The sequence below is a fragment of the Neltuma alba genome, unplaced genomic scaffold (genome assembly GCF_004799145.2).
Source record: "Neltuma alba isolate B1F8T4 unplaced genomic scaffold, ASM479914v2 tig00002893_pilon, whole genome shotgun sequence".
NCBI lineage: Eukaryota > Viridiplantae > Streptophyta > Magnoliopsida > Fabales > Fabaceae > Neltuma > Neltuma alba.
In genome coordinates this window covers 1-70,491 of record NW_021633062.1, presented here as the reverse complement: position 1 = coordinate 70,491, position 70,491 = coordinate 1, and the positions used below count along the sequence as shown (strand labels likewise).

Genomic DNA, 70,491 nt, shown 5'->3' with positions numbered 1-70,491 from the left:
CTAAGAGACTAAAATTTATGGTATGAAATTTAAGAAACTAAAACCAAAATAAAAATAAATTTAAGCGATTAAAAATTATGTTAACCCTTTTTTTAATCCTCAAACTTTCAATAATTTTAATTAATTTTAAAAAATTAATAATCTTTTGGTTCTTCAATTATTGATTCCCTTATAATCCAATCCATTGATTATGACTACAGACACCGCCGATCAATGGGATGCGTCTATTTATCTACTCTTCTGTTCTTATTTATAAGGCATTTCCAATATGTTTCACATAAATAAAAAAAATCTTAAATTTTATTAACTCTCATTTAAAATTTAATAACTTTCCAACTTTATTCCTATTTAATATACATTATACCTTATGTAAACAAAGTTAACATAATAATAAATAAGAAGTAAAATTGTACATTCATACAAAAAATTTCTTTCAATACTCTATAAATAGGACCCAAAAAAGTCTTCTCTTTCTGTCCTTTAAATAGGACCAGAGGAGTATTTCTTAACTCAAAAAGGAGCATGTTTGAAAAAGTATAACCCAATCGTTTATCTTTTTATCTGTTATATTATTATCCTCGTCATTTACAACTATTTTCTTAGTCATCTTACATGCCACAAATTGCTTCGAACTTAGAGCATGGAAGGAACGGAGGTGGGGTCAGAAGAGGTGCAAGGAGGAGTTCAAATTAGGAGATGCAAACAAATTACTTGCGACCATTTCTTTTGTTTTGAATATATTCGTGGCTGGCTCAACCTCTATGGAAACAATACTTGTCCTATTTGTGGTTTTCGAATTAAAATCAGATGAAAAATTATGAAGAATTGATAAAAATAAATGACTATAGAGACTTAATTAAAAATCATATGACACTACAAGAATTTGATAGAAGAACAATGAAAATTTGATTAAACAGAGATTAAACTCTAATAAAATTTGATTCGAAGATTGAAATGTGCAGTAGAAAGAAAGTAAATGGAAAGAAGCCAAGACCGAAATGATGCACGTGTCCTGAGCAAACAAGATGGCGCAAACTGCAAAGTGTAATTGATACACGAGAGGAAAAGGAAGTTCTAATTTGACAATCCATTTGGGTCGTTTTAACAGAGGTCTCATTACCGGTATTTAATATAAAACATATATAACTAATTTGAAATAAAGAGATTAAAAAAAATCAGTGAAGTTAATTATTTAAAACAAATGTGTATTAACTTTTTTAAACTATTCTTTTTAATAATATATATTAGAACTAGTCTTGGTGTGAGTCTTTTACGGCTTTTTTATCTAGATATGACAAACAATAAAAAAAATTTACTCAGATTAGAGCTGGTAATGCGGCTGGCAGTGTGGATACGGGCCAGCCCGTAGCAGTATGGGCCGAAAGCGGTATGGGCTGAAGTAGCTGGCCTGGGCCTGCCTAAATTTTTTTTAAAAAAATTAATATTATTTGTATAGATTGAGTGTAGTTCGTAATGTTGAAATTGGACTTAGAGTTTTAACCTTGAGTAGTAGGTTATAATAAAATAATGTGAGAATTAATTTATAATTTGAGAAGATATTTTAAAAAAACCAACACATATTTTTTCTAAATAATTAATTTGACTATTTTTCTTATCCAAATTAATTAAGTAGATCTTTTATGTGTGTATTATATATGCAATTACATGAATGAGGAGATGTAAACGTGAAATTTGAGGGCCAAAATCCTCCAATTATGTTGTATAATATATTCGGAATTGTATAAAAATAAAATTAAAAAAAGAAAAAGAAAAGCAGGCTAGTCCGCGACGGAGTGGATTGAAAACAGTGCGGGCTGGAGTAGCCCGCATCTTGGTAGGTTGGCATTTTGCCAACTTAAGTCCGTCATTTTTGGCGGGCTGGGTCCTTGTATTACTAGTTCTAACTCAGATGCTATAAGATCAAAAATATTTGCTCAGATACTACACTTGAAATCGATCAGACGATGAACGGGTTTAAATTTGTACAAAAATCGTTCAGGCCAAGAACGAGTTCAGTGGGATCCACATCACAAAATAATGAAAGTTGTTCTTGGTATGAACAACTTCAGTGGGACTCACGTCACAGAATGAAAGTTGTTCTTGGTCTAAACAACCTTAGTGAGACCTACTATACACATTTGTCTTACACTCCATGTGAGTTTCATGTGTTTTCAGCTTTTTTATTTTTGACCAGACTATACTTCTGTCTTTTCCAGCCACACGCAAAGTGTTCCTTCCTTCCACAAATATTCCCATCAATATAGAGTAGTCATTCATTGTCTCTCACGCGTGAGTACTTTGTTTTGGCATGTGAGTGTATAGTATGAATTTTGTTTATATAAGGCATTCGGTATTCCCACTAATCAAAAGCCTTCTCCTCACTTCTCAGATTCTTCTTTCTCTATATATAAGGCATTTGCATGAAGTAGGTGAATACGTTTTATCTCAACTTCAATTCTTCGTATAATTCAATTCTTCTTTCTCTATATATGAGGCATTCATGTGAAGAATTGAATACGTTTTATCTACAGCTCCTTCAATTCTTCTTTCTCCTTCCACACTTTCGCATGAAGTTGGTGGTGTGTGCAGCTTTGTAAATATTGTATATGTTTTATCTCAACTTGAAATTTAATTTTTTTTCTGACTAAGGTACATTCTCTTAATTGATTTTTTTTTAAAAATTTTGATATGTATTTTGCTAAATGATGGATAAGAATTTTATATTTAGTCATTTTTACATGTTGAGTTTGTTTTAACTAAAAAATGTAGACATATAAGTAATTGTCATATAAAATAAATTGCAGTTTACTTTTTTATAATCTGATTAAATATATATCTTTTTTTTAGTAGATAATGTTTGAGTAAATATGTAGTCAGTTTAAATATGTATTTAGTTAGATAATATTTGGTTGTGAGCATGGTAATCAAATTTCTCCTATGCCAATCAGTACGTCATGAAAAATACTTGAATATTTAAATAAAAATTGATGGAATAATATTCCCAACTCATAAAATTTTAATATACAACGATAAAATTATTTTTGTTAAAATTACGAAAAATATTTATATAAAAAATTGAAATATTTATATCAAAGCATGCCTAGAAGACAGTTAAATTATTTAACTATAAAAACCTTTAAAATATTGAAAATCCAAATCAATGGTCTAAATTATAATTTTTATTAAATTTATAATTATTTTATTATTTGATTATGCATAGTGACTTAATGTATGAATTTCATAAATTCGAGTTTACATACCTGTCACGAGTTTACTTAAACTCGTGAATTTGACAACCTTAGTTGTGAGCTTAGTCTGGTCTTGTATCTAACCAATGAAAACTAGCACCAAATGGTGCCAAAATTTTCCTGATAAAAAGAGTATTGATGGTGGGGTTAATAATAATGAAAGAAAGGAGTTTTTTTTTTAATTTTTTGGAAAAATTAGAGAGGAGGACCTAGAGAAAGCAATATTTATTAAAGATGATCTTAAAAATTATAATTATTTAGGCAGACCAAATAATAAAATATAAATTTAAAAAAATCACTCATCAGTAATAGTTAATTGTTTTGCCATATTAAGTAATTACAATTTTTAAATAACTAGTGTGAAATAGTTATTAACATTTATTTTGAGTCACTTAAAAGAATCACTCAATAGTAATAGCTAATTGTTTTGTCATATTAAGTAATTATAATTTTTAAATAACTTGTGTGAAATAGTTATTAACATTTATTGAAGAAGCTGCAGATAAAACGTATTCAATTCTTCACGTGAATGCCTTATATATAGAGAAAGAAGAATTGAATTATACGAAGAATTGAAGTTGAGATAAAACGTATTTACCTACTTCATGCGAATGCCTTATATATAGAGAAAGAAGAATATGAGAAGTGAGGAGAAGGCTTTTGATGAATGGGAATGCCAAATGCTTTATATAAACAGAATTCATACTATACACTCACATGCCAAAACAAAGTACTCACGCGTGAGAGACAATGAATGACTACTCTATATTGATGGGAATATTTGGGGAAGGAAGGAGCACTTTGCGTGTGGCTAGAAAAGGCAGAAGTATAGTCTGGTCAAAAATAAAAAAGCTGAAAACTCATGGAACACACATGAAATGTAAGACAAATGTGTATAGTGGGTTCCACAGAAGTTGTTCAGACCAAGAACAATTTTCATTATTTTGTGATGTGGAACCCACTTAACTCGTTCTTAGCCTGAACGATTTCTGTACAAATTTAAACTCGTTCATTTTCTGAACAATTTCAGGTGTAGTATTTGAGTAAATATTTTTAATCTTATAGCATCTGAGTAAATTTTTTTATTGTTTGTCATATCTGGATAAAAAAGCCGCCTTTTACAATCAATAAGGGCATTTTGGGAAAAAAAAAGTTTAGGAGATAAAATGAATTAAGTTCTTATATTAAAGATCAAATTGAACAATCAATTAACTCTTATATTAAAAATTAGAAGTGATATTATATAATGTTGTGTTAATTTTTTTTTTTATAAATTGAAAGGGTTAAGATGTAAATTTATCTTGAAAGTTTACATTCATGAGCATTAGGCACTCAAAAGTTTTTTTGGTTATAAATTTACTCCAAAAGTTTAAAATTGCAGTAATATCGCCATTATTATTAAAAAAACTAACATTAACTATTATAATAGTGATGTTGACAGTTAACATTTTTAACAATAGAAAGTAAAATTGCTACGATTTTAAATTTTAGTGTAAATTCGTATCCAAAAAAGCCTTCTAAGATACTAGTGCTTTTGAATAAAATTTTTGGAACAAATTTATATATTAATCCTAAATTAATATCTAGTGTGTTTTGTCGCTTTGTGTATGCTTACTTTATGTACTATTTTTTTTTCCAATTACTATCTACTTGGCTTTATTATAAGAAAAACAGAGAAAAGCGTTCATCCTCAATTGTTGAACTTAACCGGCATATCCAGCCAAGAAAAAGAATGGCATGTCCCATTGTGTCCCAAAAATTATCAAAGCATATACCCCTCCTAAACCTTCCCTCACTGAATTTCTTTTTGGGGCCAAACTTCTCTCAATGAGAGATGAGTTATATCCTTATAAATAAAAATATAGATTATTCTAATTTTTAATATATATTTATAATAACAATAATAATCTTATGAGGGAGGGTAATTTCTATTTTTCTTTGTATTGATTTCAGATAATAATTGAAATACATTATTTTTTCCTCCTCAAAAAACATGCATTTTTGTTCTAAAGAAGACATTAGGAACTGATACCCAAAAAGAGTTCGTAAATATGAAATCTATGCACATATTTTTCTTTTTATTGAAGCAAAAAATGAGTCATTAAAATCAATTTTTCTAGACAAAGAATCAACTAAAAAGTAATGTGATAATATGACATAGCTAATTGAACCTATAATTGACCTCCTCAAATTTTCGTTGAAAAAAATTATAATTTTTTATCATCAATATTACAAAAAACACTATCTATTTCTCAAGGTCAAAGTAGAAGTAACAGTATTTTTCTATTTTTATAAATAGCTATCATTGTAACAAAATAGGACTTTCTAAATTTGGAATCTTTTATTCATCTCCGTTCCTCTTTTCAAAGAACTAATTTGGTGGGAGCTTCATGCTATAAATTCTTTCTATTCATTTACTTTCAGAACCTTGATCACCCATTTTGCTACACTCGCTTTCTTCCTACTGAGAACGGTTGAATCTAACCGCTCAAATTTACTGCAATCGTTTCTCTCCTTTATTGTTTTTTCTTTCCTCTGATCACCGTCCCCGGCGGCGAGCTCGCTGGTTGCCGAGATTACGCCGATGTTGGATTCATTATTGCTATTCTTTTCTCTTGAGGTTGGTATTTTGTTGATTCGCTATCATTGCTCTTTTATGGTTGAATTCTTGAAGGAAATTGGGATGGAAATGTGATGAATTATAATCAGTTATATGCTTTTTTTGTTCTTTCTCTGGTGTAAGCATTATCTGAGTGGCTTATATTATAATTTCAACAACCGCTACGCTCTTCTGTTGTTGCAACAACGAAAATGGGCTATGGGAGGTTTTCTCATTGGGGCAGAAGGCTATGAGAAGCTGAACGCGACAAAATGAAATGATTTTAATCCGTGTATCACAATCTTTTCGCTTCATTCAATGAGTATTTTGAAGTTAGTCTTCGCTTTTATCTCAATTCGTATGAAAAATTAGGATAGAAATTTTCCAATTTCCTGTTCCATTCCACTTTGGTGATCGCTAGTGTTAGTTAATCTTTTTTTTTATTATTTTTTTTAAGATTCAAAATCGTAGACTCGAATTTAAGGTCTCTCCTGTTCTGAATTGAGATGCATAGTACGAATATGTTTTGTGCTAGCTAGGTCAATCATTAATTAACATCGTTATTGTTAGTTCACTGTTTTTTCAGATTAAGGACTGAAACCCGGATGCTTCGGAAGTCCTTCGGTGATTCTATTACCTTTCCAGACATCACAAAATAAAATAGAAACTACCATAATTGTTCACAGTGGTGAATCGTTTTAAGGTTTTCTTATTTAAATCTTTGTAGCTGTTTCATTTCTTTCTTGTTTTTTTTTTTTAAAAAAAGCTCTTATCGGATAATGATCGATCTCTCTTTCCCTTTCGCATGCCCTTCCTCTCATATGCCGCATATCTCTCTACTATATCCATGTCAGCATTTGACGCTATTTGTGTTTATAACAAAAATTGAGAGGAGGGACAACTATTGCACCGTGCTGCAAGAGTTAGTAGATGTCACCTGGCATTTCTTGGATATAATTGTTTGTGTTGAAGGATTATATTATTTCTCTTTTCTTATGGTTCATATTTATCCCTCCTGTGCAGGCCTGATAGTCTTGAATACAAGGAACAAGACAGCTCAGTAATTCCTTGCTTTTGCTTGGAGTTTGGGAGTCTTTCATAATGGCTTCGACTGAGAATCCTGTAAAGGACAATACTGATCATCCTGTAGAAGACAAAGCAGATCATCCGATGGAGGGCAAAGCAGATCATCCCATGGAGGGCAAAGCAGATCATCCCATGGAAGGCAAAGCAGATCATAACGTCAAAGACAAAGTGGACCATCCCGTGGTGGACAAAGCAGATCATCCTGTAGTGAGCAAAGCAGATCATTCTGTGGAGGAAAAATCAGATCATCTTGTAAAGGACAAAGAAGATCATTCTGTTGTGGAAAAAGCGGATCATCCCGCAAACAACAAAGCAGTTGATCTTCCCGAAGAAGTAAAGGCTCTTCTAAAATCATTAGCTAGTGAGTGGGATGATATACAAGATGTAGATGCATTGCAGGTGATCCCTCTCAAGGGGGCGATGACAAATAAGGTCTTCCAAATAAAATGGCCAACAAAGACTGGGCAACCGTCACGAAAAGTTATTGTTAGAATTTATGGTGAGGGTGTGGAAAATTTCTTTGATAGGGACGATGAGATACGGGCATTTGAATTCCTGTCTAAGAATGAGCAGGGTCCTAGACTCCTGGGCCGGTTTTCTAATGGTCGCATTGAAGAGTTCATCAAAGCACGGGTAATCTGATCTGAACTTATTTTTACTTATCTTAATACTAATGCCACTCAAACTATCTTGGAGTAATTTGGTAAACAGTAGAATGAGTGAAATATATAATTTGTGCTGGTATATAACTTCTTGACAACTTGATTCAAGAAGTTCTGGTACTATGTTAAGGATAACCTTAACCTAAAAGCTTAATTTTCAAAGTGACATTATTTATGTAGATAGAGGAAGGACTCTTTCACAGTTAATGATATGTAATATTTAGCACTATCCGATTTTAAACCTGATATGCTTGTATACACTCTTCCTTGAATGAGACTGATCTGTTTTAACTCCTATGTAAATTCCCCAGACTTTATCAGCATCTGACCTGCGTGATCCATCTATCTCTGCTCTTATAGCAGCCAAAATGAAGGAGTTTCATGATCTTGATATATCTGGTCCAAAGAAAATCATCCTATGGGATAAAATACGGTATGTGCTTTCTGCTCACCCATCCCATCCTCACTGCTTAAAAATTTCAGAGATAAGAATTTTTTTTTTTTTTGGGGTCATAGATAAGAACCCTGTTGCGTTTGTCACTAGATAAGGTTTGTTGCTTCTTCCAGATTTTAAGTTTGGTCGTTTCTGAAACAATTTTATCTCAATGCTTCAGAAAATGGATTAGCGTAGCCAAGGGTTTATCTTCCCCTGAAGAAGTTGAAGCCTTTTATCTGGACACAATTGACAAGGAAGTTGATATTTTGGAAAAGGAACTCTCATGTGATCAGCAACGCATAGGGTTTTGCCACAATGATTTGCAGTATGGTAACATAATGCTTAATGAAGAGAGCAATACCGTGACCCTAATTGTGAGTCTTTCTTTTTGCTAGTTTGTGGAAGTAAGGTTTTGTTTCTTCTTTTCCCGTTTGATTGGAGGGCTTGCTTTGAAGAAAAGGCTAGTTCTGCTTTAGTCATAGACTTGCCGTACATGGATTTTGCCATTTGTTACCGCAACTTTCACTGCATTATTGAAAATCCTGTGGACATTTTTCCACTTGAATACTGTACAAAACAAATATGGGAAAAATTATCCTCATACATATTATAATCAGGTAAACATGCTCGTAGTGGTTTTACTTAAATGGGATTGAATATAAATGGAGACCAGCTCCTCCTCTTCCCCTCAAAAAGGATTAAGCATTTAACATTGTGAAAAGAAAAAGAGAAGAAACCTACCTTGAATGGTGGCAGCCTGTTATTCCAAATCTGGATACAGAACTTGTCTTGATTTTATGGCTTGAAGAACTTGGTTGCCGAGAGCCTTTCCAGCACTTTAAGGTCAAATTATCATAATAAATGAATATTTTGATTGATGATCTAATTTTTAACTGTAGATATGAGATTTTGAAAATGACGTATGGTCTTAGACTTATGATTTTAATTCTAACCTTTTGTAACAGGATTATGAATATTCAGGTTATAATCCTGTAGCATATGACATCGCAAACCACTTCTGCGAGATGGCAGCTGATTATCATACAGAAACACCTCACGTTCTTGACTTCAGTAAATGTCCTGGTATGATGCTCCTCTAATTTCTTTTCATTCATCGTTCTTTATCATGTGGTTGTTTCTCACTTTCTCTTGACAGATTTGGAGGAGCGTAAAAGATTTGTGCGAACGTATTTAAGCACTTCAGGTATTGCACAGTTTTGTCTTTATTTCAACACAAACTTTATCTTATGGTGTAAATTTATTTATTTATCTTTTTTTATTTAATACAATTAAACACACCTGTACATACAAATTTGTCAATGCCAAGTTTAAACTTGAGACCTCATCCAACCATGTGATGGGTGGTGTTATCATTGGGACAACTAGCTGTTGGCTATGGTGTAAATTTATTAAAGAGGAGATATTGTTTTCTTGTCTAAATAATATAATTGATTATTTAGTTCATAATTTGAACAGTTTTTTGTGTTTATTTTAAAAACAATACAAAATAATATTTGCCTATTTTTCATCATTCATCATGTATATGACTGTGCTTCTCCTCAAATACTGGGTTTATGATGTTCCATCCTGAAATTTTTGGAGTCAAATGCAGGCCAGGAGCCTAGTGACAGTGAAGTAGAGCAGTTGCTTCAAGAAGCTGAGAAGTATACACTTGCAAATCATCTATTCTGGGGCCTGTGGGGAGTAATTTCGGTACTTTCACTATTCTCTCTTTAGCATTAGTGATGAGAGATTCCTTAGTCAGACTTTTTACCAGAGAAGGGAAAACAAGCCAAAAATAAATAATAATTAGACACATTATTCTTCTACCCATTTTTGAGAGGCTGATTCTGCACCTACCTTAGAATTTAAATAATCTATCTTTGAGAGGCTGGGTCTGCATCTACCTTAGAATTTAATTATGTATTTCCCCGTAATCATCAAAATATCAATGTAGAAACAATTTGAAATCTTTTAACTTTTCAAGTTTCTACCAGTTCTCCTTTTTCACTGAAAGTCTATACTGTGTGTCTCAGACCCTATATGGACTTACTGGAGCATAGTAATCTAAATCTGTGGTTTTTTCTTCCCTGAATTGTCCAGGCACATGTAAACAAAATTGACTTCGACTACATGGAGTATGCAAAGCAGAGAATTAAAGAGTACTGGGCAAGGAAACCTTATCTTTTGTGCTCTGCTGGACCTTCCCTTGAAACTATTACTCCTGAAGGTAATAAAACTTAATTGGATGTGAGTGAATGGCCTTGAGCTGCTACATTGTGAATAGGTTCCCAGTGACATAAACAGACAAGAACTTTTGATGCAGTGTTGTATGATTTTAAAAGTTATTATTATGATTAGGTTTCAAGTCTTAACATGAAATTATGTTTTTCTAGAAGTATTTTTATGTGTATATAGCCCAATATTTATGCCTGAATGTGACATTATGCTGCTCATTTCCATCCTAAATTTAGGGACAAGATGACTAATTTATAGATATTAAAAAATTAGTTAAATTAATTATTATAATATATGTGTATTGGTTTCATTAAAATACTCTGTGATTATTTGCAAAGAAAACTATTATTTATTATAATTAATAAAAACCATTTTTAGCATTTGCAATCAATATAGGATTGTTTGAAATAAAAAATTATACATTTGTTAGACAGGATTATGATAGGACTAAAATAAACCCTTCAATTAACTCCTACGTTTATAACCGAAGGGAGTATTTGTTAGCTGTTAATGATGAAGAGATAGAAATTATATGTGGAATTCAGCTTCTTAAGAGTTTACTTTTAAATCGGTTCGAAGGATTTGGAGCATAAATTCTCTATCACAATCGCAATTAATATGTAATATCGTGCAAAGTCTAAAATATAAATATAGAATTATATTGTGAACAGTTGCAATGTTCGTTTCTTTAGTATCTCATGCATCATAACTCTTCTTTTATTTTACTCATCCGGTCCTTAATATAGGACCCAATTCTTGAGTTGGTTTGGTCCTAAATATAAGATCCATTTATCATATTTATCAATTTTCTCTAAATTAACCCTATAGATACTCCCTCAACCATAATCAAATATAAGATGGAGATGAGGTATTAAAAAAGATGATTATGATGTTTTAGAAAAAATGTGTCACTTTTCTTATAATTAACTAACTTACCTAACTTCCTTAATCTAATCAAATTAGTTAAATGGGTCCTATATTAAGGACCGGAGGAGTATTTTATTTTGGTTATTTTATTTTATTTTATTTTGGTCCTGTTCGAGGTATTAGTTATTTGTTGCATTTTCAAACAATAATTTCTAAATGTTTGCCCAGAAAAAAAAATCCTTGTTATTCTAAAGAATCGATCATACATCTTTTTGGCATCAATTACAAACGGGCAAAAAATTTATGATTTTCAAGCACTGGCATCGAATTATTAACCAACTTTTTTGAATATATATTTTTTTAAAAATACTCTTCTTAAAATTTATCCTCATTAACAAGAGAATTCATTTCATGGTAAAAAAAAAAAGAGCTAAACTCATGCTTACACACACACACACACAAAATATTTGTGACATTGAAATATTTCGATGAAAAAGGTGGAGGATAATTTGCATTTGGCAATAAGATATTAATACTTTGACTTGGTATTTTATGAGCAGTATAACTGATTTTTTTTTATTTTCCTACTTAATATACGAGAGTTATATTATTTTTGTTTACGTGGCGATTTTGCTTCCTGCAGGTATTGCAGCTTCTGAATCCTCAAACGGTAATATCACCGTTTTTTTCTTAAAATAAAAAATGCTGCATGATATTATTACCACTACTAATAGGTAATCTGATGATTACATATATAAATATATATATATATATATATATATTTATTTATTTTCATTTTTTTTGGGCAGAAAATCAAAGTCAAGATCAAGCTTCTTCGTCCAACAGAGGAAACTCCAATAAGACACCTTTCTTCAAGAAGTTGAAGAAAGTATTTGGCATGAGCGTTTTCAGGACCAAAAGTGAGAACAAAAATTAGAACAAGACTCTGCTGTGGCCCATTTATTATTCTCATCCTAAATATAAGATCTAGTTTATAGTATAATTTACACTATAAACTAATTTTTATATTTAGAACCAGAGATAATATTATTTTACTTTGACCGGGGCAGCAGATTGATCATTCAATTTATTACTTTTTTTTTATAAAGAGAAAAAGTATATCACTTTTTTTTTTCAAACATGTAATTGATGAACATTATTTTAAATAATTAATTTTTTTGATCATGTTGTGTATAATCCTCTTAACTTTGAACCATGTACAGATAATTTCGATCACTTTTAAATCTTTATAATGAACCCCCTAAATTTTTATGGTTATACAAAGAACTTCATACGACTAATTTAATTTTATGTATTACTCATCCGCAAAAAGATTAAAGTTTAGTGGGATAATCTACATTTTAATTGAAGTTTAAAGAGTTATATGCACATATAAATAAAATTTGAAGGGATGCATAATTGATAGTTAGGATTTACTTGCATAGATTTGAAAGTTCGTGGAGATTTATTATTTTTTTTTTAAAAATTAAAGGATTATTTTTGTATAATTCCATGTTTAAGAGGGTTTTGCATAATTTAACCAAATTTTTTTAAAATATATAGTACATTAGTTTTTTAAAATATAATTCATCGTTGCTTGTCGAGGTTGAGGGTTGTGGATGTAATTAAATGACAAGATTGAATATTTTTTAACGTTTCATAGAATACCAGATGAGTTCTCACGGCTTTCTGTACATTTTTAAAAAACTAATGTAGTATTTAAGCAAAGTTTAAAATTAAACTAATATCTAAATAATTTAATATTTAACATACTTTTTATCTATTAAAAACCGTATAAAATTTTAACAAAATTCTCTAATTTAGTTAAACAAAAATTGAGTATATTATATAAAGTTAGAATCGTACAATATTCAATTTTATTGATTGATGTGTTAAAATTAGATCGTTCATTAAATTAAACTGAAACCTAAATAATTTTATTTTTGAAATAAGTACATATCATATAAAATAAAAGTATATATTTTCCAGAAAAAAATTATACTATATAAAATTAAAATACTATTATAAATAATTATAATATTTATTAATTATTGATCTTTGTGATAAACTTTGATTATTTATTACTTTCTACAAAATGAATATATTAATGTCATGCAAAAATGGAATGCACCCAACAATAAAAAGAAGCTTACGATTCTTAATGTAAAAGGTAGTAGACTAATTTGACTATATTAAAAAAATTTATTAAGCTAGTTATTTATAATAAATATGTATTATTTTCTTTAAAATATTCTTACTAATCATATATATTAGCTAAAACTACTATAGAATAGAATTTTTAATATGTGTAACTTACAATAGCTACTCAAGAAAAGATAGATAAATGTGAAAGATATAATAAATTAAGATTTTATATTTAAAACTAAATTAAATATCACACTAACTGTTATAATAAGCAGGATACATAGCAAAAAAGCAGAAAAAAGAGAATGAGAGATGATCTTTCGCGGAGGACGTATCGTTACTTAGAAAAGCACTTTTTAAAAGTATTTCTGTACAAATCAAGATAAATTTTTTTTACATACTGTCACGGACTTGGTCGTAATTCCAACGAACCGTGCGCCCTAGCAAACTCCTTGCTTTAAGTTGCTAGTCAGCCTACTCACGAAGGAACAGGAGACTCAAAGAAAGAACTTTGTATTAATCTCTTAAAGTACTTACAACACTCTCACTTTCTTGAGTAAGCTGACTAGCAACTTAAAGCAAGGAGTTTGCTAGGCTGCACGGTTCGTTGGAATTACGACCAAGTCCGTGACAGTTGGTATCAGAGCATGTGAGCCCAGAAAGGCCCCTTGAGCTTCTGCCGTGAGAGTCAGAGAGAGAGACAGCGAGGAGAGAGAGAGAGAGTAGGGCGTCCTCAAAACTGGAACCAAAAGTGGTCTGTGAACGACACCACCCCTCCAGTCTTCACCGGCGTCCCCTGATCGGCGCGTCCCCAGAAGACGACGGCCAACGGAGCTGCGCGTGAAAAAAAAAAAAAAAAACCCTTGCATCGGGTGTTTAGGGTTCACTGGTTCAGATCGCCCTAGAACTTAGAGGCGATTTTTCTCAATATCCCTCAGTGTCCTAATCTTATCCGTTCAGATGATCCCAGCGCTCACAAAAAGCACGTCATTTAGCATTTAAAATCACATCTCTATAATCTTAGCCGTCCATTTAATTCCTAACATGGTTCGGTTCCCTTTGATGCCACTCGACGCCGGAGGCAGAGTGCTCATCGTCTTCCACCGTTGGTTCCCGCAGAACACTGTCGTCCCGCTCCGTCTTGGACATTATCAAGAATTATGTAAGTTGGTCAGTCTTGGACGCCGTTTCATGAGATCTATTCCTGATTTTATTATCTTATCTCCGTTGGACACTGTTACTTGCGTTTCTGTTCCCATGGCTTTGAATTAGGTACCAAGCAAGAAATTTTCACTCTAGTTTTTCTCTCGCCTTTCCGTTTCTGGACGCCGTTGGACGCTGCATTCATTTGATTGTTTCATTGAGCTTATTTACATGGTTTTAGAAAGACAGAGAATGGCTATAATTTATTTTTGAAGACCATGGATTGGAAGCATTGCAAAATGAGAGAAAATTTGATAAATGTAAAAGTCTTTTGTTAGTTATCAAAACAAAATGTATCATGAATCCATGAAATGAACTTACTGCATTTTAATTTCTTGCATTTTGAAATCCCAATGAAAAAGTCTGAAGGGCGTTATGCGAGTAGAGACTGATTCGCTTTTCTTTTCTTTCACAGATTCTTATATTGTTCTCACTAAATATAGGAGACTCTTCTCCTCATATTCTCCAATTGCCGAGGAAGGCTCCTCTTTTTCCCTTCTACTCTTAACATCAGGAGCAAGGATATATCATGATAGAGCAAGATAGCCCTCCAACTGCTCAAGATTCATTCAATGCTGCTGAAAGCCCATCTTCTTCACATTTTGAGTTTCTTTCAGTCTTTGTTTAAAAGTTGAGTTTGTAAGTAGATATTGCAAGCAACCTTCTCTCTTGAGTAAATTTCTAGCTGTTTGGGGTTGCATTAGGATGTTAAGAGTAAAACTTTAATGGCATCGCTGCTGTAGATGGTTTACTGGCTTCATGGTTACGAGTTGTAAAAACTTCATTGCCTTCTTCATTAAACTTTGTCATTTTATCAAAAAATCAGCAGATAATGTACCCTTTTGATTTTGATAAAAGCCTTGTACGGGGAATATCGGACTCTATTGCTCCCTATTGTTACTTATCGCAAGCAATCCTTTAATTCATCTTTTTCCCTGAGAAAATCAAAGGATGACGATGGAAGGGGCTGGGAGAAATGAGAACAATGGGACTCAGTATTGTCTCTTAGAATCTTTCTGGCTAAGTTCAGCCAAGGTTGACATGTTTAAGGCTTTCAGAATGTGTTTTAAATATGCTAGAAATAGATGGCTATGATTTACATTAAATAAACGGTTCAGGTATTATACAATAGCATGATTACATGGTAGACTATGAGCCATTCGATCATCCAGACGGACAAGATTAGGGACACTGAGGGACGCTCAGAAAAGGCACTTTTAGGAGGATCTGCTCTGCTGCTGAGTTCGTAGTTTTTTAGGTTCCATCGCCATTTTTGCACTCTCCTTTTAGTATTTAACTGTTGCTTTAGACTGTTGTATCGAGCTTGCATTGAAATTTTGAAATTTTAAGCTTCCAAAGTTTACCTTCTCCACATGTGAACCATACTGAGGTCAACCAACAATTTGTTAAATTATAGGAGTCTCTTTCTATAATTTCTTATTCTTACCCTTGCATTTTCATTGTTCTACAGGGTTCTGGACCCATTGAATGGAGCTTACCCTTTTGGGATAAAGTGGTGCAGTCTCTGAAATCATGCTTTGTAGACCAAAGCTTCTGAAATGTAGCGTACTACAGAGTCTAAACTTTTTTAGAGTCAATTCTTCTCTTTTGATTGATATGGGTACGTTTCCCTTTCCATAAGTTAATCATATAGCCAAGCAGCTGAACATTACTTGTGCGCTGAAACTTTGGATGTTGGATCAATGTTTCTAACTCTGATTATGGCATGGTTATGTTTGTTTTTATAATAAGAATAAACTTAGCCATTGACTGATTTATTCATAAGATACTTTCAATTTTGAATGACGGAAGAATTCTTCAAGTGGTAGTTTTTTGTGTATATAAGAAAATCGGTATTCATTGTATCAGGTAAACCTCTTGATAGAATACAAGAAGGCGCCTATTCGGTGATGCCAGTTGCTGATGATAACATGGATAAGGAATTTGGGAAATTTACATTGGCGAATGACCTGGCCAATCTTGTTGAGGAATCTTCTAAAGTTGCTGAGAAAAAAACAAAGAGTCGAATGGAGCTCAAGAGATTGCTTGAATACCGCATAAAAAAGAGAGTGAAGGAGCAATATGTGAATGGGAAATTTCAGGACTTAATGGAAAAAGTGATTTCCAATCCGGAAACTCTTCAGGATGCTTACAATTGCCTTAGGCTTAACTCTAATGTTGATGTGGATTTGAACTATGACAGCAGTTTCAATACCTTGGCAGAAGGGCTATGCGATGGGGGTTTTGATGTCACTGCCAATACCTTCACTATTTCAACTAGAGGTGCGAACAAAGAAGTTCTCGTCCTCCCCAATTTAAAGTTGAAGGTTCTTCAAGAAGCTATGAGGATTACCTTGGAAGTTGTTTACAGGCCACACTTTTCCAAAATTTCACATGGATGTCGAAGTGGCAGAGGACACTCCACGGCTTTAAAGTACATCTGCAAAGGGATCTCAAATCCTGACTGGTGGTTCACATTGCAAGTAACCAAAAAGTTAGATGCTGCTGTCTTAACTAAGCTCATCTCAGAAATGGAGGACAAGATAGCAGACCCGAAATTATATGCTATGATTTGGAGCATGTTTGATGCCCAGGTACTAAATTTTGAGTTTGGAGGTTTCCCAAAGGGCCATGGTCTTCCACAAGAAGGGGTTTTATCCTCTATTCTAATGAATATATATTTTGACCTCTTTGATCGGGAATTTTACAGGTTGTCAATGAAATATGAAGCTATTAGTGGTGGAAGTTGTGATGATCAAGATAAATCATGGTCCAAATTGCGCAGTTGGTTCAGGAGACAGTTGAAAGGCCACGATCCTAAGTACGTAGTTGAAGGGAATCCTGATCTCAAAGTATACTCCTGCCGTGTTATGGATGAGATACTTTTTTCAGTTTCTGGTTCTAGAGAATCTGCTATTAATTTGAAGACTGAGATCCAAAGTTATTTAAAGGACTCTTTGTTTTTGGACGTGGATGATCAAACAGATATACTACCTTGTGATGGACCTGATACTATTCGCTTCCTGGGAATTTCACTTAGAAGAAATGTTAGAGAGAGTCCTGCAGTTAAAGCTGTTCACAAGTTAAAGAAAAAAGTAGAGTTATTTGCTTTACAAAGGGAAGAGGCCTGGACTTATGGGACCACTAGAATTGGGAAGAAATGGCTGGGTCATGGTTTAAAGAAGGTTAAGGAATCAGAAATCAAACATCTTGCTAATAATAGCTCTTTGCTAAACAGTATTTCCTGCTTCCGCAAGTCTGGAATGGAAACTGACCACTGGTATAAACATTTAATGAAAATATGGATGGAAGCTGTTCAAGCTAAAAATGCTGCAAGTGAAGAAATCATCCTATCTAAGTGTGTTGCAGAACCATCTTTACCTCAAGAGCTTAAAGATTCCTACTATGAATTTCTAAAACAGGTGGATAAGTATGTATCCTCTGAGACAGCTTCTACAATTCAGCTTTTGTCAAATTATGACATCTCAAGACAACATGAAATTAAAAAAACTGAGATTATTGCTCCTATATGTGCTATTAAAAAACGTCTTCAGAGATATGGATTGGTCACGTCAAGTGGATGTCCTCGCCCTGCCACTTTACTTATCTTGCAAGATACTGCTGAAATTATTGACTGGTTTTCAGGGATTGTTCGCCGCTGGCTAAGATGGTATCAAATTTGTGTCAACTTTAATGAGGTAAAGCTCCTGATTTTTGATGTGGTTAGGAAATCATGTATCCGTACTTTAGCGGCAAAGTATCGGATACATGAAACTGAGATAGAGAAGCGGTTTGACCAGGAACTCAGCAAGCTTCCATTAATTGAGGAGATAGAGAATGAGATGACAAATGAAGCTTTGGATGTTGGAGTTTTTGATAATGATGAGTCATTAATGTATGGAATTTCCTACAGTGGTGTGTGTTTGTTGTCTCTGGCAAGATTAGTGACACAGTCAAGACCTTGTAATTGTTTTGTTATTGGGTGCTCCTCTGCAGCACCAAGTGTCTATAATCTTCATGTTATGGAAAGGCAGAAGTTTCCAAGCTGGAAGACCGGGTTTTCAACTTGCATCCATCCAAGCCTAAGTAAACGACGAATTGGGTTGTGTAAGCAACATCTGCGAGATTTGTACCTTGGCCGCATATCTCTTCAGTCCATTGATTTTGGTTCATGGAAATAAGCGCTATCTATTATAGGAGACTCCTTATAAAGTTTTTTTGGATTTTGGTGATATATTGCTTTAGTTTGTTGAATATAAAGGTTCTCCTGCAAATGAGGTGCAACATGTACATCCCAACTTACTAGCATAATTTTGTGAATATTTTGAGCAAATATATTTTGTATTATTCTGATACAAGTTGATAGTATGTACAGGGATATACAAGGCTGATAAGCATCTATCCTAGAAAAGAAATCAACCGGTAATAAAGAGAAATAAAAGCCAAGATTTGACTAAGATACAACGGTAAATAATTAAATAATAAAGAATCAAATAATATCCCTTTAAATCCCAAGTTTTGCGGTATCCCCATACTCCCCCTTGAGTTGGATTATGGATGTCAATTATATCTAGCTCATGCATAAATTCTTCAAATAGTTCTTCATGTAGGCCCTTTTAACATTCTGATTGCATGAGGACACGTGTGTCAATTTTACTAGTCCCCCATCAATTTTCTCTCTAATAAAGTGTTTGTCAACTTCAACATGCTTAGTTCTATCATGTTGAATAGGATTGTGAAAGAGGTTGATGGCTGCCATACTGTTAGTATAAAGATTTATTAGCAGGTCCATTTCAATGTCTAATTCCTCTAAGACTCGCCTAACCTAGATTAGTTCACATATGCCTTGAGCAACGGCTCTATATTTTGACTCAACACTATTTCTCGAAATCACATTTTGTTTTTTGCTTCTCTAAGTAACTAGATTTCCCCATACGTATGTGCAGTAGCCTGTTGTGGATGTTCTGTCTCCATGATCAGCTGCATAATCTTTATCTGTGAAGATTTCTATGCTTGTTTTCTCAGATCTTCTGTATAGAATGCCCTTTCCAAGTATACCTTTTAGGTATCTCAAGATTTTATACACCACCTTGACGTGCTTTTCTTTAGGAGCTTAGGAGTGTTGATTGGCTACACTCCTGGTAAATGCAATATCTGGTCTAGTATGGGAAAGGTAAATTTGTTTCCCCACTAGTCTTTGATACTTGCTCTTATCAATATTGTTACCTTCATTTTCCTCTTTTTCTTCTTAGCTTTCCTCTTCATCTTCTTCCTTTTTGTCATTCTTCTTCTTCTTCTTCTCTCGGTTAGTTGTTACTTCAATTGGTGTGGAGCTAGGCTTGCAACCCATCATTCCTGTCTCCCTAAGAAGATCAAGTAAATATTTTCTTTGGGAGATGTAGATTCCCTTCTTAAATCGAGTCACCTCCATTCCAAGAAAATACTTCATTTCTCCTAAATCTTTTACTTGGAATTCTTTTGCCATTGCTACTTTTGTCTTATCTATCTCTTTATAATCATCTCCTATAAGGACTATATCATCTAATAGACGCTTAGGATGGTTTTCTTAGTTCCATGGTGTTTGAAGAATGTGTGATCATGTTGCCCCTGAGTATAGCCTTCGGTCTTGAGAACCTATGTAAATCGTTCAAACCATGCACGGGGTGATTGCTTCAACTCGTATAATCTGTACTGTAAACCTGAGAGAAGCCTTTTGCCACGAGTCTTGCTTTATACTTGTGTATTGTTCTATCATCTTTGTACTTTACTGCAAATACTCATTTACACCCTACTACCCTTTTTCCTTGCGAGAGAGCTACTTCTTCCCAGGTGGCATTCCTTTTTAGTGTATCAATTTCCTCCATTACTGCTTTTTTCTAGCTTGGGGATTTGAGAGCTTCTTCAATATTTGTTGGGATCTTTATGTTGTCCAAGTTGCTAGTAAAGGCCAAGAACCGAGGAGAAAGAGCTTTGTAGGATTTATGTTTCTCAATGGGATGTCGAGTACAGCTTCACGGTTTCTTCCTTTGTGCTATAGGGATATCCAAATCAGATTCCATGCTTCTTGTAAGATCTATGGTGTCATTTGGTACGTAGCATTAAAAATGAAGGATTGAGATTGTGATTGCAATTGAAAAAATCATTAAAATAATATTTAGCATGAGTAATTGTTTATTATATGGGATTAGGCAAACCCATAAAGATGAGATTGGGGAATACCATTTCTCTCTATGGTATTCTCCAATCCCACATACATGGGTTTGTCTAATTCTATATAACAACCAATCTCTTATATTAAACATTCTTTTAATAAATTTTCTCAATTGCAATCTCAATCCTAATATCTCATTTTCAATGCTTCCTACCAAACACAACCAATATTTCTTGCTTGTTCATCAACACTAATAGCATTAGATTTATCAGTTTTAGGAACTATCATCTGTTCAGGTGCATGGGGTGCATCAGGAATTACTGTCTTGTCTGTACTTTTATTTCTTCTCTTGTACATCCCGTCAAAGTTCTTTTGTTTTTGTTTTTGTTTTTTTTTTCTCCCCCTCATTGGGATTCACCTTTGTTTTAAGAGTAATGGGAGGTTCATACTCCACGTAAGGATAGGTTTCAAATGTATTTTTAAAAGCCTTCAATTCCTCCCAACTCTCCCCCTGAATTGAAGACTACAAGTAAAAAAGTTCAGACTCATTGAAGGTGACATCACAGCTAAAGTATAGTTTTCTTGTAAGAGGGTTATAGCATTTATACCTTTTGTGTGAAGACAAATGCTCGAGAAAAATTGCAAAACTGCTCGAGGATCAAGTTTACCTTACTGATGGAGGTGAAAAAAAAACAGAGCACCCAAACACTTTAAGGAGAAGATTATTTTCAAGATAAGGGACATAATGCGTTTTCTGGAGGACCTCAAAAGGAGTTTGGAAGGAGAGAACTTTACTGGGCTTTCTATTAATGAGGAATGTCATAGTAAGGATGGCATCACTCAGTAAAATTTGGGGACATTATGAGTAAAGAGAACAGCATGATGACTTCTCGAATATGATGATTCTTGCGTTCGGCAATTCCCTTTTTTTGGCGCTGTGAGGACATGAGCTTTTATGAATAATGCCATTGGTTTGAAAGAATTGAGCAAAGTAGTGAATGATATATTTTGTACCATTTTCTGTACGAAAGATCTTAATAGAGGTATTAAACTGATTTTTAATCATGCGATAAAAATTTACAAAAACACAGTAAACTTCAGTTTTTTCTTAGTAAATAAGTTTAGCAAAGTCGAGTGGTGATCATCAACAAAGGTCACAAACTATTTGTGGTGAGTACACTCTGTAAGGCAACTAGACCCCTATAAATCACTGTGAATTATAGTAAAAAGTGAGGAGGGTTGATAAATAGTTTAGGAAAAAGTAACACAATGATGTTTGATAAGTTCAAAAATTTCACAACATAGTTCAGAGATATTTTTGTTAAGAAAACTAGAAGGAAACATATTAATGAGATATGAAAAACTAGTTGACAAGTCCTGGAATAAACAATGAGTGTCTTAGAAATCAGCGTGACATTGTTTATCCTTTAGTAATTTAGTGCACAGAAATCAAATTACATTTTAATTTGAGAACATGTAAAACAGTGTGAAGGACAAGGTGTTTAGATACATGAATACCCCAGTGCCAGTAACACTGGATAAAGATGCATCAGCAATTTTGACTACCATCACAAGGCGCGTAAGAAATAAATAGATCATGATTAACGATCATATGATCGGAAGCACCAAAATCAATTATTCAACATTTACCAATGCACGAGCTTTGAATTGCATTCAAAGCGTGCAAAGATTTACCTTGGTGTACTACACTAGCAGTTGGTTGTGAGCGTGATGATTGTCCAGAGGTTTGTAAAATACTAAGCATTTATATTATTTTTGAGAGTTGATCATTTGTTGGGGAAGTAGTAGGTTTTGCTTCACTCCTTTCTATACCAATAGCATACCCACACCCTCCGCCCTTCATTGGTTTCCAATCAGCAGGTTTGCCGTGCATATCCCAACATGTATCTTTGGTATGCCCCGTCTTCTTACAATGCTCACAGATAGGCTTGAGTTTCTAGTTCTCACTCTCAGTGTTGCGGGCAATCAAAGCAGAGGATTCGAGAGTATTGGTTGCAGCTCCAGAAGGTGACATCATGATTTGCCGACGGAAATCTTCTCTCCGCACCGGCAAAAGCCTCACGAACAGAGGGCAAGGGAACTCCCCTCGATAAATGATCCCTGCATCAATTTCAGAGTCAACACTGGCAAGAAACTCAAAGAGTCGTTCCTTTTCCCCCTTCTTTTCGTACAGGGCAGCATCTTCGGCGTATTGCCATGTGTCATCGTTATGGAGATCAGGTTCCTGCCACAAAGCGATCATTATTAGATAGTAATCACTCAAGGTTCCAGTACCTTGCTTTAGTTACCAAAGTTTGGTTTTGAGTTCAAAGACTTGGGAGACCATCCGATTAAGCCTCCCTCACTGCTTCCCATATTTCATGTGCTGTCAGCAGAAACATGAAGCTCCGCTTGATGGACGGAATCATGGTGTTGATCAACCAGGAGGAGACCATGAAATTTTTGGTCTTACAGAGAAGCAAAGCTTGGGAGTTGGAAGACAGGGGACAACGAGCATCGCCGGTGAGGTAAATCAATTTGCCACAACCTTCAACAGAAAGTCATACAGATTGGGCCTACTCTTGATAGTTGTCTTCGGTGAGTCTCTCTAGGACGATCAAAACAGAGCTCCCTTCCATGCGAGATGTCGGACGGGATAGAAGGGATCCATGGGCTCCAAAGTCGACTTGCTCGACTCAATTTTGTGAAGAGATAGCGACATGGTAATCGTACAAAACTACTTGATGATAAATACCCACAGACGCTCAGATACCATGTGAGTATTTTGAGCAAAATATATTTTGTATTATTCTGATACAAGTCGAGAGTATGTACAGGGATATATAATGCTGATAAGCATCTATCCTAGGAAAGAAATCAACCAGTAATAAAGAGGAATAAAAGCCAAGAGTTGACTAAGGTACAATGATAAAGAATTAAATAATAAAGAATCAAATAATATTCCTTTAAATCCCAAGCTTTTCGGTATTCCCACAATTTTGTTTGATATCCAAAGGTGATTCTCAACCCTTTACTCATGACAATTTTTACTTTCATTGATCTCGTTCTAATAGTTATTTAAAGATTATATAAGGCTAGTTATTACCTTATATACATCATCCATTACAGAACCTAATTTCAAATTCTGCTGATTATATAAGCTATGTGATGTTAACTGATTGAGATCACATACTGTTCAAGAGCTGCATGTTAAAAAAGCATATAGAAATTTCTACATGGTCCAAGTTTCTTAAAATCAAATCAAAAATTTCAGAGATCTCTATCTAGCAGCTTTTCTTAAGTTGCTTTTGTATAGTTTCAAGCCATGCGAAGCATAAAAAACATTACTGCCTGCTGGAGCATACTCGGCTTCATATCTCTACATTTGAATAGCAACTGATATTGTAGTAATTCCTATTTCCCACTAACTCAGCAAAGTGCAAGGAGAGGATGAATTATGCTCTATATTTGAGAGGCTTGGGTTTTGTTTCTCTCTCAGCTTGATTGTTGGCAGACCTTCTAGCATTCACCACTTTTTCGACCATCTTACTTCCCCTTAGATGAGTTCTGCTTTCTCCACTGCCTGATACTGATCTTTCCTTGTGGTTTCTCCACTCTTTCTGGATTCCATCTGATTGCTTCTTACCATGGGACACACTACGGGATGGTGAACGTGATTGTCTACTTGCTCTAGGAGTGGTATCATGGTTCTGAAACCCAACTGTAGCAAATGTTGGGTTACTGATTCTTCCTCGAGTAGCAGATGTTGACCGATGATCTGTCCGTAGATTTGGTGGTGCCTTGTCTGGGAATTCTTTTGTAATATGAGCTGCAACACTTGACCTCACGAAAGGTGAAATACCCCTACTTTTGACCATCCTTTTTGGGTCGTTCACTTCTTGGCTCTTTTTAAGGTTCAAAGCTATGGTATAAGCATTGCTACCTTGCTTCTGGTTGGTCGTTTTAACATTGGAAGCCGTAATAGCCATGTGGAGTTTACTATTACTGTTGTTTTTGGTAGAGAGAATGCTTGATTCTTGCTCATCTGTGTTGTTCTTGACAATGCTAGGTCTCTGTCTACTATGACTGGGGGTTGTTGATCTCGTGGAAAGTTTTGGTTTTGACGAGTTCATATGATTTGCTCTACCTTCACTTGTTTCTGGCTTTGAGGCCTCCAAATCACTCCCTGCAAACTGAATTTTAGACATGAACTTGATTAATATGACAACCATTTATGGGGAAAACCATTATTGAGGAACCTATGGTTTCCTTCAATTTTTAATTAGGCACCTGAGTTTTCTCTTCATATTAAATCATTTAATTTTAATTTTAATTTGTTAGCACAATTAGTTCTTGTACATGGTCTAACAATGCTAATAGAGTAAAACTGAAAGATTTAATAAGAAGAAAAAGATATAGATACTCAATCTATATATCATAATAAATCAAAATCCATGGCAAGCTGAGCCATTTACAAATCCTGAACGGCTCTGCTCTATTTTTACTGTTCTATGAACAGTAATGGCTCTATGAACAGTGGCAGCTCGTATGTGGCTTTGTTTCTCTCTTTTTTTTTAGCGGGAAGTCATCAGTTTTAAATTTTGAAATTCCTTTTTCATCATCCCTTCTCTCTGTATCTGTCTTTCTTCTTTTTTAAGTTTGGTTTTCTTCTCATATGCTCCTCTCTGCTTCCAACACTTTTTCTGTCACTCTTCATCTCCCTCTGCCTCATTGCGCTCGTCGTTGCCATAGGAAACCTCATCAATCTAACTTAGACGAAGGAAACAGAGTACTCTAATATTCTTTGTATAAGTACCCAGCTTGGAAATGAGGCGATTGACATGGCTTATTACCAAAAGGTTTGTATCTGATAACTCCCTTCTTCTGGTTTTTTTCCCCTCAGTTTTCGTTTTGATTTATTTTCCAGGCACATTCTCCCTTCTCCTTTGTTTCTATCACTCTCATCTATAAATTTTAATTTCTTCTATTCTTAACGCTCTAGATTTTTGTTGAAATCAACAACGGGGATGGGCAACAAGGAGCATGAACACAAGCAGGTGAAGGGGATTTAGAGGGAGAAATCTAGGTGCTGGAATCCAAAATCGAGGTAGTGGTAATAAACTTTCAGTCCAAAATACATAGCTGAGTGTTGAATTGGAGATGGAAGGTTTGCAGCCACAGGTATGCGGATCTCTAAGGCGGGGTAAGATATGCTAATCTTATATATTTAAAGCATTTGTTGCATCACAGACAATCTGCACACAAATTTGTTTTTTCTTCGCAATTGGAATTTATAGATTGCCACAATTTATGGGTTTTTCATTTTACAGTTTCATGTCCATTTTCATTGTTTATATGGCTCTCTAAACACAAGCCAATCAAGTATGGTGGTTCAGAGTTTTAAAAATGAATTTATGTTAACGGAGTCATGTCTTTCTCCTTTTAAAAATGGCAAAATCCATATTTTATCTGATTACGCATTATGGTTGTTCATTATCTTATTTGTATATTTGTTTGTTTACTTTTTAGTTATTTAAGTGAGTCACAGCTTGAGATTGCTGTGAAAAGCATACCTTTATCCAGAATGCATGCAGCACCTAATTTATCCATTCCGAAGTTACAAAATAATTGTAATATGTGCTTGATTTATGTGGCTTTTTTTTTGTAACGTTTTATTTTATAATTATTTCTGGGAAACTGATTGATACATTAAATCATCAGTTCCTTGAGTGATGGTGCTGTTTCTTTTATTGTTGCTATTCTATGCTTTGCAATTATGTTACAGACTTTAATGAATTATCCATTTAATTGTCATATATGCAGTTACTGGTGTTTGTTGTTTTTGTCCCTGTTATTGCTGCTGTGCTACGTTTTTTTTAATATGGCTTGGTTTTTGTAATTTATTTATGCTATGGATAGGTTTTAGGATGAAGGATAATAATAAAAGGGAAAAGAGTAATCTTGCATGTATGGTCACGTGTTCCAAGACTTCTTTCCCGAGAAGATCTGTTAATAGATATATGCCACCCTATTGTGTGGTGATAACAAAGCGGGGTGTTGGTCATTACCCTTGGTGCGATTGAAGATCTGATAGTATTCAATGATGTCAAAAGTTGGATTATGGGTCCGATATTTTTAATCAATGTTCTCTTTGAAATGCAGCATCAAGCAGACATGTGAATTAAATTCTCCCAATGTTTGCTCTTTGCATTTAAATTTATGAAATATAAGTCTATGAATTTGTTTGCTAATAAATTATAGCATTTTGAAATAGGTGGAGTAGTTGTCGTATAAGAATTATGCATATCATAAAGGCGTGGTAGTCCTCAGTTTATGGGAAGTTCATGCACGTGGAGGATGCAGGAATTTGTTTGGAGTTGAATTTGGAATTTTTATTATTATTTAGCCTAATTTAACCATTGTAGTGGATTTTTTTTCCTTCTAAAATCTACCCAATAAATAATGGGTAAATTCATTATATGTTAAATTCATGTATTTTTTGTTTAATGATTATTTTATGTAGAAGTTGATCCAGTACGAAAGAAATGGTCATCTATATTTTTGTGGTAAGTCTATTGGTTTTCTTATTTATATGACATATAATTCTGTTATTGTTCAGATCCTTATTTTATAGACTTACACCTTAAGAAAGTTGGTTGAAGGTTCTTGAAAGAGAATCAACTTTGGGAACACAAGTTATGATATTTTCAAAGGTAGAAAATCGGTATGGACTTATCTTGTAGTATTTGCTTGGTCGTGAAAATCTTCTGGGATGTGTTGCAGGTCAAGGTGTATGGTTTGTAACTTTTTGTGGTAGCTCTTTTAGGTTTCTTATTAAAATGTCTTACAATACTAATGTTGTCCATATCCTTATTTTATGGGCTTACTTATTTAGTAAATGGATTGGCTGAAATTTCCTGGAAAAACATCCCTAATTAATTTTGGTGGTGAATGGGTTTGACAGGATGTTTGGCTGACTTGTGCTCCTTTTTTTTTTTTTTGGTGAACGACTTGTGCTCCTTTTTGCCACGAACAATGTATGCTTTAATTCGTAGGGTTTGATGCTGTACAAGAGGAGGTCTTATTAATCTTCATAGCAAAGGAAAGAGGACGAAAAAGAACAATGAAGATATGAGAATGAAAGAGATTATGTGGTAATAAACTAAAGAAAAATGGTGATTGACTTGAGGAAAGAATGGGAGAAGAATAATACCTGACTAGTGTGGAGACAATAGTAGAAAAGAGTGAATAGGAAAAAGAAGGTTTTATAGGAGAGCGCTTAGGGTTTGTTTATAAGAATATAATAATTTTTTTACTCTAAATAATATAATAGTAACAGTAAATATGTTTTTTTTTAATGACTAATGATCACAGTGAGCAACTTGCGTCAAAGTTTGTTGAAGGTGGTGTGTACCAAATTTTTGCTTTTAATGTTCATGTTGGTGGTCTTGGTCTGCATGACAGATATATGTTTCATTGCTTCAACTGAGGTTGTGAAGAGAATAGATGAGTTTCCCTGTTATTCATTTAACTTGAAAAATGTTTTTGAAATTTATGGTGGAATATTTGAAGAATTTTTTTTTGAATGACAAGATTTTGTCACGATTTTTAATTTGTGAATGGTTGAAGCCTTGAAGGTGAATCTGATTTCTAAAAAAGTTTTGGGTGATGCAGATATTTATGGACTTTTGAAACATTGGAGTTTTGTTAGTCCTACAAAGCTTATTGGAATATATAGGAAGGAATTGGAGGTTCGCGTCAAAAGGATGGTATTGTGGTTTTGATCTTGTAAGCTTAATGTGTTATCCCATTTTAATTTACATACTGATGCTTTCATCTTTTTGAGGTGATGGAAATTAAATTTTGTCAGTCAACCAAAGGAGTTGAGTATTAAGCTTTATGATGAGTATGCTGCCGTTACTCTTGCCAAGATAAAAGCTAGGGGGTGAGAGCTGGGGATTTTCTAATTACACAATATGCTGTTGGCATGGTTTATAAGAATCATGATATGACAATTTTCCCTTCATTTGTTAAATAAGTCACAAGTTCATGTTTGTAATTTCTATTAATAGCAAGATTCAATATTTATTGGATGGAGCGAGATATTTTATCATACTTATAGTTGTTATATGCAACTGGATCTGTGCTTAGCTCATTTTGGGGTGCCACAAGGGTGTTATTTGATGATGATCTTAAGTTGCTGCTGTACTTGCGCACCACGACTATTGCCGCATGTATGTACCTCCATAATATTTTTCTTATTTTGCTTTTCTGTGGCATTTGGATCCCTCTCTATTCAAATCATTGAGTAATGTTCTGCAAAGTTCATGGCAATGTAACTAGCGGCATATGTTTTAAAAGAGTTGCTCTAATCTCATTTTGATATGATGTCTCCACATTGAGTGATGTTTAATAGACGATAGTAGTCATTGATTGACATTCTTGTGGCCCGTGCATTGCACGGGGGATTTTGCTAGTTAAAATTAAAAGAAAATAGGTACCTTAAGAATGGTTTTCCCATCATTAATGGAATGCAAGAGGAGTATTGTTTAGTTGACACATATTCTTTTTAATAATTCTATCTAGTAATTAAAACAATTAAATAGGCATACTAGAAAATAGATTCTCAGATGTCAAAACCTGTTACAAACTGTTTATGAACAAGCCATTTTAAGCTTAGGCTACAAGGAAAACTTTGGCATATGTTGCCTTTATGCATGTGATTAAAAGGGATAATTCTATATATCGAGTGTTTGAGCTATTTCACCATTACTTGCACTTTTAAGATTATAACTTTGATTATTTACTTATTAAAATGAAAAATCTCGAAACACATAAAATATTAACATGTTCAGCCTCTAGGGAGGTAGAGCTCTCTATAGCATTACTCGTGAAATCAAAGAACATCTGCGCAAGAAAAAAAATATAGAGCACGTATTGTAGAGTCTAAAAGACAATCTCTTTAGAAGTTCTAAGGTAGAACAGGTCTTTCCTTTTTTATGCTCTAATCATGAAATCCAAAGCTAATAATCAAATTCCTCTATTTTGCTCAAATGTTACTCGTTTGATGATGGGTAGCAAAGAAGTTATGAATTTTTATGAAGGGTGGAAAATTCTGAACTCTTGTTCTTTCTATGTATGCATTAAGTTTCATGACTTAGACAAAAGGCTGAGAGATATGAAGAAAGAGATAAATGACATACCCTTGAAAGAGGCTGTATGATTGGTAACTCCTTTTGAACAAGTTGAGGATCAGTAGGAGCACCTGTTTCCATTTCTAGAGACGGAAATAGAGGAGTTGCCGGTGGTGTTTTTAACCTAGTGTTTCACATGTTAATGGTGAAATTATTTTCCTTGATTTTAAAATAAAAATAATGCTTACAAACAGAATGAAGTCAAATTCACACTAAAGTACTGCGAAATTCTAAAGTAGATCAATTTTATTTATGGTAGGTAAATTAAGTCAATGATGACTACACATTTATGAGCACTTTTCTGTCATAACACACTGTACAAGTAAAACTAGCATTCTTACTTGGATTTGGAGGAAATTGCAGTATATGCAGATAAAAATATTCAGTTCTTGAGAAAATGTCAATGGATTTGTAATGTCAGAATCAAGATTAACTAGAATAGAAATAAAGCAAAGGGTTTAATTCTTTCTTCTAAGAGGTATCTATGTAAGTTATTGATTCCCAGCATATGGTAGAAGGATTTGATTTTTATAGGGCATACAATAAATTACCAACATATGATCACTATCCATGAAAATGTTTACTGATATATCTCCTTGGAAATCTCTCCTAGTATCATTCATTTGTCAAATACAAGTCGAAAAGACACCATGATTTCCTCGTGCAGACATCTAAATATGCCTACATACATACATATATTATATACACACGGAAACAATGAGACATTACACTTACCAATCATAATCATTTTTGTGGTTTTCTGTGAGAAACTCATAACTGGATTCCTTCTTCCCTGAAGGAATTCTGTAAAGCGAATACTTTCCTGCAAAATATTTCCTTGTTTTATTTCCTGAATATCAAACACTACAATTCAAGCATATATTGAAGGTGGGAAGTAAAGAATGGATCAGTGCAGCCAAAAAGATTTTCTTCAAGAGACAGTCAACCTACCCCTCTATAATCATGAACAATACCATTTTCTCACTCTCAAAACCTATATACTTTCATCCTCTCTCATATGCTTTTTGACTGGATTGTTGCGGAGGCCTATACTTGTCTTAAAATATCACTCAAATATCTTCAAGCGCTTCTCAACCTATCTCTCCATAATTACAGTCTCACATTATTTGATCGGTCGACATTCTCTTACTCTGAAAATCTCTGTGCTTTCTACTTTCTCATAAGCTTATTGACTTGATCGGGTGTCAATCAATGTTCCCCGGAATCATAAAGGGTATCAGTGGTGAAGAAGAAGCAAGAAAAGAAACTTTAGTTGCTTTTACCTTTTGAGTCACATTCATAGTCGTCTGAGGAAACAGGACGAAGGAGGCTTGAGTTTCGCTCATTCTCACGCTTCTGCTTCTGCAAATCTTTGAAAAGGATGAGATCGTCGTCCTTCTCCATCCTCCTGTGAAACGGCATCATCTTAGCCATTCTCAATGATTCCTTCTTCCTCCTCCTATGTTGTAGTTCTTTAGATATATAAATAGGGGAATCCATTGATGGGGGTCAAAGGGAAGTTAGAACAAGTGCCATTTGGAGCTTATGAGGCCGGCTACTTCTTCCTGGTTTTGTTTTTCTTGTAATATTTATTACCAATGGCTGATGTTGAGAAGGTTGTCAAGCTTGCTAGTTTAAACAAACTCGTGATAATGATGTAAATTCGAATTGTAAACTCGAATCGTAAATTTGTAAGAGTTTACTTTTATTAATAAACTGATATTAAAAGTAAATAATTAATATATAAAAAAAAGAGAACAATTTCATTTAAATATATTTTAAATTTAAATAATTGAAATTATATCTATCTGTGTTCATAATTTATCATATTCAACAAAGAAATTTCTATAAAAATCATATATAAATTCAATAAACATAATCAAATTCAAAAATTTAGTACGAGTTTAAGAGCGAGTTGATATAATTTTGTAAGCTAAAAACATAAAAACGGTGAACTCGATAAATGAACTCGTAAGTTTAACTGAGTTTACAGTTATGACGAGTTTAAAAACAAGTCGACACGATTTTGTTAGCTGAAAACATAAAAACGTTAAACTCGAAGAGTCAACTTGTGAGTTTGACAATAGTGGATGTTGACAGGGGTTCAGGCTTATGTCTATTATATTACCAGTGAATCATATGATAATGATTATATACGTGGACGCGCACACGCACTTGCCAGATAAGTACTTATCTTTGATGCGTTAATGGTGGCGGGAATGCGTAGTATGTGCAATACTCTATAATTCATTGTACCATAAATTTTAAAACTTTAGGATCCAAGTTTAGGAGATATACATATGTGATTGTGCATGTATTCAACAAATCTTTATTCTAGGACACTTCAAATGAAAAAGATTATATAATAGCGATTGATAAACAAATGTTACATCTCCTTAAGCTGGTCAGCGGTCAGTGTGAAGAATGCCCCTTGAGATTCTCACAAGACTCAAGAGCAGCAGTCTCACTACATTAATTATTCTGTTAACATATTTTTCAGGGGATAATTAATCTTTTGGTCCCTATAGTTTTATTTTTTTGTAACTCAATTTTTATATTTTGACTAAGTACAATTCAGTTTTTGTAGTTTTGACTCAATTATAAATCAGTTTTTAAAATTTAACTCGCTGCAACTTTCGATACTTGTGACAATTATATAATTTAGCCCTCGTTTTGTTAGATATATAATTTTATTTTTCTAAAACATAATAACTAAATTATAAAATGGATAAAACTAGGGGGACTGAGTTACAATGAGTCAGATTTCATAATTGAGTTATAACTGAGTCAAAACTATAAGAACTACTACTCCGTCCCTTATTATAAGATCTTTTTAACTAAATTGTGCGGTTTAAAAAATAGTTAAAAATAGTTAAAAGCAATTAATATGTAGTAAATGCAGTTTTTTTTCCAAATATACTCCTATATATAAATGGATAAATATGATAAAGTAATAGTGAGATAAATAAAAAAAGAGAATATATTAAATACATTAAATTAGGGATAAAATAGGTAATACTGCATTAAATGCTCAAACAAATTCAAAGAGGATTTCATAAAAAGGGATAAACTCATTTAAAAAATTAAATTTTATAATAAGGGACGGAGGGAGTAAGTTGCATTGAGTTGCAGTATAAGGATTGAGTTTCAAATGAGTTAAAACTATAGGGATCAAAAGATTAATTATTTAAGAAAATAAGTTGTAATTTATATATATTATTTTTAAGTAATTTTAATCAACTTAATGTAGATTCCTTTGGTCCAATTTATGAAGTATTTTTAGCATGTTTTGTACAGACTAAAAAAAATTTTAAATTGCATTAACTCGTCATTAAGATATAATAATTTTTCAATTTTATCCTATTTAATATATATACATCTTTAAAAAAATAATATTTACAGTATAATAAATAAAAAGCAAAATAGTAAATTTATGTTAAAACTTTAACAAAGTGACTTATAAATAGAATTAAGAAAAATCTTTTTTTTTATTTTATAAATAGAATTAGAGGAGTAGAGGGAGTAATAATTAAGAGGTTTGGAAGTTGGGACTCTAAAATTTACCATGCTAGGTAGCGGGTTGCGCACAAAATATTACTACTAAAAACAATGCTGAAGTTAACATGTTACTTGAAAGTTGAAACTTCCAATTTTTTTATTTTTTTATTTTTTTGGCCTGAAAATTTCCAATTTTTTATTAATAAAAAGCCTACTGCTTGACAATCACATATTAATAATAAACGGGATAGAGATTAAAAAAAAAACAAAAAACAAAAAACGGATAAGATGGGAAAAAATACCGAGAAATAGACAAAATGGTGACAATAAACCAGTGCAGGCCTCGGGGGAAAAAAAATTATAACATTTAAAAAAATTTCAGTAGATAGCACGTTCGGTTTTGGCGCGTCTTCACCCAAAGGGTGGCTCCATTTCGCGCCAAATTTTTCTTCGCAGAGCTGCTTCTTCCTCTGGCTCTCTTCCATGGCGTTGAGCTCTCCCCTCACTGCCGCCTCTCAGATGGCCAGCTTACGGCTTCGTCCTCCCCAGTTCTCCGAGGTTAGAACACTTGTGATGCTTTATTCATTCATGTTTTTCGATCATCTGTCTTGCGCTGATTTAAAATCAATAGACAGCTGATTTTTCTTTCCCTCTTTCATTTTTCGTGCGAAGTGTGACCATGAATTGCCGTATAACTGCCGTCTTGTTCCTTGCTCTTTACATGTGATGAATTGTTGTTGATCTCCGATATTCTCGATCCTTGGGATTCGAACCTTAATTCCATTTGGAAGCACATTTCTTGTTCGAGCTCCAAAGCCGGAATCCTAAATTGATACCACGATAAAGAATCTTTAGTCTTTTAAATACCAAACTTCTGCCAAAGATTTGTTTTCCGGGAAAAAATGCGTTCATATGTGGTATACGGTATTTAAATGTTGAAGATTTTAATTTTTTGAGATCCATGAGTAACATAAAAAACAACAATACAAGTATATTTCCTTTTTATCACCAATTTACTTCTTTGCTTATGATTTTGAGAGACAGTCAAATATATCAAAATGTTACTTCTTTTCAATGTACCCATACTGGCTCCTTTTCACTTACAATTTCGTTGCTATAATGGTCAATTTGAAGGCTACTTAGCGCATGCGTATGTTACAGGATGTAGCTTGGGTTCCTGCTTGGTTTCAGAATCTTAGAGCAGATGGATCTTGTGAATATGTAAAGGAGTCCCAAATTCATTCCAATGAAAAAGTGAAGGTTGAAATTTTATTTTCCCGTTTTCGCTCCCTCTTTAATTTTTGTTTTTTAATTTTTTGGTGGATTTAAATGTAAGCTTTACCCTGGTTTCATAACTTGTTTCCACACAAGTAATCATTATTTTACTTTAACGTTTGTTGCTTCCAATAGTGTTAGTAGCTTTTACTTGAACAAATGAATTCAAATCTCCTTAATTTAACATTGTATCACATTTATCTTGATATGGAAAAATTTGGGATCATTTAGGTTTTGGCAAATAGATTTCTATCAGCATTTCCATGGCATTGGAATAACCCCAAATAAATGCAAAAATCAAAGTTTTTAAACTTTTAGGTACACTTACAAATTTACCTGTGAATATATGTACGCTCTAAACTCTAAGGGTCTAAAATGTAACCCTAAAGCTCAAGAAGAATTGTGTCTTTAATTTAGTTTATGCTGAGATTACTTGTGCTGATTAGCCTGGGTGTCTTTTTTGTCTGAAAATTATCTAGGATCTGCCAATTTCTCAAGAAAATTTTGGTGAGGGTAAAGACATCAATGCACTATCAAGGGAAGAAGGTGGGTACAAGAGCTGTCATTTGTTCTTATCCGGAGAAGATAATTCTCCCGCTAGTCCTGCTTCATCTCCAGGAAATGTAAGTTTTAGTTCTCTTGTTCTTTTATTTTATTCTTTTCTTGGGCACATGCGGTTAAACTACTGATCTTGTGTTGGTGCATTCTTCTGACATTTTTGTCCGTGTATAATCCTCTGATGTCAATACAAACGGGAGTTATCTTATTTATTTCTGTTTTAGTGAAGAATGTTTAAATAAAGGAATTTATCAAATAATTTACTTTCTGTTTATCTTCCTTAAACATTTTTTAACTGATAATAACCCTTCTTTTATTGTTTATTCAGAAGAGTCACCTCATTTTAATTGTATATGAATTATTAACTGATATAATAATAGATATCTGTACATGCATTTGCTACTTGCCTCAATTTGCTGGAAATATCTAAGACTTTACTGTTGGAAGAAAGAAATTACGGGGCTTCTAAACGCAGTCTTTGTAATGTGTCTGATATTCATATTACGATGGAATCTAACGGCACCTACCTTAGGAAGATTATCCTCTTCTTTTAAATCCATTTATCATCTCCCAGCAGATGCTTCTGTGCTCAGTGACCTAAACAAACTTAGTTGGAAAAATTTAAGCTTATGAAAGGAGTTAAAAAGGTCATATTTCCAGTAATTGGAAAATTGATCGTACTGTTATATGTTAAAGTCAAAATTCAACACTAAGGTTTGTTTGATCTGTAAATATTTTGCAGGAACAAGTATTACACTTTAGCCTGCGCCTTTCAGATGTCGATTCACTGTTTTCTCCAACCCAGGGTTTGAGTGCATCAAATAATTTAGCTGCATCAAGTAAAGTTCTGTCAGTGCAACCAGTTAAAAATGCTGTTGATTTTGGACAGAATCTGCATTCCATGATGGATGACCGTGCCTCTGAACAGAATGTTTTTCCTAGTTCCATTCCTGAAACAGTGAAAGTGGATGGTCCAAAATGTCCTGATAACGTTGATTCCGTTAGAAAACAGAAAGAAAAATCCAATGTCACGAGCTTTAAAAATGCTGACATCAGTAATGCAGTTGAACTTTCTATTGCAGCGTCTGAGGCGTTGGTCATACATGAATTAGTAAAGATGAAACCAGTTTCAGAAACATGTCCTGCTGAAGCTGTACTTGAAGTAGCCCTCCGTGTGAAGCAGGCTAGGCTTGAGGATTTGGAAGATGGCTTCGTTTCATCAAACGAGGAATCTGATTGGAGTGATTCTCTTTCTGATTTGAATGATGTTAATATGGAAGATGCTTATGAAGATGTGGGGTTATCTTCTGGCATCTTCCCTGAGGAACATCAGAGTTCAGCAACGTCTCAAGTGAAAGACATCTCTGATGCTGAAAAATATCATGGATGTGTTTATAAAATTAGAGAGCATATATCTCAGTTTGTTAATTTCGATGATAATTTAGCAAAGAAATCATTAGAAGTCGATGCAGAGATTGATATGCAGCCAAAAGATGACCCACCTGTACAGTCTCTATGTTGTGAGAGGGATAAGCATTCTGATAACCCTGGTTTGGGTCATATTTATCATCAATTCTTACAGCATACTTCCAGTGTTTCTGCCCTAAACCAGGTAATTATGCATCTTAGTCTTTGCCTTTCTGGGCCATCATTCACTGAAAAAAAAATCAGATGTTTATTCTTTGAAAGTTCATCGTTATTACATGCCTTGTTTATCCATTGCATTGTACCAGTGACAAGTGAATTTGAAAAAAAAAAAAAAAAAACTAAATGTTAACATGGTAACAAATACAGACTTGTTCTTTCCCACTTGTAGTGGGTATCATCTCTCTGTTTCGCTTAGTAGTATGCACAGAATTATGCCACTAGTTTAGGGTCAACTTTTTTATCGTCTTTAATGTAAATAACTACTGGCCTGATTCTCACTATTCAGGCAGTTGGTCCAGCTGATTCAGCTTCAAACAGACTCCAAAACAATGTCAACTCTTCACTGGTTGGAAATACCAGTAAGTTTTAAGTATTTTTTGACATTATCCTTTGATTTTGCTGTCTCTAGAATTTATGATCATATATTTTCTGTTGTGAAATTTTTCAGAAAACGGGATTTTGGCAAGTTACTTGATTCCAGACAGGTTTAAAAGCCGCTGGTTAGGTGGTTGGACAAGTGAGGTATGTGTTTCTTCTGTTTCATTGATTGTTCCCTTCTATGAGTCTCACCAATTTGGTCTTTTATCATATGAATCCTGTTGAAACAATCCTGGAGAGTTTCGACTTACACCATTGATTCCTCCCCAAGCCTTCTTCCTTCTGAGTGAAAAATAAGTTCTAAAATTTCATATTCCCTTTTGGAATTTATAGTTTTTCCACTATTAATAGCTCGTGCAATGGTGCAATGAAAGCTAACTATTTTAGTGAACGTAAGGTTTTGGCGTGCCACTGTGGCAGATCAATGTTGGATATGTTGACTAAACCAAAAATTCATGTAGCTAAAAGGGAAACAAATTTCCGATGGAAGCATTGATTTGTTATAGTGTGTATTTTATTGTTGATATGAAGGGTCTGAATTTTAGGGAAAAATGGTAACTTCTAGGACTTTGTTCTACGAGGAACTCGCTACTGACTATTTTGGAGAACTATTCCAAGAAAATACTTTTTTTTTTTTGTCTTATAGTGTGTCATAAATCATTATTCACCATCAAATTGCAAGGATGCCAGGCTGTTTAGGATTTCAAGGGATACCAACTTGCCTATTCCGTTGGTCTGAATGCCTGAGTCCTTATTTTGACTATTTCCTAATCAGATGCTCTAGCCTCATGGAAATGCTAGGTTTTCATGTTCATCCCATTCTATGTCTTGCAGGAGGTTAAATTGTAATAATGATGGGTGGCAATTTGTATCATCATTTTCTTTCATTTATTAACAGTCTGCTCAATTGGTTGTTTTTAACTTGATGTACACTATCACTGTACTTTATACTGAAATATATGCTTTTAGACTATGGGTTAGTTCTTCAATATTTTAAAATTTCTAATGTGTCTCTAGCACATGCATATGCTAATATGGATTTAGCATCTTGATACTGTTATTATTCTTGATGGCTTTTGTTTTGTCTTTCACCTACTTGGAAGGAATTGGATTCATCCCCATGCAACCAGAAAAATGCAGAACGTAATTCTAAGTTTTTCATCAGAGAGACAAGCTTTCTTTCAGAATCTGCTGGTGATGTTCCGGATGAGAATTCTTGTGTGCAAAAACATGACTTTAAGCGTGGAATTGGTTCTCAGTCAAGCATACCTTATGAAACCTTACACAAAGCTGATGAGGGCATATTGCATTCTCAAAATGTGGCCCAATGCTCTAATCTGTCACTGGATGACCCTCTTTGTTCAGTTGTTCCATGTAGCATTCCTTCAGAACTGATCACTTCCAAACCTCAGAGTCAGGATATTGATAATGATGTAAATGTCCCCGCCATTCCTGAACTTGAAGTTGACAATTTTCAGAGGATCTCAGATCATAATGTGGCATCAGAAAATAGAGATGACCAAATAATGTCTCCACCAGACGGAGAAGATATTCCAGCCACTATCAGAAACATGATTCAACAAACGCCTCAGATGTTGACTAGTGTTGCTCAAACTTGTCGGAAACAGTTGAGGCCTCTTAAGACTTATAGCATGATTATCCCTAACCAATCTCTTTTCCGAAAATGCAACCAGGCACTACTTCCAACTAATCAGAGGAATGGTATTGCTGCCCTCTCAGATAAAAGGAGTTCGAAGGGTCTCTTGGCATCCAATTTCCCAGACGGAAGCAAAACGATGCAAAATCATGATATCTTTGATAATCACAAGTCAAATACAGAAATGAGATATGGGAAGAGAATCGATGATTTAAAAGAAGCAGATAAGAGTGGCATTCCAGCGGAATCATCTGAAGAGAGGGCAACAACTCCAATTCTAAATGATAGGATAGAACAACCCTTGCTGGGTCCAGAGATTGTTGGGAATGATATCGATGTGGAGAAACATAGAAACAAGCACGTACCTCCGAAATCTTTCGTTCAGCATCAACAGAACAACATTAACAAGTTACAAGCTGACTGTAATGAATTTCATGATGGACATGTCGGAGTTAAAAAGCAAGTACGTTTTTCAGGGGAAGAGGAGCGGCTTCATCTGAAAAGGACTCTCTCGAAGTTTGAATCTTCGTATAATAAAAGTAAACTCTGTTTTGTATTGACTGTGTGACTTATCTTTGTGTTCTACAAAATGGGTGTATGAGATTACTTGATTTTGCGCTCCAATAATGTAGGTTCGTCTGTCAGAGCAAAAAGAAGAAAAGCTTTCAAGTCATTGACAAATTTTGTGCCTCATGTGAAACATTCTCTAACAAATTATTGCAGAAAGGTAAGGACGAAATATATATTTCTAGGCACAGAATTCCTTCTCACTGGATTATCTAGCCAGAAGGAAAGAGACATGGAAGCACTTATAAGAAATTCTGGTGGGGTTGTTCTTTCTGACATTCCCTCTCCTCCAATTTCGAGGAGAAAGAGAAGTTCTACATCCTCTCGCCAACAACTTCCTGTTATGCTTTGCATGAGAAAGGTTTGTTTTCAATCATCAATTAATGTTTTGTCTATCTTCGTTAATATTTTAATAGCTCCACAATTATCAAAGATTATTCCCAAATTCTCCTGTAGGTCCTGTAGGACTAGACGTAATTTGGTGTCTTGTTCTGAAATTTCAGAGAATTTCCAACAAAATGTAGAATCGTCTGCTGTCCATAGTAAAAAGTCTTTCCTTGACATCCTGTGTTTACAACAGCTTTATGTCTGAGCTCCCATGTTATGTCGTTTTATTGTAGTTTTTAGTTGTGATCTTGTAATGTCGTTTTGATACTTTTTTTTTTGGGGGCTCTTTTGATCTTGTAATGTTTTCAGCTTTCCCTTGCATCACACCCAATGAAACAGGCATGAAATCATAGATATGGACAAGAAGAAAACTATTTTAAGAGGACCTAAGAAGCAATAGTAAAGAGTTATAATTATTGCTTTTTCGCCTCCTCTACTATATAATGTTGTCCCTTTTACTTGTCTCAGCTACAAACTGCCAAATTCTTGTATGGATGTGCCGTTGGAGCCTTAATACTTAAAGTTGATTGGCTAACTGATTGTATTGCTGCTGGAACTATTGTAGAGCCTAAGAAGTAAGTTATGTTTTCCCCTAGTTCTGCTTCTGAAATCTGCGAACTATTGTCTGTTTTTCCCACTTTCGTGTTTTTTTTTTTTGGGGGCTAGTGTTGGGGGATATTGATTACTAAACCTCATTGTAAATCTATATTCATTGTTAGCCTTGACGGCTTAGATTCTGATTTTTGTGACTTCAATATTCCTAATACCGGAAGATTCTCACATTTGTAAATCTTGATGGAACTGAAATAGAATTTGAAGAATGGCAGTCCTTTCCATCCATTATCAAGTTTGGCATTTCTTCCCAATTTAAGATGTGAGGCAAGCTTTCAATGTAGGAATAATATAAATTTGTCCTGAAGTGACAGAAATAATGTAACTCCCATAAGAATTTTAAATTTTCCATGGACAACAGAGGATTCACAGACCCAACTGCAGCTCCTGGTGGACAACAAAACTCCAACACCACCTTATTGTATAGAATGTGATTGATATTTTCTGATTTTTAGGGTTAAAACTCCCAGAATGAAATTGTGGTTTAAATGGATTAACAGTTCTTTCATGCAACATGTGCTGAGTTATCTTTTCCTTTTCGGTGGATTTTTCCCCAATGCTTGACAAGTCGACAAAATTCTCCCAGTCAGCGTACACATTTGATCTGAATCTCCTATCTTAATGATCACATCCAGTTAATTGCTTTTAATTTACCTGCGTTAGGTACATGATTCTTCCTAACCGGAATGACATGAAGTTGACCATAACAAGAAGGCTAGTTCGTCATAATAACCTAAAGCCGATTTTTGAGGGAGTAGGGTTCATGCTACATGGCAAGCATAATTTCTGCACCAAATTGACGAGTATTATCAAGGTAATGGTCTCTCTTTTTTTTTCCTTTTCAATCCATGGCCTTAGAGTTGGAGAGCTGAATAACTTGACGGCATCGCTATTTTTGCCTTGGCAGTCTTTTCCTTCTCTTTTTTTTTGTGTGTGTTGAACTCAACTATATGCTCTTTGATTGTTTTTTTTAGTAATCTTGTTATTTTACTATTCCTTTTCTAAAATATGTGTCATGTCCAGCGCCTCCGCATGGAGAAGGGATTCTAGCTAAATCCAATATGAAACCATAAAATCAAATTTCGGTTTCTTTCTGCTATCATTCCACCTGGTGTAGGGCGCTTAATGATAACTGATGTCCGATTGATGCCTCTGAAATCATAATAAATTCCTTGAATTACTCTAGTTGCTGAGACACACAGTTATTGCTTTACCAATAGCATCATGTCCGTCTTCTGCCTGGCTAGTTTTATAACTTGCGACTACGAGTTATCCTCACACCACTATATTTTGTTGCATGTTAAGATGCCACCATGGCCATCTTCTAGTTAGCTAGCTATACAAAAATGTCCATCCTTTACTTTCTTGCATATTAATTAATGCCTTCTCTTTTTTCTTTTAAAAAAAAAAAAGTAAAGAATTCTTTTGCTGCCCAGCATGGAGGCGGACAGGTATTCAAAACCCTTCAGTGGTTAGTTAGGAGCATTGATGAAGGAAGGATTTCTGCGGGAGCTATTATTGCCGAAGATAAACCTTCTATATCTCGTCACTTGAAATCATGTGCCTTGGAGAAGGGGATTCCTATTGTGGTAAGAAATTAAGAATGTAATTTAGTTTTTATGCTCTCTTCAATACTGACTCGGAATTATATGGTTTTCAGTACCCGACTGGAGTGATGTTGTGTGAGAGATTAGAGGAGAAAGTGATCACTCTTGTATCATAAATAAATGGTCAAGAATAATGAAAAATTGTCACCACTTTGTAATGAACGTCTTTAACTTCCCCATTAGTGGCCTTTGCATTAATGTTGACCATGGATTTTTGATCTTATGGTGATTAACTGTTTATTTCTTCCATTCACCTTTTACAAAGACCACTCCTCTCACCTTGACCCGCACCTAACGAGCACTCATTGGAGGATCTTCTTTGGAATTCTAATTTGGAAACTTTGGGATAATAGGAATAGGACCATTTTTTGTAATGAACCTTCAACCCCTGATTCTATTATTTACTCATCTCAAAGCTTAACCCAGTACGTCATTAAGGCAGAAGAGCAACTTAATCCTATCAACCCTACTGCCTAGTTGACCTTGTCTTTTGTAAATATTTGCTTATTAATACATTTTCCCCTTTACTCAAAAAAAAAAAAAAAAAAAGACCACTCCTCTCACTTGGTCTCTATATACAAATGGATAGATCAATTGACACTCGCAAAAAATTGAACATTTTTATACTTCTCACTATTTTATCGTTGGTGATAATTTTCATTGTTCCTGTAATTGAATTAGATTTGATCTAGCATGCTAAGTTTTTTTTATTGAAAAAATGAATCACTATAAGTAATCAAATAATTGGTAGTATCCAGCCAAAAAGAAAAAGCTGATAGTTAAAAGAAGTTCATGATCCATTATTTTTCTGTTATCAGTACCAATATGATATATATGTAGATTTTTGCAAACAAGGGCTTAGTCACAAGACTCACGACATTTAATCTTAGCGGGGATTTAGTGAAAACTCATCCTCTACAGATTTGTTGTTGCTTCAGTGTCAAGTGATTCCTCCCCTTCTACCCATCCCCCTCTCTCTATGCATGTGAAAAGGACTCTCGAAGTTTGGATACTTGTATACTTGTATGCATACATGCATGTGAGCCTAACTTGATTTCCTTTGCAGCCTTTAAGTTGGATCATTAAGAGCTTATATTCTGGGGAGCTACTTCCTTTCACAGAAGAAAATCGTCCATCTCTATTTCCAATAACTAATGTCCTAGAAGTTCCAGATTCTGTGGACATGAGTGAAGAAATATAATATTGTTTCTGCAGCAGCAATTTACTAGGTAGCATTTTTTACCTAATGATGACTATGTTAAACCATGGTTTGGTCCATACAAACTTTACATTTTACTATATGCTTTCCTGTTTTTTTTGTTTTTTTGTTTTTAATTGTGACAGGATCGTCAGATATGAAATTAGTGGTGATTGTTGAGTACACTTCAAAGTGGTTGCTTTAGTTGACATATCCATCAGCAGGTGTTACATCCAAGTGGAAAGGGCCATAGCCCTTAAGCACCCAACTCGGCTCAAATCTGAATTAGCTGGAATCCAATGTGGTTCCAAATACCAAATGCTGTCACCCGGAAGAGGGAAAGAGAAGGTGCATCCAAGGAGGACCTCATCCTTTACAAGTCACACTGAAGCCTTATCCTTTCTCTTCACATTTTTATCCATATCAGTGGTATTTACCCTGTGTTGTTCTTTTCAAGGGTCCAACACTAATCTATGGAAGGGATCTGCTTCAAGTTCTTAAACTTCTAAAGGATTTGCTCTCCCTTTCCTGAAAGCTCTGGATTCACAAGCTAAAAGAGTTCTGATCTATTAATTCTGAGCAACAAGCAACCCTGGCAATTTCATCAATCCGAACCAACTGGGTATAAGTCCAAAAACTTCCTGCATCGAAATATGGAATTGGACCTACATAGTAATCTTTAACAATTCCATCTACCCCTTTAATTGGCTCAAAGTACTTTTGGTGGCAATGTAGCCGTCCAACTACCTTATCACGTTGATTTGATGACTATAAGCTTCTTAATATCATTCTTGCAGTAAAAACTTGGAGAGTCAATGGATAGCACAGATTCAGGCCCAAAAAAAAAGGAAAATGGATAGCACAGATGGATTCTCAGTCCAGTGATGGGTTGATCCTACTATTTTGGCCTTCTCATCAGCCTTTTTCTATGGTTAGTGAAGAGAATTAGAGAAACGGTATTGATTTTTTTTTTTTCCAGCTTGAGTTTTATTTCTTTGAGGAGCATCATGAATTAAAAATATTATATGGCATCAAATCAACATGTGCAGATATCTTTCAACTTGTTCAAGAAGAGCTGAGGTCCTGAGGATCATATCATATTACATTAGAAAGAGGTGCTTCTTATTCAATGTTCATTATTGTCGTAGCTATTTTATTTTGATAACTTTTTCATAAGTCATTATAATGTTGATGACAGTTGTGAAGAAGAAAGATTCATAGGATATTGGAAGTCTGATGATAATGGATAATTTTATTTTAAGAAAAGGAAAATGAATATAGACCGACAGACACGCACACACATAATGCGCTTGAAAAGAAAAAGGTATTTGTCGGCCACCAAATCATGTATTCATGGAATCCATCATTTCAAGCATCCAATGCATTAAAATATGATGCCCATTTTGCAAATATTTTTCATGTCAAACGTGATAGATAATCTATCACCTGGATGAATAAAAGATATGGCACGCATTCTTTTTTGATATGATTTATCTAAACTTCTTTATTGATATGTTGGATGTAAAGTTGGCATAAAAATGGAAAGAATCCACTAACTAATTTAGAAGGTTGTCGAGTCACGCAACCAAAATTTGGCAGAATCTAATAGGCTGTGTCTGGTTTACTATTTAAAGCCCAATAATTTGTTGGGAAAAATGACACAACGGGGCCAAATAAAATGACTCTTCGTTCAGTGCTCCCACATTTTGAAATATCAATATTACATTTTATGAAAAATTTTCAATAACAAATTAGTATCAATTTTTTGCATGTTACTCAATTGTTATTTATTATTAGTAAACACTAACAAATATGAAATAATTCCTCCGAAAGTTGTTCATAAATCTCAAGTAAGAAATTTCTAATTTTGCTTATGAAATACAATTTTGCATATGAAATTTCTGACTATTCTTATAAGATTTTCAACATGTAAGTGAGTAGGGAAATCTTGGCCATTTTTTTTTTTGGGGGGGGGTGGGAAGGGACTGAAGTCCTGAGTTGATATTTTCAAAAAGAATTTTAGAGCACGAAATTGCAATTATTCGTCTTATTTATTGGCCAGAAAGTGTGATTTTCCCTGTTGTTATCCAAATCTGTCTATTTAAGGCTTGTTTTAAATGGTAGTGTGAACATTTGAAAATAACTTGTTAGTCATAATTTACCAAATACGATATAAACATGTTATAAGTGTTTTTTCTTTTTTGATTCACGTGTAAAGGGACTTAAAATAAACATATCCAAAAGAGCCTCTAATATATGGAGCCATCTATTCAACCAATGGGAGAGTGAAGAACGTTGACCGAAAACGAACATTGTGAGAAGCGTGGCTCTCCGTATTAACTATCAGCTGTCAATGAATCCAACCGCCCTGAATGACCACTCTGTCTCCTGATTCAAATATGACGTATCCAGCTAATTTTGCAATGTGAAATTCATACACAATTTACAAGCGAGTTAAATTAATTTTTTATATTTTAAAGTAATTTAAATAACTTCTTTAATCTTTTTAAATCAGTTAATTAAATCTTATATTAAAGACTGAAGGTAGTATTTTTTTTTAAAAGAATGTTGGAGCATGAAATTGCAATTCTTTTGGTGTAAATTCAGAGTCTCTCCAAGTTCAAACCAAAAAGATTAAAATTAAAGCCATCCCAACATGTAGACTTCCTGATATTTTGATATTTTGAGGAATTAGATTCCCTCCACTACCCTTCTTATCCTCTTTCCCTCCACTACCCTTCTTTTCTCTTTATAATCATTGGATCAAAACTCTAATAGTCCAGATTTAATATTTTATAACATTTTATAAAAATAAATATTATGATAAAAAATAGATAAATAAATTTAAACTGTTAAATCTAATATGAACAGCTCATAACTATAGACTATTATTATAGAGCAAATTTTTTATAATTTTTTTTATTACAATTGTGAACTGTTTAGACCATATTTTAACAGTTTAAATTTATTTATTTATTTTTTAATAACATTATTTTTATAAGATGTTAAATCTGGATCATTGGAATTTTGATTCAATGGCTGTGAAGAGAAAAGACAGGTAGTGGAGGGAAAGAGCATGGAAAGGGTAGTGCAGAGAATCCAAATATGATATTTTGAACATGTATTCTCCTCTTTATAAGTGAAACCAATTAACATCTCAATCAATAACTTGTTGACAGAGCATGAAATTGCAATTATTTGTGTCAAGTGTGATTTTCCCTTCTCAGTTGTTGATCCAAATCTGTCCATCTAATATCAAGAGGCATTAAATTCAACCAATGGAGCGTGAAGAATGTTACCAAAAACGAAAATGTTACCAAAAATCTCAATAAATCCAAGCTCCCCCAGTGACCACTCTCTCTTGTGATTCAAATTTTACGTGCCTAGCTAATGGCTAAACAGATAATATGTACTCTTCCTTCCGCAGTATAAATCGATTTTAAAAGAAGTTACCTTTAATAGTTTATAATGCAATTTTGTTTTAAAAATATTTTTTTGAGAAGCAATTTTAATTTCACTATTAATTCCCACAAAGTCCTTAGATGAATATACAACCAATATCCTAAGTTATTTTTTTAATAGCACTCAATAGCCTAAAGTAATTTTTGAAGCGACTTTACCCTTAAAATATTAAAGGTAATTAAAGATTAAGGTTGAAAATATAAAAGATAAGTACCAGAAATATTTAAGATAATTACTAAAATATTAGAAAGATTTTACTTAGTACTAAAAATAACTGAAGATTAGGGTTTTCATTAACAAGAAGATTGTGGTTGAAAATTACTGGGAAAATTAAAAACTAATTACTGAAAATATTCTACATGGGTACTAAAAATACCAAAAATAAATACCTTAAATATCAACAATAGTGATATACGTAGTAGTATATATTTATTACAAATAAATAATTTAAGTAATATTTTTAATATCATCAAATTAATTATATAATTTTTATATTAAGAATAAAAGAAAGATGGTACACTCTCCTTCCCTTTTTATAAGAAATAACATTTTTGTCTTGTCTTCTAAATTTTCAAATCTTATAAAATTACCTAAATGCCCTTCTTTTTTTTTTAATTTATTGCCACATCGATGCTCTTAACCAGTTTTTGACAGCCCAACTCATGTGATCAATTGCCAGAGCTTGGCTATTTTTTTTTAGCTATTGACTATATTTGTTTTTAAAACTTTGATAATTATTTTTATTTAGTTACTGATTATTCTAATATTGCGATTGTTTACTTTTATTTTTTAAAATTTGGTCACTATCTTTATTTAGCTATTGACTACTCTAGTTTTGTTATTGATTATTTTTATTTTAAAAATTCAAAAATTGCATTAAGTATTAGTTGTTTAATTATTCTTGTCTAGTCAATAGTTATATAAAAGTAGTTATCGAAAATTTTAAAATAAAAATAATCAATAATAAAACTAAAATAATTAATAGTTATATGAAAGCAGTCACTTGAAAGAAAAAAAGATAATTCTAATATTTTAAAATTTTAAAATAATATAAAAAATCTGATTTGATATTTTAAAATTCATCCATTATCCTATACTCATTTGTACGGTATTTTACCCCCCCCCCCCCCTCTTTTTTCCCCAAGAATTCATTACATGCTGTCATGCGGATCAAGAAAAGCCAAAATATCCTTCCTGTCGGCACGTGTGCCTAACGAAACGTTGTCTGCTTCTTATTGTGGGTAGCGCTGCGCAGAGTCCGCGGCTGCGTGCATGGCGTGCTCACCGACACGTCGTCCAAAGCCAGCCGGCGACATCTATCTTTTTTTTGTTTTTGGAAAAATAATTTTTAAAAAAGTTAAAAATTATAAAATTCTAAGTCAGGTTTAGTAACAATATTTGACAATATTGAATTTATAAATAACATTTTGTTCACATTCTTTATTTAACATTTAGTAATTTCTAACTTTTTTTATCATTTTTCTTTTGTTTTTTTAATTTCATGAATCTCTCCCTTTATTTTCTTTTTGGAATTTCACAGTTACTGCTGAGTTAAAAAATGGAGCGCCCAAATTTAATATTTTAAAAAAGAAATGTTGACTTTCTTTCTCTATTTATGTATTATGATAGTTCTTCAGTGCTAAATATAAAATTTATTTTGTAACATAATATACAATATAAAATAAATCTTATATTTAAAATTGAAAGAGTAATAATTTTTGAAAATATTAAATATAAATCATCTTTTTTTTAATCCAATAGTAAAGATGGGATTATGATGAGAAAAAAAAAATGAGGGATTTTGAGACGATCTCCTTCTCTCCCTCCCATTCTCGATACTTCATGGGGTTCTATTTATGGCAAAAAAGATGTTAAAAGCTTACACTCTTACTTATTGCTAAATATAAGAAAAATATATGACACTATTTTTGGTATAAAAGTTAGCTGGGAGTTTAATTTAATTATCAATATAATATATCAATCCCTTTTATTTTTCAAATTTATAATACTTTTTTTTCATTAAATATCCTTATTAATTGTAAAGGGTTTCTAGCAAGAAATAATTCAAATATACATGATTAAAAAAAGTAATTTAGAAAATTTAATGTATATTTGCTATAAACAATCAACTTAACTAATTTTTTTAAATTTTTTTAAATTAGTTATCTAACTCTTATACTCCTCCAATTCTTAATATAAGACTCATTTAACTAATTTGATTAGATTAAGGAAGTTAGGTAAGTTAGTTAATTATAAGAAATGTGATATATTTTTCCTAAAACACTATAATCATCTTTTTTAATACTCGCTCTCCCTCTTCTACTTGATTATGGTTGAGAGAATATCCATAAAGGTAATTTAGAGAAAATTGATAAATATGAGAAATAGGTCTTATATTTAGGACCAAAACCAATTTAATAATTAGGTCCTATATTAAGGACTAGAGGAGTATTAAAGAGCAAAATTAGTAATTAATTTGTTTCAATTTGATTGTCTGTCGGCCTTACTCTTCAATAATTTTAACAAACTCCTAGCATGCTTTTGTTTCATAAACGGCACTTTATCATGGTCATTAGTTTAAGTAAAAAGTAAAATTGGAAAGTCACACATTTTAATACAAATTTAAAGATGTTAACTATCCCTTCTTACCACATATTTTGTTGGAGAGAAATCGAAACAAGAGGAGGCCCCGCTAAATTCAATTTTACAAAAAACAAATAAGTGAGGCTGTAAAAATTTAATAAAGAGATTATATTAGACAGAATAGTAAAAACATAATTAAAAAATTGTAACCTTTTTGTTTTAAAAAAATCGAACTCTTTAGAATCGCAGCTCCCCTCCTCTCACCCCCCCAAAACTAAACTGATTCTAAGAATTGTAACTGAAATGTAAATAAGGGTTATCTCATTAAACTTGGTGTTTATTTTTTTTAATCAATGCTATTAATTTGAAAATTCAACTTTTTTTCAGACTAAAATACACAAAACTTACCTAAATTTTAAGTCAGTTGCATATTGTCTTCCTAATCTTAAAAATTTAAATTAAAAATCCTGATATTTCATGTTTTGACTATCATCAACTCTCTTGCCATTAAAATTATCATGTTCATGGTTTTTGTCATGTCATATTTTTTTTATTATTTACCACTTTATTTAAAGAAATAATATTTCGTATTTGACATGTAATTTTATATATTTTTTATGCTTAAAATAAATACTCAAAAATAGAAAATACTGTAAAAACCTTGAAAATATTTATTTAAATATGTATTTGTTAAATAAAAGTCTAGAAAATGCTTAAAATTACATATCAAATGCCACATATTATTATTTAAATGAAATGGTACGTAATAAAAAAATATAAAAATTGTGACACGTCAAATACTATTAACTCTTACGGAAATTTTAACAGTATGGGAGTTGATAGCTAAAACATGATATATCAAGATTGTTAATTTAAATTTTTAAAGATTAGGGAGTTGATGTGTAACTGATCCAAAATTAAGGGTGTTTTGCCTACTTTAGTCTCTTTTTATTAAAAAATCCAACTCTTTTTATAGACTTTAAACAGAAGTTTTTTCAAAACGAATGCATTATATTTACAAATCAAAGAGTACAACATCAATATCAGCATTTACTTTCAGACTCACATGTAACTTACTGGGAGCTGACGGTGAATCTTTTGTCTTTTGGTGAACATGTGTGACAAATATAATTTTTTTTTCTTTTTGTTAAAGTAACAAATATAATATTTTTTCTGATCTTTAATCCAAGAGCTAAATAATTGATTTGAAGATATTAAAAAAAATATTCACATGAATTGGAACTACTTTTTTTTGTAGGAAATCATTTCAATCAATAAAAATATTTTTACAAAATTATAAATAAAAAAATAAATGAATTAAAATATATTTATAATCAAATCCAATATCAAATTAGCTTTTAATTTATATGAAGGATCCAAGGAGGTATTATAATATAGTTCCAAGGTTAATAAATAATCTGGAAGGGAAGTAAAGGACAACATTATAAGATCTTTGAGACAAGGCAAATCTTAATTCTGAACCTGCTCCCACAGTCCCACCTAATCAATAAAAAATCTCCTAAACGGTCTAGCAGCGCATTGATTATCACTAAACTCATAATAATAATAGTAATAATAATTAGTAAAAATCTAATCATAGGGTTGGCCCAAAAAAAAAAAAAAAGAAAAGCTAATCACAGGATACGATTTTTAGTCCAAAAAAAAAAAACAAATCATCGGATGGGGGTGTCTTATTTTTCTTTTGGATAAAACGCATAGGGTTAATTTTAAGGAACTGTCTGATCATAGAATAGGATTCATGAAAAAGATCGCATCACTTCCTCCATATGAATTATTTATGGGAAGCAGTTAATTATCATTTATTATTAATTTTATACTTCATCCAACCTTAAACATAGAAGTTACATACCTCGCTAGGCTATTAAAAATTAGTTAAGCTAATTATTAATAATAAATATATGTTGATTTTTTTAAAGTTAAATGTGCGTCCAACATCTGATATTATTTTTTTAATTACATGCATCACTATAATTTTTAGGGTACTGGATGCACACACAAAAAAAGCGTTAAATGTACTATAAAAAGATCAGAGTGTTAGATGTACATGAGAAAAAAAATCGGAGTACTAAATGCACCTTTAAAAAAAATACTCTTTTAATAATTAACTCATTAGTAGAAATCCCTTTTAGTGTATAAAATAAAGGAAATTCCTTTAATACAAACAATCAATAGAAATAATTTTTTTTAAAAAGGTAAAGATGAATTCAGCATATCATGATCTTATTTTTTATATTAATTTAGTATTATGATCTTTTTTTATGATACATCTAGCATCCTAGTCTTGTTTTTCTATACATCCACTACCCTAATATTATTTTTTATTACATTTAGCATCTTAATTTTTAGAATACCAGATATATTAAAACTAAGATTAGGGTGCTAGAAAAAACTAATATTAGAGTGTTGAATTTACCACAAAAAGAATCAAGATGATAATGGATAAGCACATCCAATTTTAAAATTTTCAATCGATAATTTTAAATAAAAAAATTATTTTTAAAAAATTTAAAAATTAAGCGATTACTTTTGTTTTGGATTCTCTACCCATCATAAAAAATGTTTAAAAAACAAAAGTATAAAAAAAAATTAAATGTGGATTGTCAATATTAAATCTAAAAGATTCAAAGTTAATAGCACCAAAACTAATTTATTTTCAGTTATATATAAATGACTTCTATTTTGAAGACTTTTTAGTGATCATTTGCTTTAACTAATAAATTTTTTAGACAATTATTTTTAACAAAAAATTTATATTGTTATTTTTGCCAACATATTTTGCGGTGATTAAATATGTTGATTTCCGTTTTAAGAAAAAAATCATTTGCAAGTAGATACAAGTCATATACAAGTGTGACATCATACCGCCATGTAGGCCAAATGAAAGGATCTTATCGTCCTTCTCTGCATGCGCTCAACGTGTTCAATAAACTTTGCTTCCACCTACGACTTTTCCGCTATAAGATAGGGCTTCTTCTTCTCCGAAAATTTGCAGAACCAGTGTGTATCTTCTCTTACTTGTTCCTTTTCCTTCTGCTCTCTCCAATGGCTCCAACACCTGCGACTACCCACTTCTCAAATCCCCAGTCCCATAATCGTGATCATAGAGAAGACATTGAAGTAGAGGAAGAGCTTAGCCAGGAGCTTAAAGATCTGATTCTCTCTCTTCCCAGAGAGAAAGGCTGGAGAACTCGTTATCTCTATTTCTTCCAAGGATTCTGGTGCCAGCCTGCTGAGATTCAAGCCATAACCTTCCTTCAGAATCACTTCCAAGCCAAAGATTCCGATGTTGTTGTTGCTACAATCCCTAAATCTGGCACCACTTGGTTGAAAGGTCTGACTTTCGCCATTGTTAATCGCAAGAGCCTTTCGCCTTCTTCGAAGGACCACCCTCTGCTTCATTCAAATCCTCATCACCTTGTTCCTTTCTTTGAGTATACTGTCTATGGAAGCCGTGACCTTGAAGCTCCTGATCTCTCAAGCTTGCCTGATCCAAGGCTCTTTGGGACCCATCTACCGTTCGACGCAATGCCTAGCTCGATCAAAACCTCTGATTGTAAGATAATCTACATCTGCAGAAACCCTTTTGACACTTTTGTCTCTTCCTGGATTTTTGTGAACAAAATCAAGCCAGGGTCTGTCCCTTCATTGACTCTAGATGAGGCCTTTGATTTGTACTGTAAAGGGATTATTGGGTTTGGTCCATCTTGGGATCACATGCTGAAGTACTGGAATGAAAGCAGGGAGAGACCTAACAAGGTTTTGTTCTTGAAGTATGAGGATCTGAAGGAAAACACAACTGATCAGCTGAAGAGAATTTCAGAGTTCTTGGGCTGCCCTTTTAGCTTGGAGGAGGAAGAAAGAGGTGAGATTGATAGCATCATCAAGTTGTGCAGCTTTGAGAAGATGAAGGAATTGCAGGTAAACAAATCTGGAACTTTTGCTAGGAACTTTGAAAACAAGCATCTGTTTAGGAAGGCTGAAATTGGAGACTGGGTAAATCACTTTTCACCTTCAATGGTGGAGAGATTATCCAAAGTCATTGATGAAAAGTTTGCTGGGTCTGGTCTGTCATTTAAAGTTTCATCATAATTCTGAGTCATATATAAAGTGCTTCATCTTCTATTAGCTCATTGCAGATGCAATAAATTTCTTCTGTGTTTGAGAGTGCTCTTCTTTAGAAAATAAATTTCTTAATTTCATTATAGAATGTGTGTGTATATACATATTTATGTAACCAAATGCATGTTGTCAGTCTCAAATAATGAGCTAATCGAAGTTAGTTAATGGTGTTAATAGGTTTCTGCATCATCTGAGAGTATATAGTGAGTGTGTTTGATCTGTAAACAGTGAAAAAGTTGTGAACGGTTTGAGAAGTCGTCGGACATGTACAGAAAACTTCGAAAGGTTATGCATGTCAGATAAAAAATAATAATAATAAAAAGGAAAATAATTGTGAAAAGTTAAGGGTTATTTCAAATTTATCTTTCTCTGTTGTAATGTGTGGCCAATATAATTCAGAGGTAATGCTAAGAGCAAGAGCAAGAGGTCTGAATTGTCCCCACACAGCTGCACGTGGGTTGCAGAAAACCTTATTCATTTGCCATCAGAAAAAGGCTGGATGGGATGTGTCCCTTAAAGCTGTGATAGTGAAAGCTTTTAAGCTTAGGCCATTTCCATATCCATGTAAATAAGAACGACTTAAGAGGAAAAATCAGCTTAATTAAGATTTTTATGGGTTCATAATCACATCTATGATTTTATTATAAGTTGATTTTTTTTAAAAAAAAACATTTGGTATTATGAATTAATCTAGAATAAAATTGCTTTCGATTTACAAAAATATCAAGGTAGACTAATATTTAATATCAACAATATAAAATATTAAAGCTATAAATAAAACTTTACTGTTTATAAGTTATGATGTTCTTGAGAATCAAGGAAGACTAATTTTTTTTAGGCTAATATCATTCTTGATTCTTATAATTTAATCAAATTTTAGTTTTGATCATTATAATTTCAAATTATAGCTTTTCATCTCTATAGTTTTTATCTATTTCACTCAAAACATTAGTCCTTAGAATTTTGTAAGGGCATGGATTTGAGTTTTTTTTTTTTTGGTCAAAGGGCATGGATTTGAGTTTAACAATGTTAATGTTAACGCCTTTCAATATAACCAGCAAAACCAAAACTAATCAAGAGTATAAAAACCAGGCAACATAAGTGCGTAGTAGACTAACTGACAAAATCGATTTATAGTGGAAAAATCAATTTTCTATAATAAAATTTGATTTTCAATATTTGAAGTAATACTATATTTTTCTCACTTTTAAATATGATTTCATCAATTTGAGGATTTAATTATTTTTAGTGGGTGTAGCTTTTTTTTAGCTACGTGCATCACGCCATCGCATATCTGTATCGATGTGTAGATAATGACTTTGGTATTGGAGACTTTTGCACATGATTGGGAATATGTCATTGATTGTTAAAGAAGAGTTGTGCTTACTAAAAATAATCAAACCAAATCCTTTTGAGAAAATTTTTTTTCCAAAGGGAGACTTTTCGCCCATTTTTCATAACTTTTTTTATTGGAATTTTTTTCTGATTAAAATCTAATAGTACTCGATTATAATATGATAGTACCAAATGTAATATAATAGTATAAAACAGTGCTAAAAGAGTGGGGCAAATCAACATAAAATTTATAACAAACTGCAATATTCATAAACTATATAAATAATGAAACTTATTTTTAAAACTTCGTATAATGCATGGGATAATGACAACTTTAGTTGTAAGGGTTGTAAGATTTTCACTGAAAATTCCAAGTGCCAATACCAAATAGGAATATTCCATATTTGGATGATGACACCAGTTAGAGCCTAATAGACCTCATGCCAAGAGAGTTGCAGAATATTGATCCCAAAATAAGAGAAAGAAATGGCAACATCAATACGAAATAGTGACACTAGTGTCTACTATATTTGCCAAAATATGAACCATCCACTTTGCATCACAAAAGCATTTTATCTGATTTATGATAAGTGGTCCATGTCTTTGTTGGCTATCACAATCCATCATTTTAAAGTGGGAGAATGACCCACAGTTTTTGAAGAAATAAAAAAAATTAATCTCTCACAATTTAAACCTCTTTAATTTGCAAATAAAAATGCCAAAAAAATTTTTAGGTACTAAAAATCATGCTTATCTCATAAGATACTATTACTTGCTTTTTAATTATATTTTTTTTTTAAATTTATCCAAACACTCTATTTTGACGAATTATTAGCTTCCTCCAATCTTTATTAGAAGCTTCAATTAGCTAATTTGTGTTTAACAAAAAAATATTAAAAGCAATTGAGAGGTAAGAAATATGGTTGATAAAATAGATCACACCCCTTATAAAATTTAAAGCTTAGAAATAGGACTGAAGGGAGTATACTTTTATTTTACTCAATGTTAATCCAAATACACCGGTAGGTTGAAGCATATGGATGCTGCTTATGAAAAACATGGTTGATGGTTTCAATTGATTGTAATAAAAATAATATGGGTATTTGGTTGAATATAATATCTCAAGTGATTCAATCAAATATATATATAGGTGTTTGAATGAACATTGTAACATGTGTAATGAAAGATGTTCTTATAGGGAAAATGAGAGAATTATCAAGAAGTCCTAAGAAAAAAATTTAATTACTATAAAGTTTCAATGATAAGTGACTAGTCTGAACATGTTGTTATTTCCTACTTTAGAACTTATCATTACTTGCTCTTTATTTGTTGATAAATTTTAGGGTAATTAAATCCTTTTTTAAGACTTAATTGTGATTTCCTCAAAACAAAAAAAAAGCATTTAAGATGACAATAGAAGCGGGTTCCCAGTCAAGCAACCCATTTGTATCCACAAGCAGTTTATGTGATTAATGGTATTTGGGACACCTTCTTGCTTGTGGCTCCCACAGGCTCTTGTCTTGTCTCGCTGCATTAGTGTACCAAACAAGAAAAGAAGAATTACTTTGAAATATCAAGGAAAAATATTATAATTACTAAAAAAAATTCTAATAATACATTTGAGCAGTCTGAATCTGTTGTCATTTTTTATATTAAAATTTGTTATTGAAAGTTGTTCTATAAAAATTTTTAGTGATTATATTCTTTCTTAAAAACTTATGGTAATTCTCTTTAAAAGAAAAAGAAAAAGAAAGTCCTTTAACTCCTGCAGCTCTCTTGTTTTCTTGCTCCATCCCCATGTCAATCTCTCCCGCGACACCATGGCATTAAAGAGGTATTTGAGTAAAAATTAAATTATGGTTTTAAAAGGGATTTTATCGCATATGAAATATGTATGTGTGAAAAGTTTTGTCTCAATCTGTAAAAAAACACTTTTTAAAAAATGTTTTTAAGTGAACCAAACACTCTCTAAGTTACATTCAATTCACATGTTTGATTAAGAATTTTGGATATATGAACTGAATTAGATTCCATATTTTCTATTCTCCTACTGAGTCTGAAAAAAAGTTGTTTTCAGTTAAAAAATTAGATGAAGATGCATCCAGTATTTTGAAAAACAAGAAGTTAGGATCAATATTTGATTTTCTTTATAAAAGAAATAAAAATTAAATCAACACAAGTAAGATTTACATTTCTCAAAAATCATATGTTTATAATGCTGAAAAATTAGGATAACGATATGCGCAAGTTGTTTTCAGATATATGATGAAAAATGTGAAGACATTCTCATCATCTTCACCTTTTTTTATTATACATCTCAATATCATTGAATAGAAATGATTTTAACGTCTTAGTCTAGTGTTTTTTTTTGGAGGTGGTTAATGGTTTTGGTAAGAACCATTTTGCAAAAGTTCCTTTCTTTGTTTTTTTTTTTTTAAATACTCCTCCGGTTTTTAATATAAGACCGATTTAATTAATTTGATTAGATTAAAAAAGTTAGGTAAGTTAGTTAATTATAATAAATATGACATGTTTTTCCTAAAACACTATAATAATCTTTCTTAATATCCTCTCTCCCTCACTTACTTGATTATAGTTGAGAGAGTATCCATAGAGGTAATTTAAAAAAAAATGATAAATATGAAAAATAAGTCTTATATTTAAGACTAAAATTAACTTAACAATTAGATCTTATATCAACGACTGGAGAAGTAACACGTATGAGCTGTTAGTTTTGTCTGGGTCATTTTTCTTATTATTTATTGTTTTTTTCCCCAGAAACCTCGGAGAGTACTAAGCCATTAATGAAAGAAAATTAGAAACTAAACCCTAAGAAAGCCCTTCTTGAATCTTGATGATAGTGACCACGATGATGTTGTAGATGATATTACAAATGTTTAATCGAGATTGTGTGATTTCCTAATAAAATATTATAAATTATCCTTATTTGAATGTTTGATGACTAACTTTTTTTATGAATTAAGTTTCTTTTTATTTGAATTTTAAAGAGTTGTTTGATTTATGTTGTGTATGTATATATCAATAATTATCGTTTGGAAAAAGAGTTGTTCATAATTCTCAACTCTAACTACAGTTTATTTAAAATCATAATCCAATCCAAAAAAATGGAAGAAATTCACAATTACTTTTATTAAATATCAAGAGTAGACCTGCATCAGCACACAGATCGACATTGTTTTTTGGTCGTTTACTAACACGATGTTATTTTTTAGATATATTTAGCATCCAAATCTTTTCATTCTAGTGTTGAATAGACTATAAATAAGATCAGAATATTAGATTCATTTAAAAAATAAAATCAAGATACTGAATGTTATTTTAATTAAATTTGAACACTTCAAATTAATGAGTGTGCACTAATGAGCAGATATGGGCTTATTTAAGAAAATTAATGTGTGCGCACTAATGAGCAGATATGGGCTTATTTAAGACTTTGGGCTTAGCAAAAATATGCATAACTAGGCTTGAAAAATTAACGCAGAAATTGAATGGAGTTGTTCAGAACATTTGAGGCCGAAATATCACTCACGGAGAAGAGCTTGATCCATTACAAAGGAATAAATTTCTAATATTTTTTAAATAAGATTACATGTTTAAATTTTATGAATAAATTTTTATTCCGAAAATCATTCTCATGCATATGCCAAGGGTAAATGTACAAATGTATGCCTGATCTTATTTATGTGATGCATCCAGTATCTTGATATTTTTAATGGTTAAATTTTAGCCCTAATTTTTTGTGTGCAATTTTACACTAGTGTAAAATTTATGGATCTATAATTTTGGTAATGCTCAAATTTAAGTTACTGATTTCGTCCTTTAAAAAAACATTAGTCAAACGTGAGAATCTTTCTTTTTTTCCCCTCCATCAAGTCGGAAAAACTGGCCTAAATTAAATTAATGTAATTATCTTTGTAAAGAAAATAAGATTAAGGTGCACCCAACATCTTGAACTATTTTTTCAGGTGCGTCTTAGTACGTCCAGTGTCCTAAACTAGTTAAAATGGTGCACCCATATCCCAAGTTTAGAAGTGGGAATACAGGTCGGCCTTGCAGAACTGGCGGGTTTAAAAGGGTTGGCCCTACAGGGTTCAAATTTAAAAAATATTCTAATTTGCTAGGCTCAGCCCTTAAGCTAACGGACTTGGAACTGACCTGCGAGCTTTCAGCCCGTTTAAGAAAAAATACTATTTTTTATATTTCTCACATTTTTATCAAAAAAATAAAAATAAACTAATGAAATTATTAATATAAGACATAAATATGAATAAAATTAAGTCACAAATATAAAATATCATCATATATAAATATCCATCAACATCCAAGAACATCCACAACATTCACTAACAAGATAACAACATCCAAAAATTTCATCCATAGTGTAAATGTGTAATAAAACAAATATTATCATTAATATTTTGAAACTTCATACTATAATCAATTACTCTTCTTCATAAGTATACTTTTATTTCGTAACAAAATATCAAGTTTTTCTTCTTTATAGAAATTTTACTTTTAAATTTTGCAGTCTAACAATTATTTTACTTTAGTTTTAGAAACATTGTTGTTGAAACTTATAAATTTCTAATTCAAATTATAGAATCACAAGTTATATAAGTATAAAAATATTCTCTTGTCAAATATGTATAGTTTAAAAATATCAATACATATAATATAAATCAAATCATTATTAAAGTCCAAATTAACCCATTTTTTAAAAATTTAATTGGACAAATTATTAGCTAAAACTAAATAAATCAAACAATTCTGTGAAATTTAATTTTAAAATGATAATAATAAATAAATATTTGAAATATCATTAATAATGTAAAAAATTAATAATATTAGAATTACACAATAAGCTTTTCAAAAAAAAAAACAAGAAAAATTATAAAAGGGCATAAACGGGCTGGTATTTTTAAGATCTCGACCCTACAGGACCAGCCTTGTAGGGCTTGTTTTTCATTTCAGGAAAATTTTTCAAGCCTAGCTCTCATAATTCTCGAGCCTAAACAGGCCGGTCCGACGGGCTTGGCCCGTTTTCCAGGTTTTATCCAAGTTAATAGAAATGTTATGTTCAACTGTTAACTTCATGACTCGACTCAAAGTTGACCCCAGATATCCAACATGGCAGACACATAGGCATCTGAAGTGTATCTTCTCCACTGAGTGCTATTGACACGGTGACTTTTGCTCTGATTGCAGCCACCAATACGCTCTCCACGCGCCTCTATAAGTTCTGCTCCTCTGCCCTCCTTCTTTGTTCAAAAGAGGCGACACGAACCTTTGGAAAGCACAATCAAAATGGCAACTTTATTGTGTATCGAGATCCTAAAAACTTCACAAATCGTGGATCGAGTCAGATCAGCGGAGGCAACCCGTTCAAAAACAACTCCCAGAATCAGTTCCTCATGTCGAGTTAGAATGATTTCCGATGATATAGCTGAGGCTCCACTGATCACAAAGACAACTTCCGCAGCTACGCCTCACAAAGTGAGCATGTGGAACAGGACATCCACACCTACAGAACCAGAGCCATTGGCGGAGCTTGCGAGTTCAAGCAGTACACTGATTCAGTCAACAAGTTACACCTCCGGTTCACCTCGTACTCCAATGCCACTAAAGCAAGGACCCAATCGTTCTCCAATTATTTCGATGAGTCGAAGTCTAGGGACCAGACCGTCACCAGTTATGCCAAGAATGGAGCAGAGCTCTCAACGAGTTCAACAGCTACCAGATGCATTCCAACATCATCGAGTCTAACTTCACAAATTACGGCGAGACTAGGAATGGTGGGACTGATAAATTCAACAACTATGGAAACAATATGAACTTCCCAAATAATAACTTCAAAAACTACGGAGATGGAGGTAACAAACCCACCCAAAGCTTTATTAACTATAGAAATGACTCCAATGTGAGCATAGATGGCTTCATATCCTATGCCAAGAACTCTAATGGGGCAATAGTTGATTTCATGAATTAGGGGAATGAAAGCAACATCGGCCAATATACGCTCACTAAGTACGGTAAAGGGGCAATGCATCCCAAGATTGGATTCAAAGGCCGTATTGTTTGGAAAGACACCCATGAGTTCAAAGAATATGCGAAAGAGGGCATCTCATTGGCAGAATACAACAATGATAGCTCTACTAACAGCACTTTCATGGCTTCCAAAGCTGAAGTTGGCACTGGTAGTGGCATGTTTGCAAATTCGTGGGTCGAACCAAGGAAAATTGGATAAATTAAAAATTATTTTAGGATACTGGACACACTTAAAAATATAGTTTGGGGTGCTGGGCATCTTAATCCAAGAAAATATTTCGTCACCTTTTAATCTTATGGGCGTTCATTGACGGTTGACCACAAATTTAGATGCCTTTAAATCAAAATCGGAGCGTCTATAGGAGCCGTTTCCCATCCAACGGTCCGGATCGCGCTCCTTCTTGTCATATGCCAACGTCTACTTCCACACTAACGGTCATATAATCCGAAAATACAAAAAACAATTTACTCTTCAAAATCCCGCTTGATTCTTCTTCTTCTTCATTCCCAGAATCTTTCAAGAATCGAGACCTCATAATCCCATTTTCTCCGTAGAATCACAAAGCTATATGAGTTTTCTGCAATTCTCAGACTCCATGAACGCCTCGGAGCTTCAGGTGTGGGACAATGCCGCCTTCGACAGTGACGAAGTACACATGAAAGCTTCTTGGTCGTCGAGTCTTGATCCTGTGTTCGAAAACCCTTCCGAATCACTGGATTCTGATCGCAGCAAGGAAAATTTGAGCCCTGTAATGGTGAATTCATCTGTTTCTGTGAAATCTTCCGCTGCCATTAAGCCCCTTCATTCAAACGGTGTTCTCGGAAACTCACTGAGAAAACCCTCGAAGGTTTTGGCCAAGAAGAAGACGTGCGAACAAGACGATGAGCGAAAGATCGATGCTGAGATTGAAGAAATCGAGAACGAGATTAAACGCTTGTCGTCTAGATTGGAAGCGCTTCGACTTGAAAAGGCTGAACGAATCGCAAAAACGACGGTTGAAAAGCGAGGGAGAGTTGTGCCTGCCAAATTCATGGAAGCAAAACAGAGTGTGAAGACGATCGAAGAGACTCCCTTATCGTCGAGTGTGAAGTCGAAGGTTAATCGGAGGGGTGCGAGTTTAGGGCCGTCGGAGATTTTTGCCGAAGCGAAATTCCGGCCGCCAGGGAAGGTGGAAATAACCCCAGGTCCAGCGACACCAAGTGTGAAGAAGATTGAAGAGCCTTCCCTATCGTCAAATGTGAAGTCGAAGTTTAATCGGAGGGGCATGAGTTTGGGGCCGTCGGAGATCTTCGCCACAGCAAGATTCCGACCGCCGGGAAAGATGGAAACGACCCCTGGTACGGCGAGACAAAATCGACGGAAATCGTGCTTGTTGCAACTTCAAGATATCGAGGAATCAAAATCAGCGATAAGCGAAAGAGGGAAAAGTGTGACTGTTAGTCCGAAAACACGAAAAAACGCTAGTAAATTTGAATCTCAAAAGCAACCAGCGGCTACAACAGGGGGATGGAAAAAGCCGGTGAAGAAAGAATCTTCATTGATTCAGCCAAGAAAACTCTTCAAAGATGGCGAAAAGGAAAAATCAGTATCCACCAAGAAGCCATTGAAGCCTGGACGAGTAGTCGCAAGCAGGTAATGAAGGAAATAAATTACTGTCAAATAGTCAGATTACTGATCATAATTCACTCATAAAACATCTGCAAACATGAACAACGTTGGAATAATTAATCTTGAATTGATTTATGTGCCTCAAAAACTTGAATTGAATTGTGTTAAGAGTATGATTGAAGCATCAAACTGTTGAGACCCTTGCTGTTCTAACAGGTACAACATGGTTTCTAGTAATCAATGTGGGGCGGCCATTGAAGCAGCTCGGAAGAGATCGTTGCCGGAGAACGAGAAGGAAGAAGGTGGGAAGAAGGCACGAGGGACTGAGGGAGTTACAGAGGGAGGGAGGACGAAGAAGAGGTGGGAGATTCCACCTGAGATCGTGCTTCACAAGGGGAAGGAGGAGCAAGAAGAAGAAGAGGTGAAAAAGGAGACGACATTGTTGATGACGGATTTACTTCCAAAGATCAAAACAACTCGATGTGTTGATGAGAGCCCAAGAGGGTCAGGACCTGCAAAAAGAGTAGCCGAATTGAAGGGGAAGAAAAAATCTTACTTTTGCCCAGATAATGAAGGCGAAGATGAAGAGGAAGAAGAAGAAGGGGTTGCTAGATCTGCTGCTTGTGGTGAAGCTCTGAGTTTTGCAGATCAAGAAAGTGATAATAATGATGAAGCTGAGGATGAAACATAAAGATGGTTTCTTGCTAGAGAACCTGAAACTTTGTGCCTATATGGTGTTGGTGGTTGGTCTGTTCTCTGTTGTGGAGAAATAACGTAACAAACATTTTCTCTGATGTTTGTTCTTTTTCCAAGTGGTCAAATGCTATGGCAAGTGTTGTATGGGTGGAGGCATATGGCTATATTACATATTATTGTGGCTAATTTGATTGAAAAATTTTAAAGAGCATTAAATAAAGTCTTGTGTAAAATATTCCTGATAACTGTGTGGTATTGAGCTTTTTGGTTTCTTTTTGGCATTAACTTTTGCATCCCTTCTGTCAGCTACACACCTTTGTGTTTCTTCTTTAAAATCTAGGTGTAAAGTAAATACACTTTCAATTCAGTTTTTATTCGATCCTTTTTTGGCAGTCACTTTTTATTAGTTTAATTATCGTGAAAATTATGAATTTTTAGGTAGCGACAAGACCAAACTCACAATCTCTCACTTAAAAAAAAAGTCTCATGTCACTAAATGTATTATATATTCTGATTTTTTTTTTTGCCAGAGTATTATATATTCTGACTTTTATGAAAGCAGAAAATAAAATATCATTCAAAATTTTAATTTTAATCTTGATATCACTATTATATACATTGATTTCTACATTAAAAAAAAACTCCACTTAGTTCGGGAAACAAAACATCATTTGTTTTTCTATTTTTTGTCGTCAACTCTTTGTTTTTCAAATACATAAGGGTGTCTCAAATTCAGCACAAGTATGTTGTTTTCTTAAAATTTCAAAATCTTGCATATTTTTATTAAATTTTTAAGTAGAAGAAAAATTATTTAGGAGATAAATTTACTATATTTAAAATTCAATTTTATAATACTACCTCTGGTCCTAATTATAAGATCCAGTTGACTAATTTGAAGAGATTAAGAAAAGAAGTTAAGTTAGTTATTTGTAATAAATAGTTGTTGTCTTTCCTAGATTATCCTTACTAATCAACTGTATTGGCTAGAACTAAAATTATTAGAAGAACTATCTTAGAAAAAAATACACAAATATAAAAAATAAAGTGAATCAGGGTCTTATATTTAAAATCAAAATAAAAATTAAATAGGATTTTATATTAAGGACAAGAGATAGTATCGTATTTGATACTGATAATTAAAATGCCTGTAAATTTGGTTTGGAGCTGGCCCTTGTGTTATTAGAGGCCTAGCGGCCTAACATAATATGAGGGCCCATATTACTTTATCGGGTCGGGTCAGTCGAAGAAAGATCCATAGACCCTCATGCGGAAGGATAATATTTACGCATACAATATTCAAGAAACCCTAGTTCGCAGAGCCGTCTTCTTCTCCTCCCACTCCTCAAGCGGCTATCAGCTCCCGGGTTTCTCTCTCGCTCTCCCTCTCTCTGCTTCAACCATGGCTACTGCTAGAACTGTCAAGGACGTCTCGCCTCATGAGTTCGTGAAGGCTTATTCTGCTCATCTCAAGCGATCTGGCAAGGTATCTTCTTCCCTCCTTTGTTTCTTTGGGAAAGCACTGGAATATTAGCTGGGGATGGGTTCTTCATCTTCCTTGTGTTCAGATGACAATGGATTGATTGGCAATGTGCCAAATCCTTCCTTGCTTTTCCATGCTAAGTAGAATGCCTTTCAAAACTTAGTATTACATGCTTTGTGTTTCCTATGTAGAATATTGTGGTCTTTTCTATTTTCTCTTTTTTCACAAACCTGGCTTGATTTTCTTTTTCGAAATACCATGGCTTCTTGTGGTAATTCATTCGGTGGAGCTTGCTTATGTTTGATCTTAGGATTTTCTTCGTGGATGATTGTGTTTGTGGGAAGTTATTTGCAATATTGAGGTGAATACCAATGCCAGCTGATGAGTATTCCCTGTGTTGTACTATACTAGTAGCAACTTATTTGTTTCCTCTTTAATATATATAATTTTGTGCTGGTATTTTAGCTGGAGCTGACATCATGGTCAAAATTTAGTGGTTTTAGTGGTATAATTTGTCATTTGTCAATTAGATTGAGACTCTTCGAGCATTAATTTTCTGTTATATAATTTATCTGGTGCAGCTTTTATTAGAGCTGAATTTTTCAGGGTTGACTGTTTTTAGTTATTTACGATTATTTAATTCTGAACAGATGGAGCTTCCCGAGTGGACAGATATTGTGAAGACTGCAAGATTCAAGGAGCTGGCTCCATATGATCCTGATTGGTACTATGTCAGGGCTGGTGAGTTTAATCTCTCAGATTTTGTTCGTTCGTTTGCTTACTGATGCAAGTTTTTGTCCTCATATGTGTAGTCACAATGTTCCCGAAAATAACAAAAAGGTTGAGTAGTCACAATGACTTCTGGAAAAATTTTCTCCTGCATTTTGCTGGAAGAGGCCTGATAAGTTTTGGAACTTATCTTAATCTTTGGTTGCAGCCTCCATGGCTAGGAAGATCTACTTGAGAGGGGGTCTTGGTGTTGGTTCTTTCCAGCGGATCTATGGTGGGAGCCAGAGGAATGGTAGCCGTCCCCCTCATTTCTGCAAGAGCAGTGGTGCTATTGCTCGTCACATTCTTCAGCAGTTGCAGAGCATGAACATCATTGAAATCGATGCCAAGGGGTAATTACTCTTTTTTTCTTGTCAATTTGCAGGAGTTTAAATGCTTTTCATGAACATTAAGGATATTACCTATTACTGGTCTCCTATTGTTGACCCTTGAATGGCTATTTTGTTCTCTTCAATGCCCCAGCATTTGTCGAATATCAGCCGGTAACTGTTTTAGAAACATGCTGCTGTTTTACCTACGTGGTTATTGATCATTGACTGTTTTATCATTCTAATGGTCTAAGATTCATTTGAACATTGATCTGAAATGTCTCGAACTTGATTTCTCAGTGGCAGGAAAATCACTTCAAATGGTCAGAGGGATCTTGACCAAGTGGCTGGAAGGATTGTGGTGGCCCCTTGATCTGTGAATTGTTGAGGACTATCCTAGCAAAATACATTTAGGGTTTGAGTTTTTCCTCGGAGATAGATGTGTTTAAATGTGATGGGCAAATTTTGGCTTTAGTTATTGAATGTTTCTTAAAAAGGACATACTTCATGCTATGTTGTTGAGTCCGTTATATGATACTATTGCTTTTCTCTTTTTTAAATTTATTTTTGAACCGAGGTGTCACCATTTTCGTATTATTATTTCAATGTCATAAGCACGAGATGGAAAGTCATGAATTCGTAGTGAACATGTTGCATCGGTGTACAAGGGTGCACCTGGAAGTGGTGCGAAGGAGGCGGTAGAGGAAATTGAATGAGAAATGAAATAGGAGATAGAATGCGAGTGGTTTGGATTGTTTATGGAAACCTTCTTCAATTAATTTCCAAGCAATTAAAAAACTTGTTCGATTAAAAACATGCTCCCAATGAGGTATTTTAATATATTAATGCACAAATTGGTAACAAACTGTTCAAAAGCCTTAAGGAACGTTTGAGTGAAAATAGTTACGATACCAATTTGAAAATAACATAATTTTCAAACAATAAGGATGCTGAAAGATTGCAGGACAGGTTTTTTCTGCTCCTAAATCCTAATATGCCTTTTGGAACAAGTTGTGTCGTCAGGCATATGAGAGAGAAGCAACAAATTATAGGCCAACATGATTTGACTTGGACGAAGGAGCATTGAGCCGTCCCTGGTAATTTTCTCGGATGTTAAGTTGCTAGTTAGCACAAACAAACAGAATAGTATTAAACGATCAAATGTTACAAATGAGAAGTAAATAAATAAATAAAGGGAGGTGAAATGTAATTAATGCTTTTTGACAGAGAAGTGTTGCGAACTCATGAAAGTTTTAAGTGACAATTGTGTAGCTTTTCTACATTTGACGCATGCTTACCAATCCGTCACGTTTGCATCTTCATCCATCTTCGTCCCACTGCGTCATGTCTCACTTTCTTTGTATTGGTGAATTTCATGCACTCATGGGGTATGTCTATGTTGTCATTTCGAGGGGCTGAAGCTTCATTTCTTTAGCTTGCGCACCTTTTGTTTTTAAATCGTTCTTGGACCCCAGTTCACACTTATCCAAAGAATTACCTCCTCAGTGTGACATGGTCGAATTGAAATGGCCCTAATCCACAGTCAGCCAATCCATTTTCCTTCCCCCCCCCCCCCCCCCCACCCCCAACCCCAAAGGGCTTAAATCACTCTCTTTCCTCCTCCCCAGGATGCTCAAACACTGAGCATTCTATCACAGTTTACTTTTCTGAGCATTTGCACTTCCAAGCTCTCTTGCAATCCCACTTTCTGGCGAGCCTTTTCTCTCATTTCCTCAACTGCTTGCCTGTTCTAATCATGGATTGAAAACCATGTAGTAAGTTCACATTGTTAGGCTTAGTTTTCAGTTGCTTAAAACTTCCATGTTTTTTTGGTTGTAACACGCTTCTGGTGATAGTTTCTCAAACTATTGCTAACCTGTTTTAGTATTGGATGAAATCAATATCAACGTATATACTAAAAAAAGCAGGAAGCCAAATGATTTTGCTTATGAATATTTGTCATTTGCAGCTCTCTTCCATTATTTAATTTTTGCACTATTTATAGTTTTTTTAAAACTTTTTTGCCACTAGTAAGTCTTGTGGGGTATTATATTTTTCTCACTTGAATTCCATGAAGATTATATGAAAATTGCAAATTTTTCTGCAAAACAGATAACCTAGGAAAGAATACAACCATAGAACGTGAGTGGAATGAGTATATATCACTCATTATAATTCTAAAATGACAGAAAATACTCATTGACTCGAAGGAAAACCTGTTGAGTTGATCGAATACATTTTTTAGACTTGTTCCTCAATTAACTTACTCAATTCAATTCAAACAAATTGAGACAAATCCGGTTAACAAATGATATTAAAATTATCATTCTAAATATGAAGCATAAAGTATATGAATTTCGTTTAAAATGAAGTTACACCTATTAAATAGTAAATGGTTCATACTGAAACTTTATTTGGAGATGATAGATAATGTTCTGAGAAAACAGATACAATTGCAATCATTAACTATATCATTCTTCACTCGTATGCCAAAAATAAATATCTACCTTCAGCATTTAAACTTCCAGCAGATCAATTTATATGATATATAAAAATAATGTATCCTACCCTGAACATAAAACACCACCAATAGGATGAATTTCAGCTTGACCAAGCCATCAAAATACAGAAAACTTATTTTCCGAAGAAATCTTACATTTTCAAAAAATTGAAAAATTCCCCCCAACATAATCTAATTGTTGGCACCACCCTTCCAACACATGCCAAGTTGGCTAAAAAGAAGGACGAGAGGTATAGAATAAAAGAGCTCCCATCTTTGTAATGGGGTTCCTTGGGCCTTTTGGGTCTGACCAAGCACACCAAAATAAAAAATGGCTAGCAGGGTGGCCCGGCCCAGAAGAAAGAGAATTTTACCATTTTGCACCCAAAATTGCTTCGCTTTAACAGGGCCACAGGTCACCCCAGATAGATCTTTTGGCTTGATGATGCAATGTAGGATTTTTGCTCTGTGTAACAACAATACGATCAAAAGAACCCTCTGATGCATCCCTGTTGGTGGATCTACAAACATTCATAGCTACCTGTCTACCCCTCCTAACAGGCATAAAAAACTATTCTTCCCCAGCCACCACCCAGATCAGCAGCACCAACCCCATCTTCCTCTCCCTCCCCATCCTCTTCATTGTCATCAGCACCCTCTGTTTCGACAACGTCAGAATCATAAGCAACCAAATCCTTTTCTTCATAAGCAGAATCACCAGGTTCTTGTAACTTCAACAAGTCCTCTGACAAGGAAAAAGGAAACAGATAAAAATACGAAACAAAAAAGTTTGTTTTTGAGACACTTCCCCAAAGACTGGGCAAAGTAAAAGAATCAGAATGAGCCAACCAAACTCAACCCAGCCCAATTTGGTTCGCCATCTTGGATGGTATGTAAAAGGTATAAAAAACTAATACGTCATTAACTGACAAGGTAAATAGGTTAATTAACTATACCAGCTTACTATTCATAATTTTAGTAACTTTTCAACAAGGGGGAAAAAATAAATTTCTGTCCATAGGACTAGCCTTGCCCACACTGTTCGGCCATCATTTTAATAGGTCAGAGTTAGAAATGGTTCAATCTAACTTTGTAATCTAGATTAGTGGCGCGCCAAACCCAATCATTAACAAAAAGCATGTATGTACAAGTTTAAGGAATACCATAGTCAATTTCAAGATCCTCCGGATTTCTTTTGGCCTGCTGCTCCTTTAAGGTCTCAAATCGCATGCCATCAAGAGGCCAAGGTTCCCTGGTCCAATCGATGAGCCAAAGGATCACAAATTTATTCTACAGCATGAATAAATGAAATAAAGTCCTACAAGACATGGCTCCCAATCATATTGCTCAATGGCCAAAAAGACAATAAAAAACATTTATTGGCTTAAGAATAAAAGTATAACCATAAAAACAGAGGAAAATAATGCATTAACTAGGAAAAAGAAGAATATCCATGTTTTTGGTGCAGAGGTGAGATAAATCACCACATCTCAAAGTTACGTGAGAGAGAACTCTTAAATCTGTTTTGTTATTTTATTTATATATTACTGATCTACAAGCTGAAAAGATTATTTAAAGCACTCACATTGGTCTTTGCCCTCGTCTGAAAGCAACATAAGAAAACTTCTCATCTTCAAATCCTCGCAAGGGCTCACCTTTGGAACGCTATAAAGTTATATAGTTGTTAGAATAAAAGTGTATTTCTCATTATGATTGTAATTTTTAACAGGAAAAGAGGGAAATAAGAATGCATCAGCCATGAGACTCCTTCTGACTAAACAAGTTGAAGATTTAAAGAAAACCTTGTATGCACGCTGTGAAGATGTCCTCTCCAAGCGTTGAACAAAATGACAGTATTTTCCAGTTTTTACCAGAGGACAAGGGCCATCATGAGGACACTGCTCAATGAAAACTTATCAGACAAGAAGACAGTGATGAAAAAGAGGAGGGGGCAGGGAAGTAGACAGAAAGTGAATACCACTTCGGTCCTCATTATATAAGTCATCTGCTACTCATTCTCACATAGCAAGGAATGACATTTAAGTCATTGAATAAGTCTTAAATTGATGAAGTTCTCCAAATTTTGTCCTTATTAATTCCCCCTCTCTACATTAATAGATCATCCTCACCTCTCTCTCGTCTTTCTCTCTTTCCAATAGAAATTAATAAGGGTAAAATTTGAACATGGTCATTAATAACACTCAAAAGTGATTTGTATTTAGGACCAAACTTTTCTCTTACAAGTAACTTATAATAAGGACCGGAGTGGTATGGTGAACTGCAATGTGGAAAACAGAAGTCAAGTCAAAA

At 33.5% G+C, this 70,491-nt stretch overlaps 8 protein-coding genes across 13 annotated transcripts; 6 read left to right on the top strand and 2 right to left on the bottom strand.

Annotated features, from left to right (window-relative positions):
• Positions 1–6,910: 6,910 nt before the first annotated feature.
• Positions 6,911–10,468, top strand: LOC114739734 (probable choline kinase 2). Of its 2 annotated transcripts, XM_028927814.1 has the most exons (8): positions 6,911–7,024; positions 7,073–7,566; positions 7,907–8,028; positions 8,210–8,405; positions 8,997–9,114; positions 9,188–9,235; positions 9,644–9,744; positions 10,135–10,468. In XM_028927814.1, the coding sequence occupies exons 1-8, from the start codon at positions 6,949–6,951 to the stop codon at positions 10,273–10,275; spliced, it is 1,296 nt and encodes a 431-aa protein (XP_028783647.1). In that variant the 5' UTR covers positions 6,911–6,948; the 3' UTR covers positions 10,276–10,468. The 2 variants fall into 2 exon arrangements, with proteins under 2 accessions (XP_028783647.1, XP_028783646.1); XM_028927813.1 differs by having other exon boundaries at positions 6,931–7,566.
• Positions 10,469–14,396: 3,928 nt separating this feature from the next.
• LOC114739733 (nuclear intron maturase 4, mitochondrial-like) lies at positions 14,397–18,842 on the top strand. 5 transcript variants are annotated; one of them, XM_028927808.1, is made up of 4 exons: positions 14,397–14,443; positions 14,900–15,123; positions 15,956–16,105; positions 16,354–18,842. In XM_028927808.1, the coding sequence occupies exons 3-4, from the start codon at positions 16,018–16,020 to the stop codon at positions 18,663–18,665; spliced, it is 2,400 nt and encodes a 799-aa protein (XP_028783641.1). In that variant the 5' UTR covers positions 14,397–14,443; positions 14,900–15,123; positions 15,956–16,017; the 3' UTR covers positions 18,666–18,842. The 5 variants fall into 5 exon arrangements, with proteins under 5 accessions (XP_028783641.1, XP_028783642.1, XP_028783643.1 ...); XM_028927809.1 differs by having other exon boundaries at positions 14,400–14,451; XM_028927810.1 differs by lacking the exon at positions 14,397–14,443 and adding an exon at positions 14,480–14,553 and having other exon boundaries at positions 14,900–15,114.
• Positions 18,843–23,800: 4,958 nt separating this feature from the next.
• Positions 23,801–31,263, bottom strand: LOC114739731 (uncharacterized). Its single transcript, XM_028927806.1, has 4 exons — positions 31,113–31,263; positions 30,565–30,679; positions 29,839–29,953; positions 23,801–24,828 (listed from the first exon to the last, which is right to left on the bottom strand). Exons 1-4 carry the CDS (start codon positions 31,261–31,263, stop codon positions 24,091–24,093), a joined length of 1,119 nt encoding a protein of 372 aa, XP_028783639.1. The 3' UTR covers positions 23,801–24,090.
• Positions 31,264–33,810: 2,547 nt separating this feature from the next.
• On the top strand, positions 33,811–44,321 carry LOC114739730 (uncharacterized). The gene is made up of 14 exons (XM_028927805.1): positions 33,811–33,885; positions 35,082–35,225; positions 35,903–36,772; positions 37,094–37,166; positions 37,256–37,329; positions 38,289–39,381; positions 39,475–39,770; positions 40,265–40,371; positions 41,072–41,222; positions 41,845–41,997; positions 43,082–43,244; positions 43,360–43,561; positions 43,671–43,885; positions 44,011–44,321. Exons 1-11 carry the CDS (start codon positions 33,811–33,813, stop codon positions 43,214–43,216), a joined length of 3,171 nt encoding a protein of 1,056 aa, XP_028783638.1. The 3' UTR covers positions 43,217–43,244; positions 43,360–43,561; positions 43,671–43,885; positions 44,011–44,321.
• A 7,968-nt stretch (positions 44,322–52,289) lies between these two features.
• On the top strand, positions 52,290–53,572 carry LOC114739737 (cytosolic sulfotransferase 15-like). Its single transcript, XM_028927817.1, has one exon. The coding sequence runs from the start codon at positions 52,322–52,324 to the stop codon at positions 53,366–53,368; it is 1,047 nt and encodes a 348-aa protein (XP_028783650.1). The 5' UTR covers positions 52,290–52,321; the 3' UTR covers positions 53,369–53,572.
• A 7,729-nt stretch (positions 53,573–61,301) lies between these two features.
• Positions 61,302–63,349, top strand: LOC114739736 (uncharacterized). The gene is made up of 2 exons (XM_028927816.1): positions 61,302–62,432; positions 62,625–63,349. The coding sequence occupies exons 1-2, from the start codon at positions 61,369–61,371 to the stop codon at positions 63,097–63,099; spliced, it is 1,539 nt and encodes a 512-aa protein (XP_028783649.1). The 5' UTR covers positions 61,302–61,368; the 3' UTR covers positions 63,100–63,349.
• A 1,057-nt stretch (positions 63,350–64,406) lies between these two features.
• LOC114739735 (40S ribosomal protein S19-3) lies at positions 64,407–66,264 on the top strand. The gene is made up of 4 exons (XM_028927815.1): positions 64,407–64,587; positions 65,235–65,325; positions 65,522–65,705; positions 65,982–66,264. Exons 1-4 carry the CDS (start codon positions 64,504–64,506, stop codon positions 66,052–66,054), a joined length of 432 nt encoding a protein of 143 aa, XP_028783648.1. The 5' UTR covers positions 64,407–64,503; the 3' UTR covers positions 66,055–66,264.
• Positions 66,265–68,117: 1,853 nt separating this feature from the next.
• Positions 68,118–70,093, bottom strand: LOC114739729 (probable S-adenosyl-L-methionine-dependent RNA methyltransferase RSM22, mitochondrial; the record flags this gene model as incomplete). Its single annotated transcript, XM_028927804.1, is given in 5 exon segments — positions 68,118–68,749; positions 68,751–68,926; positions 69,345–69,433; positions 69,767–69,846; positions 69,984–70,093. Coding segments are annotated over 5 exon segments (623 nt in total), but the record flags the coding sequence as incomplete, so codon positions are not given.
• Positions 70,094–70,491: the final 398 nt, after the last annotated feature.

Excerpts from the sequence above, each read along its gene's own strand:
- LOC114739734 (XM_028927813.1), top strand. The coding sequence starts at position 6,949 with ATGGCTTCGACTGAGAATCCTGTAAAGGACAATACTGATCATCCTGTA. Across the intron at positions 9,236-9,643 it reads AACGTATTTAAGCACTTCAG|GCCAGGAGCCTAGTGACAGT; the intron begins GTATTGCACAGT and ends AGTCAAATGCAG. Across the intron at positions 9,745-10,134 it reads GCCTGTGGGGAGTAATTTCG|GCACATGTAAACAAAATTGA; the intron begins GTACTTTCACTA and ends TGAATTGTCCAG.
- LOC114739733 (XM_028927808.1), top strand. The coding sequence starts at position 16,018 with ATGCTTTGTAGACCAAAGCTTCTGAAATGTAGCGTACTACAGAGTCTA. Across the intron at positions 16,106-16,353 it reads TTCTCTTTTGATTGATATGG|GTAAACCTCTTGATAGAATA; the intron begins GTACGTTTCCCT and ends TCATTGTATCAG.
- LOC114739731 (XM_028927806.1), bottom strand. The coding sequence starts at position 31,263 with ATGGCTAAGATGATGCCGTTTCACAGGAGGATGGAGAAGGACGACGAT. Across the intron at positions 30,680-31,112 it reads CTATGAATGTGACTCAAAAG|GAAATAAAACAAGGAAATAT; the intron begins GTAAAAGCAACT and ends TTTGATATTCAG. Across the intron at positions 29,954-30,564 it reads CACAAAAATGATTATGATTG|GTTAAAAACACCACCGGCAA; the intron begins GTAAGTGTAATG and ends GTGAAACACTAG.
- LOC114739730 (XM_028927805.1), top strand. The coding sequence starts at position 33,811 with ATGGCGTTGAGCTCTCCCCTCACTGCCGCCTCTCAGATGGCCAGCTTA. Across the intron at positions 35,226-35,902 it reads CTGCTTCATCTCCAGGAAAT|GAACAAGTATTACACTTTAG; the intron begins GTAAGTTTTAGT and ends AATATTTTGCAG. Across the intron at positions 39,382-39,474 it reads TGAATCTTCGTATAATAAAA|GTTCGTCTGTCAGAGCAAAA; the intron begins GTAAACTCTGTT and ends CCAATAATGTAG.
- LOC114739737 (XM_028927817.1), top strand. The coding sequence starts at position 52,322 with ATGGCTCCAACACCTGCGACTACCCACTTCTCAAATCCCCAGTCCCAT.
- LOC114739736 (XM_028927816.1), top strand. The coding sequence starts at position 61,369 with ATGAGTTTTCTGCAATTCTCAGACTCCATGAACGCCTCGGAGCTTCAG. Across the intron at positions 62,433-62,624 it reads GGACGAGTAGTCGCAAGCAG|GTACAACATGGTTTCTAGTA; the intron begins GTAATGAAGGAA and ends CTGTTCTAACAG.
- LOC114739735 (XM_028927815.1), top strand. The coding sequence starts at position 64,504 with ATGGCTACTGCTAGAACTGTCAAGGACGTCTCGCCTCATGAGTTCGTG. Across the intron at positions 64,588-65,234 it reads ATCTCAAGCGATCTGGCAAG|ATGGAGCTTCCCGAGTGGAC; the intron begins GTATCTTCTTCC and ends AATTCTGAACAG. Across the intron at positions 65,326-65,521 it reads TTGGTACTATGTCAGGGCTG|CCTCCATGGCTAGGAAGATC; the intron begins GTGAGTTTAATC and ends CTTTGGTTGCAG.